Genomic DNA, 54,483 nt, shown 5'->3' on the forward strand with positions numbered 1-54,483 from the left:
ATTTGCAACTGTTATATTTGCTGTTCGAGATCACTACAGTGTTACAAACTAACTGATTGTAACTCAATACTCTATAAATGTGTTGTGTACATTAGATAGTGGTGTTCTAAAAAATATGGTTTATAGTTCTGAGAAGTCTTGATTCAAATAATTTTTAAGGATGCATATCAGAGTGAAAGTATATGCTTTAGAACATGTGCTGAAATATATGTGGTAGTAACTCTGTTTACAAAATGCAAATATTTATTTTCTACTGAACAAAGTTATTACAATTTAAAACCTTTTCCATTATATAGCTGAAGCTGAAAATTGATTTGTTTGTTCGTATTTTACAGTGCATCTTACAACAAGTAGAAAACGTGAAGAAAAGTTAGAGCATAGACATTCACAAAAGAGCATTGCATAATTAAAAATAATAAATATTGCTCTAAATCCAAATCTGCATATTTAAAATAAGAAAAAACATTGTTTTTGGCTTTGTATATAATTTAACTTTAAAAAAATTTCCCATTCAAAGAAAAAAAATTCTCACATTTCTTGCATGTAAAAAAAGGTTGCAATTCACAAACATGTTAACTAAATTTTGATGGCATTATTTGAGATTTATAATCATGCTCACACCTTCATTACATAATCCGGAAATGGATTATCAGCTGTTCATTCCTGGTGTTCTGAAATTTCTGCACTATTGTCTGCTTTTTCATCCTCCTCTTCATCATCTGCAGCACCCAACTGTAATTTAATACCTTTAGAGAGGATCAACTCAGAAGTTCTGTCCCAGAATTCTTTGATGTTCTTTTCTGTCCACTCAGAATTTCGCACATCATGAGAGCGACAGTCTTTGAACAGCCTTCCTGAATCCTTGAGAACATCTCTTGATGACAAACAGTGAAGGATGGTTTGGATTCCTTCTTCGGTGGTACGGTAGAGGGCCTTGGCACAAGTTTGGTTCAGTTTGCCAAAAGGTCCTTCTAGATGCCGATACAGGCCAGTATTCACATAACCTAATTAATTTAAAACAGATTATTATTCTTATTAGAAAAGAGTTGGTATGTAGCATTATTAAATATCAGTGAAACAAGTAATGATGATCTGTCCCGTGCATCAGTATTCTTTTGTAGATAGAATAATTTATGTAAACGAGTTCCTGTTATAATAAGGCACTTCATTTATGTAAGCTCAGAAAAAAAGAAGTTTCTTATAGAATAATCTTTTTTTAAAAATGGATACGATATAATAGAATCTAAAAAGAAAATTATTTTATCATAGAGTTTTATGAAACAGGAGAACAATTTTCTTTACAAAATTCCATCCATAATTGAATATGACGAATAATAAAAGCTTGAGGCGGTTTTGATAATAGTACACAAATAATTACTAATTACAAATATATTTAAAAACTTATTTGTTCGAATATCGCAAGGGAAAAGCAAAAGTTGTATCACGGTAAATACAGAATGCAGGCGGATTACACTATATGCCAGAAAGTGTTGGAAGAGGAAGCATTCATTATCTTCCGCCCCTGAGAATAAGATGGAGAAATTTGATAACAAGTTTGATGGCCCTTTCGTTATCGAAAGGATAAAAATGGGCAACAGTCTGTGGCTAATACTGATCAAGTAAAATCATGCTATGAAAGATCTGATTTTCTAGTGTTAAAACTTTTTTTTCCAGGAATCGGGAAGACATCCATAAAGTAGTAATGCTGAAATCAGCACAGAAAAGAGTTGCAACTTCCACCCCCATCTCAAGAAGAGAGTCAAATATGATACCAACAAAGACAAAGTTCCAGTGCCTCTGCACAAAAGGAAGCAAACACGGACAGTGAACAACACCGACAGGCAGCAAGCCCACCAGCGGCCGAGCGGTAAAGTCGCTGAACACTGGTAGTTCGGTCCGAGGTTCGAATCCCGCGAACGGGCTGGCTGCATGGGCGTTTTCGTGGTTTTCCCCATGTGTAACGTGTATACGAGCCAGTTTCCCTTAGAAAGTCCTCCACGAAGGCATCCCTCCCCTTAGGCAGATAGCCCTAATGTGCTTTGCCATAATTAAATACACACATACACACACCGACAGGCAGCAAGCGGGTTATTCTGTTTTAAAAGTAAAGTGGTCCGAGGGTTTCCCACCCCTCTTTGCCTACACCAATCTCTCGGGAGGACTTTCGGCTAGCCGCATATTTAGACTGCCCTTATGCGGAACGAACACTAAATATGTACAAACATCCGAGTCTTCTCCGGAATTCAAACCCGGACCCTTCGGCACGGCAGTCAGCAACGCTAACCATTATACCGGTTAGGCGGCTGACATACAAGTTCTATCGCTGGGTACTCAAGCAGATAAGGACAGACGTGTTCCGGGCCTGCACTAATCTGCTCGAATATTAACGCAAGGATAAAATTCTGGACCGTACAGTCACTTGTAATGAAATATGGATTTACTTTCAACAACACGCCCGAAAAGAGGGTCTGCGCCCTTCAGCATCGCAAAGCGTAATTTGACTAACAAGAAGATCATGGAGTTGCCATGCGATTATCCACAAAGAAAAAGGTAAAACCCTCGACAGTAAGGTGTAGAGCGAGATGCTAGTCCGTGTTTACGCTGTTATCAAGGAAAAATATCGAACTGAGTTCCGGTGCAAAAAGGAGTTATCCTCCATCAAGATAATGCAAGACCACATGTGTCTGCATTCATCGGCTGGACGCTGTACGGACTCTAATGGGATCTTTTGCTATACCCACCATATAGCCCCGATATCGCTCCTTCGGACTTCTACCGGTTTTCACACCTGCAGCTATATCTTGCTGCTGCTGTCTTTCATTCTGCAGAGGACGCCCGAAATGAGGTTGATCTGTTTTTGTACTCCTGGCCACCAAGTTTCTGAACCGAAGGCTTTGAAAAACTATCAAAACGTTGGCAGAAAATCATAGATTTGGGTGGTGATTACTACCCCCACTAAAGATACTGCTTTCATGTTTTTTTTTTTTTTTTTTTTTCTCTAACTGTATTAAGAAAGTATTTTGGCGGAAAACTTTAATTACAACTAGAAAATTATAGACTGAAAAGTATAGACAGATGTGATATTTTAAAATTTTACTGCTGAATCAGAAATAGCTTTAAAAACTTTAAAAAAACAAAACCTGATTCATTGGTCAGGTAGGACTACCTTGCTAAGGGCAGCAAAATTATGCTACAGTGGTATTCTGACAATTTTAATTGAAATCTACCTTAATAGAGCTAATTAAAAAAAATAAATAATGGGATGAAGTGTTACAGATGAAAAAGAAAACAGCACATCTTGAATTTATTGTTATTTGTATGTTTACATATAAATGTTTATTAATAAAAATTATTCTTTTTAGGTTATTAAGATTGTTTCTGTGTGGTTTCATTGTTAATACATTTTGATTATTTTTAAAATAGTCTTTAGTTGCTTAAATATATTAAATAAAACTCAATTATTTGAATGAAATGGATGTTGAATTTATAATTATCTTTTCTAATATAACATTTAGTATGTAAATGTGGGTATACAGGGTGAATCTGAACAAGTAGGCAAAACTTTACAAGTAGGATTTTGCCTAAGGCAGCGAGCTTCGTCATAGAATCCTTCGGGAGTTCTTTCAAGCTATTGGGAAGTACTGCCACAGTGTAGTAGAAATCCAGTATTTAACAACTTAGTATTTTAGTATCCCAATAGCATTTTCTACCGTGGATTCCAGAGAGGATTCCTGTTATACGAGCCACGAAATTTCCAGGGCGATTAATTGGTGGAGGTGGTCCCATAGCTTGGCCACCAAATTCACTGGATCTCTTGTATTTGGACTTTTTCCTGTGGGTCCATATGAAAAGATATGAAAAGCCTGATCTTCGAGTGCCCCACTGAAACCAATATGGATCTAGTCGCCAGGATCGCCGTCGCTGCCAGCGATGAAATACTTGGTGTCTTCGCAAATATGCGTCAATCCCTATCCCACAGGTGTGTAGCCTACATTACAGATTTATTACAAATCAAGCTGTTCACAGCGGATGACGCTTCTGAGGTCTGAGGTCCACCTCGTGGTTGGGGAAACGGCTAGTAGTACCGCCATCGACGCTGTTCCTTGAGGACATTTGCTGGAGGCAGAGCCAATACCACTACGTAGGTTAATTAGGTACGGTATATAACTCCCATCGGCTATATGCTTAAGCGGAGGAATGCCTTTGTGAGTGACGTTCTAAGAGAAACTGGCTCGTATTTATGTTGCAGCTATGACTATTATTTAAATTCTGAACAATTTCAAAATGATTGGGATAACGAATAGATAATTCTAGCTATAACGCACAAAGTATCTAATCCTGCTTGATTTTCTTTGTTTTTAAATATTATTTCAGATCTTTCAGACGGGAATACTTACCAAGTGAGAACACTGATACTGATGAGATAGTTGTGTATTCAATATAATACTACACTACGCTACACATAGTCGAAATAATATGTGGAAGTGTATTCTGTCAGGTCTTTGGGGCCGTTTCCCAATATCTGTTGCAAGAAGAATTAAAAAGTATTAGATGATACTGTACAGTAATTTTCATTACATTGTATATTCACGTATTGAAAACTATACTACGAAATTTCTGTGAAATACCTTTAAAGCCTCTTTTTTAAACATATATTTTAGTATACTCTGCATTATCAGAGTTGATATTTACTTCAGTCGTATTTGGCCTTTATCCAAGAAGAAAAAACAATTATGATGTTTTTCCATACTTTCATTTTCATTGAATGGCCACTCAAAAAGTGAAAACACTTTTATTTTACTAAATCAATATGTATCAAAGTTTTATCAAAAAGCAACTGTTTCAGATAACATAGCTTTTCTCGAAAATATCAAAAGTGATATCCGGAAAGAGGTACAAATTATTGAGGTATGTCTGTAAAAACCATACTTCTCATGTCAGAAATATTTACTGCCAAGAACAACAAGCAGGCTGTTAAAGGTGTAGAAGGAAAAAATAATAAAGCAAATCTCAGTCTGCAGTCTAACTACAGACTGCATTATTTATTTTTATACCTGTAGGTTTCCAGAATTTTCCGGTTATCTTTTGTACCATTTCTTTTTAATGCAACAAGGTAAATAAAAAATAAAACTCTTTCTTGTGATTTACAATAAATATTATTACGAATTTTGTACGCATGTACATATACTTTTAGTGAAATTGTAGCTTTGCCGGAAAAGTAAAAGTACAGGGGAAAGTCTTTAAATACTGAATAAATGGCTATGGCTATTTCGCTAAATAGGCAAGATTTCGCCAAGCTGGGAACGATTTTGTGGACTATTTTTTTGGCGAGAAAGCGCCAGAGTTATCGACATTTTGGTCCGGTCCATGGATAACTGAAATTGGTATTCTGAATGAATAGACCTAGATCTACAACTGTAACCATATCCGGCCTTAGATGTAACTTTAACCGTATATACCTTGGAGTAATTCCGAGAAATGGAATTTACTACAGATTTCTCGGCAACTGGATGAAAACTATGTAACACCGGAGACAGCATCTGCTCTCAGTTGTTAGTTTAGAGCTGAATTCGAAGCACTAAGGTATCCGTGAGAGCTTCGTCTTTTGCATTGCGTTGTGTTTAAGGTTCTTATTAGTTTGATTCTGTTCTGTGACAAGAACTGTAAAGTGTTTCTTTTGTCGATAAAATAGACAAATTTTATCAAGTTATCGTCGTTCTGTGTGCAATCAATACGTGACGAAGCCGTACGCACGCCACAATATGTACATATTTGGGCGTAAGGGAAAACAAATCTGATACCCGCATGGAGTACTCTCCTTGTTATATTTATTCGGTTATGAATGTATAAACTGGCAAGATGTATTAGCTCGTATTAGATGGAAACTCTTCTTTAATTATACTAACCTGGGTCAGCAGAAAAGGCAATAATTCCTTCTTCGATGTACTTATTCGCGAGTTCTTTGGTGAACAAGTGCAGACCCAGTTTGCTGCTTCGGTAAATCTTTCTCATGTCATAACTTCCTTCCGTTTTCCCTTCTAGCTCATCCATGCGGACGATATGACCGGAACGAAAACTGCCACAGACTACGTTAACGATGCGTGCCGGACAGCTAGACGTTCCGTGCTTCAACATCTTCTCGCAAAGTAGGTTTGTCAAGAGAAAGTGTCCCACGTAATTGACACCAAGCATCAAGTCCAAGTTGTCAGATGTCTTGCCTTGTGGACAAAGAGTAGCTGTGGAAATTTCAATGAAACATGACGTCATTCAGTCAAAAACAAAATTTTAAAAAAAATATGCAATATAGAAATGATCAAACAAAATTTTATATTATGAGAAAACTACAAAGAACATTACCCAGGGTCTATTCGTTATTTTTAAGCATTAATTTGGATAGCATTTTTTCTGAGTCAAAAGAAACAGTTTGATAAGAAAGAACTTCTATCTAGCCCTGTGGCCAAAGAGATATGATCCTAAATGTATAATAATTTGCACATTGATATTTAACGTATAATTTTGATACAAATACATATAATTTGTATACATCGATATTTAACTTAACATATATACAGAGGCTGTTCGTGTTTTTTAAACGATTTTCATTGTATTTACAGAAATATTTTACCTAAAAGTTATGTGTTTTAAATGTTCTATTTGATAACCCTTATTTTTCACTATCCTTTTGCACTGTAATTTCTATAAAATTAAAACCCCTTTTGGTATCCAAATGTACTATATTTTATCTCATGAACAGCTTTCCGAAGTCCAAGAAAGGTTGTAGGTTGATGTTTGGACAATCCACTTTTTATTAGTGCAAAATCACAAAACTCCGTGGGTATACAATTGGAAATTTAGGAGGGATATGAGTCAGGCGCCTTCACGCTCGTTTCTTGTTCCATTTTTTTCCAGAAAATTAACAGTGGATTTTGACGTATGGCTGCTTGCTTTGTCTTGATGCAGTTCTACCAATCGATGGCACTGTGTCTAACGAGATGGTATTTCACATTTGAAATGTGGGAGTAAAATATGTTGCTGGTATTATGCTCAGTTGATATGAAAATTTTTCTCCAGTCTCTTTATTTTTAATTTTCCATCAGGAACAATCATAAATCCCTTTGAAAAACTTTTTAAATTCTTTGATGTTTTAAGATTTTTTCTCCTCTTTGATGATAGCAAATCCCTAAAAAATTCCCTTTCCCCTAAAGATTTTGCAGCACGTTCAGTGTTCGGCGATAAGTCGTGCAGAAAGACGATACACATTGTTTCTTCGCGTTTTTCAAGATTCAGATTAGCATTAATGGCATCATTTTGTTTGCAGTTGACACTGGACAGTTTAATGATTCTGCAACTGTCCTTAACGAATTTTCTTTAAGATTAAAGATCTTACATTTACAACATTCGAAAAAATCCGTTTTTTCCTTGAATACATATTTAGAACAATTTTTCCACTTGAAGCCAAAGTTTGACGTTTGTTTCCTTTCATTTTGTTGATAATTTTACCTATCGTAGCTTTAGATATCGAAACTCCATGGCTTTTGCTGTAGTTTTTAGTAACCAGAAATTAATAATTTTCTTTCGAATGAGCACAAGCATAGCCTTCCATACACCGCTTCTTTAAAAGCTTGATGCTGCATGAAACAAAACTATCATATAGCAGATTATAATTTGTACTTTCAAAAATACAGTTGTAGTGAAACAAAGTCCAAGCAGACGACTGCCTTTCCTGGCAAAGCAGAATCGCCTAAAAAATGTGCGACCAGCTTCTGTGGAAAAATGCTGAGTCAACAGGATGCAAATTGATTAGCTACTCCCATTAAGATGTGTTAGCTGTGTTTTAATTGCAGTTGATCAATGTTTGGCGCAATTTTCTGGAAACTGGCATGTTTTTCAACCTGGCCAATTTTGTAGGGATGATTTCTTGAACCGTGTCTCGATCCGTTGTTGGTAATGGACTAGTGGTCCGAGTTTCCTGTTTGGCCGCAGTCACACTAGTCAGGCCAAAACACTTGAGACACGTCATAAAATTGCCATGGCCATGTGACAAAAGAACCATGTGATGAGGAAAGTGGAAACTTTTGGGACGAATATAAAGGTTCGTATTACCCTGGAGTCGGAGTTCCAGCTGTTTTGGGATTGCGTGAGAATGTCTTGCCCAGGTGTACTTTTTATCATTTAAGCATGAAGTGAAAATCCTCATCTTAAGACTTAAGATATGCTTATTGCATATTTATTTTAATTAATGAATGAGTTTGTGACTTGTACAACCTCCTAAATCTGCCTCTGTACACCTCAGTAAATTTGATATAATTTGAAGTACAAAGTATTGGTGATTTCTGGCATATTACTGCCCCTCTGATTGGTACAGCGGTTAGCGATGCTGATCGCCATATCGTTGGGTCCGTGTTAGAATCCCGAAGAAGGCATGAATGTCTGTAAGTAGTGTCTGTGCCGCAAAGGCACATTTAAAACTAGATACTGAGGAGCCGAGAGTCCTCCTCGAGTGATATGGTGGTAAGACAAGAAGGATGGGAGATTCTCGAATCTGTTCTATCTGGGTGCTTTTTATTAAAATTGAGCCGGTGCTATAATTCAATGCGTTGATGTGTTTGAACCAATTCGTGTACCGTTTACTGAGTCAAACGTTTTCCTAATTGATTTAAACCATTTATTGGAAAGAGAGTTTGAAAAAAACTAATTTTCAAGTGCGGAAAATCTCAAAACCATTTGCAGATTTACTTAAAATGGAATAAACCGAAATTCAACCTCAAAGTAAGACACCTAGTTTCACTGATAAAAAGAGCAAGACGCCTTTTTTTCGCAGGATAAAGTGGACGTTAAGCTGGCGCTGAGGAGAAGCATTTTCTTGGATGGGCTCGAAACACGGACGTCAGAATATTACGTCAAAATTAGCCCACTTCCATTCCCCTAATGATACGGAACAACCGCCCCAACGGGAGTCAAAACATTCCGATCCGATTAGGCACTTTTCGCTACCACGCAAGAAAGAATACATGCACATTCGTTTGTAGAGCCATCAGGTATTTTTTTGGAACCAGGAGAATTGAAAAATTAGCAAACGCCTTCGCCGGGAATCAAGCCACGGACCTCTGGAATACCGGCCCAGCGTGCAGAACCACTATACCACGAAGGCACGCTAGAAAAGCGGGAGAAATACCTTATACGTTTTACATAAATTATAAGTAGCAACGGTAAATAGGAACATTCTTTTGATTTGCATTTTTGAGGCAGCCTTGAACTCTAGATATTAGATTAGATTACTCGTTTGAGTCATTTCTATTAATTCATTTTAAAACTGGATTGGGTATTTCTTGAAGTATATTTATCACTGAGTCACTAAATATTGTTGCGAGCATACACGTACAATAATAAATAGAATGCACAGAGGTCTGATGATAAGTTGATGAAATTTATTTTATCAAAAAAAAAGACTTCAAAGTTCTCGAAATTTCCATATAAATACTCGTTCATGTGTTCACAGTATCACAGCGTACAATCAGTAGTTAGAATTAAAACTACTAAGAATGTTAAATACGACGCAATGCAAAGCGCATCTCAAGAGACAGTACCATATCTCAGTTTACCAAGCTCACGCTCACCTCACAATTTATAACAACAGCCGAGAGCAGATGCTCTCTCCAGCCTTATATAGTTTTCACCCGGCAGCCGAGAAATGCCCGAACTTACTTCCCGAAATTGCTAGAAGACATATGAGGCCAGATACGGTTACAGCCGCATATGAAATCAGTTGCAATACATATTGCGGTGAGACAGCGACCGGATCAAAATGTTACCAACCCGTTGCCAGCTTGGCCATTTTTAAATAGCTTGTCTTATTATTTTTCCAGCAGAGCATCCTTTCTCTAGATTTTCCTGTTACGCTATGCAGAAGGATACAATTTCACATAAAATTTCACCAAAATTATCCATATATGTTCAAAATTCGTAACAACATAGGATTAGATGCAGTCAGTTTAGATTTAGTTTTATTATAGAGTCTTAGCTTGCTTCTGATATGGTTGTTGCAATGGAAAATAAAAGTACAGCCCGGCCAACGGATTTCAGAACCCTGAACATTGCTCCCTTAAACAATTTTTAATCATTCTAACATTAATAACTTAATTCCTTTCACTCTTATACCACTTTTCCCTTTTTCGAAAGTTTCTTACTCTCCGATTTTTGGCAAATATTTGAAAGAGTAAAAGGAACTTCAGAGCTGTAATGTTTGAACACAAAAACTAGACCAATTTCATAACTTTTTCCTTTTTAAGAATCTTACTCTTCTTCCTTCTTCTCCCCCTATCTCTTCTTAAAGGAGAAAGACCTCATCCATAAATGAAGCAGACAGAAAAGTTGGCTTCGAAGCGTGGGATTGTTTCTGTTATGAGTAGGTTGGATTGAAACCGCAAACGCCCTTTGCAAAAGAAACACACACGTGTGAACAAATGGCCTTGAAGATTATTTGATCGCTAACCGTTCGTTTTTAACCTGTAAAGCCTTAAACAGGGCTGTTCTTGTATATCGGTATCAGTTGCGTAGATAGAGATTTTTCCGCCTGGAGTGTTCCTCGAGTTTCATTAGTTAAAAAATTGAAAAAAAGAGCAAAACGACATGTAGGGAATAAACTGAAACTATATGTTTATTTTTAAAGATAAACTAATTCCAACATTTTAAAATTCTACACTAATATTTGTGGAAAATGCAATACTAGTCCCATACGGTGGCACAGCATGGATTTGAGCATGCGAACTTCGCTGCTCTTCTAAGTGGAAATAAACGAATAATTAATCTTGATTGCCCATCAATGATTATATTTACACTACAAACTAGGGTTTCCAAAATTACCGATATGTAAATTACGTAACTATTAACGAATTTAAGGGTTTAAATTGCGTTCTTTTTATTAAATAAATGGATGTGTAATTGTGAATAAAAGTCAGATTATAATGTTTATTTCTCAGGTATACTATACACTGAATTACCATTATATCCTAATCTAATTACAATAAGTATAAAGATTTTTATAAAATTGACGGTATGGTAAAGTACATTGAATTACCATTATATCCTAATCTAATTACTATAAAGATTTTTATGAAATTGACCGTATGGTTCCAACAAGCAGGTAAACAAAAAATTGTAATTCTCACATGTTGTATGTATACCTCGATTTGAACATGCAGATTTAATATGCAGATTTAGACATATAGTTTAAGTACAATTTTTCGACAAAGTTCAATAATTTAACAATCGCAACACCTACTTGAAAAGAAAATTATGAATTGTAGCAGGTCAATTGAGTCAATGTGAACTGGAAGACTGACGTTGAAGGTTTTTATTAGAAAATCGTGAACTTTATTCTTTAAAGAATTAATTTCCGCTAATTATTCGTTGTGAACTATCCGAGCGTAAAATAAAACGCGGGGAATTATAGCAAAACAACTGGTTAATACAGACTATGTTGCCAATCGCTAAGCCAGATGACTGCACTCATTTAAAGAAAGGGGAATTCCCTAGTTCCGTCCTCATTTTAATCAATCCAAATTGTAGATGCGACAAAAATATGAAAAAGAAATGGTTCAAATTTTTAGTTCAGATTACAAAGTATTGTTATTATTTTATTGCGAAATTTTGCCGCTCCCAAATAAAAGCGCCACCTGGCTCCCACTCGTTTCATATACAAATTTTAAAGGTTTTATGGCTAATCGGTTTTGAATTGTGCAAGATACATACGTTATACATACATATACAAGACGTCACGAAAAAATCCATTTTATAACTAGTTTTGGAATAAAGATCTTATATTATGCACGTACTTGCAGAAGTCATGCAAAAAAATAGTCAAAATAGATATTTCCGTTGAAATCTAATAACCGAAATTTTTCGCGATTACAATACAACTTTTACTTCGTACAAGGAAGTAAAAAATGTTTTATCATCAATGTTCTTGTAAATGAAAATACGATTTCAGTCCTTCATAGATTCCGAATATTCTGACAGTAGCTAGAAGTAATTAAAAAAGTGGGTATTGCCATGCTTAAGGAGATTTTTACACTTTACATCTACAAATCTTAACACTAGAATCCTTTTGTTGAGTGATTCGAGCCGTATGAATGTGGAAGTATAAATTTTGACCACTAATTTTATCCTTGTTTTCTTCTTCCATCTACTGTAAATATTGTTTTAAGTATTTTTATAATTTCACTGCGAACTGATGGAATGTCTAAAAGTTTAACTTTTACGCCACAATTTGATATGAAATATAGCAAAATTGGTACAGCTTTAATTTCCTTCCTAAAAATTTTACTCATAGTGTCAAAAATTTGTTTTATTTAAGTCTTTTCAAACCTGCTGAAGTAACACTAAATGGCATTAATAATGACAGCTATATATTTTGTTCCGGCTAGTCTAAACTGCACCAGAACTTCGAATGAAATGCAAAGTTGCTCTTTTAAATGCTATTAAAAATTTTCTTTCACTTAAATTGGTACTTTTAGAATATGCCAGCATATTTAAGTAAGTTCCTACTGCTCCTAACTAGAGTTGCCTTCTGTTTCACACATTTTAAATTACATTTCACATTTCACTTGGCCAGTACAATCACAGACGTTTTTCAAAAACAGATAATCCGTTTTTAATTCATCTACAAGTGTGCAATTTCTTTCTGGTACTTTGGAGACAAAATTAATTTAATGTACAATACAACATTAATCGCAAATGCCTATTTGCAATTTGATCTCAACAAATGATTATACGCAACAATGATCTTTCAAGATCATTCAAGTTCTAGTGTTGCCAATTCTAAATGAAATAGAATATCGAAAAAATGAAATAAAAAGGTCTGTATCTCATAGACTTACATGCTATTCTAAATTCTGTGAAAAGATGTCTGGATGAGAAAACAAAAATTTACTAGGCCACATGCTATAAATTTAGAAAAGAAAACAGACAGAAAACATTGAAAGTACTTCAATATAGTACCTTAATAAAGACAATATTTAAAGTACTTGATACAAAACATTTAAATCGGCAGCAATAAGTGTAACATAGGGGATATTTTTTTTTAGTTGCCAAATAGCTATTATACCCGAGGTGTTGCACTATTTTTTACTTCTATACATTCTGTCATTTTAAAATTTTATCAAATAACGGGGACATATGACAAACTGACCGGGGCACAGGGACCACATCATCAAAATAGAACAGTCTCGGTCAAAGCGGGACAACTGTTGAGCCTCTAACTTAAACGCTTCCATATGAGACAACTCTACTCAAATGTAAGTGCTTGGTATGTTGAAAATGTTGTATGTGAATAAATCCAAACAACCAAACGTTCGATTGTGATTTCGGAATGAAGAACCCACTGTACAATCTTCTCATTTAAACACAATGTAGATGGCGTTACTCATACTTGCTTTGTGAGCATACGCTTGAATGATAATTATTTGCATATCACAATATATTTGTGTATCATTATTTGTGCATTATTTCATTACCAGTTCGTACAAATTTGATATCTGCCTGCCATGTTCATGTTGTAACAATTTTAATGGCCAGCGGTATATTTGATAGGTAGCCAATCTCTTGATTAGCTACTTAAAAACAGAAAACTTTTTTTTTTCCAAAGCCCGGCACAAGTCATGATTGACATTGGCCACTACTAAGGGCAGAAAGCGATGGTGACTTTTGCCTCCTATGAAGGGACGGACGTTTACATCCATGGCCTTCCTCGGGATTCGAATCCAGGCCCCTTTGATATCCTGGGTAATATGAATTCAGAATAAGCAGAACATGATGAATGAAGTACATGCATGCTCTTTATCTCAGTATTATCTGTGTGATCCACAGTTTTTACCGGTAAAAGCAACTAAATGCAAAAGCAAATTCTTAAAGCTCTTCCTTATCATTAGGGGAAAAAAGGTAATCTAACAAAAAGTGAGAGTTCAAAATTTTTACTTCCTCTTACCGGCATTATTGACGACTGCATCAATCCGTTCTTCAGTATCCACAAGCTCTTGGCAAAAATCATACACTGAGTCCAGACTGGTCAGGTCCATGAACATACTTCGGACATTGAAAGATCCAGTTTTACTCCTAAGGAAGAAGGCAGTGGAATCTCTGCGGGCCTTCGTCCGGCAGGCCACGATGACACGGGCTCCTCGCCTCGCAAGTTCAACTGAAAGTGCACGGCCAAGGCCACTACTGCCACCTGAAATTTTCAAAAAAAGTATTTCTGAAATAAAATTAAATAAAAAGTGAACTTTACTATCTCTCGGATCTTTTCAGAATAACGGATTCTTATCCGTAAAATTACAGATTCAAATAAAAACAGCGAAAATGTACACGGACTTATTTTATAAATTATTTTCGAAGAAAGGTTTTGCAAAAAAAAAATTAAATAAAAGACGTTAGTCGATGATTTAGAGATTCAAACAAAAACAGTAATGAAGGGAAACAATACGGATTTATACTACAAATAATTTTCGAAAAACTGTTTTTGTTAAAACGACCGGCAGAAACTATCTCTAGCAAACGAACATGAATAACGAACAAGAAAATCTATCACAGGGAACTAATTAATTTTCAGCGTAATACACACCTAAGATTTGAAAATGCAGATGTTATTATTTTTATTAGCTGCCAAAACATACATGCGGAGTTTTTCTATAAGGATAATCAATTTGTTTGGAACCTAAAAACGTGATTAATGTTTTTCGCAGTTGAAGATTGATTGTTTGATAAAAGAACCTAACGCTAAAAAAATTATCAGGATCGAAATGCCAGCATGTTTCAACTAGTGAGAAATAAAGAATTTTATAATCATTTACCTACAAATAGGTACTTTTTCTATACGTGTCAAACAGAACTGTAATAATAAAAGAAAGAAGGTTTTCATCATTTATTCTCAAGTTTGGTCCCACTTTAAAAGTCTTCTTCCAATACTTGGAAAATTTTCATGACTTATTTACTTTTAGGTTAAATTATTTATTGATTAATTCAACATATCAGAATTATTTAAAATAAATGTCATTCAGAAAATTTAACATTTAGCTGTCAACACGTTTGAATTACAGGATGTGATCCACAGTAAGTTTCTTTATGCATTTTGGTAAATATATAAGAGACTGGTACACTTGTTTAAGAAAACAGCAAATGAAATTTAACCGAAAGTACTAGTCTTATACTTTTAGCCAGGGAAAGATGGTGAAAACTATAAGTTAAAGAAATAAAAATTATAGAAAAAACAAAGGAAATACAACTGAACAATTATCGAAATAAATTTTCAATTGAACCATGTTCGAAGAAACTTAAATTTTAAAAGCAATATTTCCAAGTATATAAACTTATATGCAACGTACCACATACATGCATATAATAAAAACAGCGGTATCCATATGTTAAGAGCAAATATGGTGCCCTCTGTGTGTGTGTGTGTGTGTATGTATATATACGCCATATTTTATGGTGCCCTCTGTGTGTGTGTGTCGTATTTTACTGCTTAATCGTGATGGTTGTGTGCAAGATGCAGGAAGAAAACGCTGATTTCGGCGAATCACCAAACTTTATTTTCACACATATGAAATTATTTTGGTAGACATTTATCCAATTATAGTTAAATACGACAATTTTTACGTACACGGGTTTTAAAAGTACGACGTAAGCATTTTAGGCAGGGAAGCAAAAGCGGCGCAGAGTTGTTTGCATGGCAGATGTCAGAAAAAAAGGAATGACGGAATGACGTAGTTGCTTGCGAAAGCAGTATTTATACTAAGTAGGTGCATAAGTATAACTAAACGGCTATTGGTTAATTTTAGGTTGTTATGTAACGTGGAAAGATCTCGAATTTGGGAGAACACATGAATTTTGGGGGGAGAACAAATTTAGAATAGTCAATTTTGAGATGTTGCCAATTATTCGGGGATGCATAGCCATCGTGGGTGTCTCAGCACCATGTTTCAGAACTTCTAGGAGGGGCAGACTGTGCCCCAACGACTCGGAATCATATAGCAATGCAGAGTCTGAAATGCTTTTCTGACGCGGTAGATGGCATTGCGCAGAAGTTCCGAGAGTTGTTCCAGGAAATCGTCATTTCGCCCAAGGACGCATAATAGAATAAATAATTATACGAACGCGGAGTTAGACGATATACATTTGGCATTTGGGGCTACAGATTGTAGTGGGCGAGCCGCAAAGCGCTTGTACGCGGAACGGTATCCTATGATGCGTACACCCCGCCATAATTTCTTTGCAAGGCTTCACCGAAGGATAGCTGAAATAGGTTCCTTTCAAAGAGCTGCCAGAATCGGGCACAATCAGCATAGACTCCGGACGTCGTAACGAATATGCTACATTAACGTCGTAACGAATATGCTACATTAGGTACAGAGGACTCCAAGTTTGAGTAAGCAAAGTGTACAGGGTTTCCTGTTCCTGAGCTGGAGGTTTCTCAAAGAAAAGCAAATGCATCCGTACCGCGTGCTGCGTATCCAGGCACTTCAATTTGGCAATTATGTACCTCGTATTGCTTTTCCACAATGGTGTCTTGAAATGTGGGCTACAGATCTCTGTTTCCCTGATAATGTGTTGTTCACCGATGAGGCATCCTTCACAAGGGAAGGAATATTCAAAGCACATAACGCCCATCTCTGGTCGGTAGAGAACCCTCATGCAACACGACGTTGTGCTGCGCAGAGTCGGCTTTCGGTTAATGTTTGGGCCGGCATTATGAGGATCACTTCATCAGACCTTACCTGTTGCCGTTTCGTCTAACCAATTGTAGCTACTTGATCTTTCTGTAGCAAGTCATGCCACAACTTCTAGATAACAAGCAGATTTCTGCATCGATGAGACAGACAATGTGGTCCCAATACGCATTTCATTCATAACGTTCGTACCCACCTACACGTCAGATTGGGCCAACAGTGTATCGGACGTGGTGGTCCGTTGCAATGACCTGCTCAATCACCGGACCTATCAGTTTTGATTCTTTTTTATGGGAGCATATGAAGCCACTGGTTTATGACACTCCCGCTGACATCCACAATACATAGGTCATTAAATGACTTATTACGGTAGGAAAGGCCAAAAGACCAATCATTGATAAAAGAATTCCTGAATGTTATTTATATTCATTGCAGCCTTTCTAATGTTACTACATTTCATCAATGATTTCCTTAAACTGGTTGTCAGCTCAGTTAATACAGATCAGGGTAATAAAGAGGTTCTATTGTTATTCCGAATAACAGGCTTATAGGCCCGTCAGAGAGCGTTCTTGAAATTACGCGTGCCGGAATATCGGTGCGCTGAATCATTGGGTGGTAAATTGTTGCACTTGTGCTGCAGACGAATCTAGTAATATCTATTGCCAATAGTATTACTAGATATTAATCTGGTAATATCTATTGCCAACTAAATAAAACTTAATGTAACAGTGTAACATGAACGCGATAAATGTTATCTTTCGAATGTTGTTATCAATCTGTCGGAGCGGACACGATATTTAGGAAAACACTTGAGAATTCATTGTTTACTATAATTAACAAGTCGTTAAGTGGAATTTAAATGCTACTAACTGAAGTGTTTTTCCAACTAAAATTAAATCGCCAAACGAAATGTTTTCAATATAGTACGTGCTTACTTTAATTTTTTTAACACTTATAAATTGATTAAAGACGTGTAAAAAGGGTAATGACCTTTACTACATGAACTGGATGTATGAAGTTACACAGCTAGGGCTGGCAAGAGCTTTTACCGCTCGGGGCTGTACCTAAATTTTCCGCACCTCTCGATATTCAAGCAAATAACTTAAAAAAGTCAAAGCAATTAACTCTATGCTTACATTTTAATTCCAAAATTTTAAAATTATATTATTTTGCTTTTTATTAATTATTATTATTACCCCGTTACATCATCGAGGAAGATATTGCAGAGGTCTACTTGATTACTTGATTTGCTCCAGTTACTATTATATACAAAATATAGAAAGAATATTTGAAAAAAATATATATTTTTAAGTCTTAACTATTTCTTAAATGATTTTTACTTAAAGACACTCTTCCCACAACTAACAATTACAGCAACTGTGAGGAATGTTCATTGTAATGTTACAATATTGGGAACTTTATTCTTGAAATGTATTTCAGAAGAGACTGCCAAAGTCCAAAATGACCGCCCTACCAAGCCCCAGGTTCGTTTTTTCTAGCAATAACTGAAATAAAACTCTGAAATAATTTTCTCTTAAGGAGGAATTCTTCCTTATTAATACCACAATCATCATAAATTAGTTAATTTCGCATTTTACATTCAAAACTTTCGTATAATAAGAGTATGTAGCTACTGAAATTTTGTATTAATTTCTTTGAATATATTTCTAGGGTAAAAACTACTTTTTTTCCCAATTTAATTACACATGTCAATTCATTATCTCATTATTCTTCACCCGTCAAGACGATCCACACGATTAACCTTTGTAATATAATTTTTAATGTGGAAAATGAGCCACCCGGGGCGATCGAACCCTCCGCTCTCCTCTAGCCACGCCACTTCTACACGAAGAATTTTTTAGAAATATAATTAGAAAGGGAATAAGGAATTGAGGAATATCGTACAGATTAACAACTGCATAGCGCACAATGTAAGGTTCTTCAAGTATAGCATAGTTACATTCTTTCCGGCAAATATTATATCCATAACGTAATTTTATGATCAAGAAATTACTAGAGAGAAACATATGTCTGTAAAACAAGAACTCGAATCCTCTGGAAGAAATGAGTGCAATCCAAGTGTAAATGAGCAAGAAGGACTAATTTTCTATTGCTTAATATAATTTGGTATCGCATCTCAGAAAGTAAAACGCATTTACATGCATAGATGCTAACCCTAAAATTTGAAAAACCGGGATGCGTAATGGCAAACCGCACATTGAGTTGATCATTGTTAACGAATTTCGCTTACTGCGCATGCTGAGTGTCGTACCGTTGGCGTGGGAGAAAATACTGGCGACTAAACATAAGCAACCTTACACAAGCCTGTTCGTCATGTAGGTCTTATCAACTGTTTACAATTGCACTACTACGGAAATTTGTTTGTGCTTTAATTGTTGCTTCTTTTTCATTTCATTGTGATTTATTTTGCTCAAAACCATGATAATAATTTCTTTGACTATACTTCAGTAATTTAAACTGGATTTATTCCTTAATTTGTTAAAGTGGAACAAATGGAACGTATAGTAAATAATCAGTAGCTTTTTTTCCTCAGAAATATAATCAATATATATTCAGCTAAATACATAGTGGTGGCCAAAATTGTGGACACTTTGGAAATTTTTATGTTTTTGAACTTTGTATGCTTATAGAAAATGTTACGTTTCTCAAAATGAAATTTAAATGAATATATCATTTTAAAGAGAATTTATTACTGAATTCAATACAGAACACATTCAATTATTTGCAATACAAAAAAAAGTTATATGTACTTTAATATAAATAAAAACACAGTTATGAAGTGGTTTGTAATGTCTAGCTTTCCTCGCCAATCACTGTTCTTGTTCTGAGAACCAAGCAAATGTTAGTAACTGCCAGTAGAAGCTGACATCTTGTTTACACTTGAAACAATTCATTATTTTGCTTTGTTCTGTATAAAAAGGACCTGTTTCTTATACACTGCAATTACAAGTAGAAATTCTTGTAAAATTTTTTAATATTTAGTCAAGAAGCAATGACATCAAATAAAAGAGTAGATTGGACACCTAGACAGAGATGTAATATTATTGTGTTACGAGAAAGTGGTCTTTCCTATGGTGAAATTGCAAGACAGGTGGGTGGTTCAGTGACTACATCTGGAGTCCGAAAGTTTTGTTTACGATATCAGGAGACAAATTCAATAAAAAACAAAGAAGGAAAAGGCCGAAAAAGGTTCACCACATCTATTGATGACAAAAGAATAAAAAGACTATGTCTCCAAGATAGAAAAATGTCATCAGCGGCCATCAGAAGTGATCTGAATGATGCTGGTGTTTCTGCCAGTTCAAGAACAATCAGGAGAAGATTGACAGATGTTGGACTGAGAGGTAAAATTTCATGAAAAAAGCCTTATCTTAATTTTCAGCAACAACAACAACAACAACAAAAAAAAAAAAAAAAAAAAAAAAAAAAGACTACAGTGGGCAAAGGAACACATTAATTGGACAGATGATCAGTGATCACAAGTTATACGTAGTGATGAAACTAAGATATCGTTATTCGGTAGTGATGGACGAAAATATGTAAGACGTAGAATAGGAGAAGAGCTACATCCTGACTGCATTCAAGCAACTGTGAAGAACCCAGTTAGTGTTATGTTTTGGTCATGCATGTCAGCAGATGATATTGGTCGCCTTCATGTCATCGATGGGACACTGAATGACAGAAAATACATTAACAGTATTCTAGAACCAAAACTTTTACCTTCCATCATGCGTTCCATCATGCTCTTTCCCAGCAATGCTTCGTTTATTTTTCAGCAGGATTCTGCTCCTTGCCACACGGCCAAAATATCGAAAGAGTGGTTTCGTACATAGAGCATTAAATTGTTGTCATGGCCAGGAAACAGTCCTGACCTCAATCCTATCGAAAATTTGTGGCACCGTTTTGAAAACTCTTGTCCGAATGAAGCGCCCATCAAATAAAAGGGAACTAATTGAGGCTATAATTATTTCCTGGCATCATGTAATAACGAAAGAAGAGCTTAAAACTCTTGCCAGCTCAATGAAACGCCGATGTGAAGCTGTAATCAAAAATTAAGGGTACCCTACTAAGTACTGATACTGATAACTCACTGCAATCATCACTATCTAATGTATATCGATAACTATTATCGTTTAACTTTTTTGTATTGCAAATAATTGAATTTTGTGTTTTGTATTGAATTCAGTAATAAATTCTCTTTAAAATGATATATACAAGTTTGCATTTTGTGAAACGTAACGTTTTCTATAAGTTCAGAAACATAAAAATTTCCAAAAGTGTCCACAATTTTGGCCACCACTGTATATCTTGTAATGTTTCCTGTTTTGTAATCCTTCTTAAACGAAAATTTGTGTAGTTCACAATCGATATTTACACTCTAAGTAATGAAGCAACTTACTTACTGAGTAGCAAGTTTTAAAACCCTGAACTGTTTTACGCTCAGATAACAGAATATCAACCATACACCGCATTTATCTTCTTTTAGAATTGTGCCAAAGTCGTAATAGCGCCAAATTCTCTTCTGAGCATGCGCATTACGCAAAATTCGTTTTGACATTGATCATATGAATGTGCAGTCTGCTATTACGCAACCGGGCGGGGGATGTTCTCTCAAATAAAAACCGATTAGTAGTCTGCACACTGGGCGCGTATTCCAGAGGTCCGTGGTTCGATTCCAGGCGAAGGCAAGGCGTTGCTCACTTTTCAAATCTCTTGCTTCCAAATAGCCTAATGTCTCTACACGGTGTCTACAGGAAGATGTGATGAAAAACCGAAAGAGCTGGCGTCTATGAACATCCGCTCCTTTCACATGAAACAGAGGAAGATCAAGAAAATGCAACATCTTTCCACTAATGTAAATTGGTGAATAGTCTCAAACTTGGCGGATAGTTGATATAAATATTCCAGCGACAGAGGAATAGATTAGATCCACCAGTCGATTATTCAAACATATCCAAGCCCAATATATTAGAATTTTATGAAGAAGAAGACAAATGTATGTGGAAGACTGCTTACCTTAAACAGATGATATCAAATGAATATGGAAGATTTAGTTATTTATTTTTTTGAAAATACGTCAAAATAATAAGTAACCAAAATAACAGACGATAAATTCACGAGGAAATTGAGACTAAAGTTCATACAGCAGCTGGCCAGAAAATGTTGAACGTCTAGAAAATGCACTGAAATTCCTTGTAACTGGCATCTAATTAAACAGCAATATCAAAATAACAACACCTCTGAAGATTAACATTAAATCCGAAATTTAGATTTAAAAGATGAAAAATATAATGGGCTAATAATCTAAGAACTTATACATGGAAAACATTTGTGTCATGTTTCTGCCGCCCAAAGTAACAAAACTTTGGTCTTCGTCTGAAAAGATGTGAAAAAGATTATTTCAGGTCACTGTTTTTCGTAGAAAATGAGTCGAATGACGAAGATTTTCTTGGTGTTAAAACACTTGCGGCGCCGCTGTCAGACATCTTGGATTTAGTTACATGTTCAGAGAACAGCTAGCTCGCTCACCTAGGTTCGAACCAGTGCTGGCTTGAATAGTTGTAGTTAGTTCTGTTCCCGTCAAACTCTCTCAGGATGACGATTCTCTCAAGATAACGATTAAATATTCGCACATACACTAGGAAAGGAGAAAGATTAGAAGGAGGAGAGGGAGTATGTAGATGAAGACGGACACGCAAAGCAGAAAGTTACGAGGAAGAAAGCTAACGAAGGATTGCAGACATTCATAAGATTTGTGCAGCAGTGTTCATCTGCGTCACTACATGAATGTTATGAAGCTTCATTGTAGGTACATAATTTCTTTAACTCAGGCGACACACTCGTAAGCATGCAGACGAGATTCAAAGTTATCTGTCATCATACTAAGAAATTCGTAACTTATTATCTGATAATATCTATGATAACTTTAAAACAATATTTAATTTTTTTTAATATAAAATTACATGTGTATGTTTTAATTTCAAATAATATGTACGATTTTCGATATTATTTATTTATTGTGGATCGAAAAATATGGCCAATGGAATTTGCATGCTGCAATTCCGTAGGCTGCATCGCGAAACATGAACAAATGAGTTCTAAAAATGTCTATTCAATTATCCGGAAAAATCTCTTATTAGTAATGGGTGAGGTGGTACTGCTGCCGGTTAAGAGATATTCCACTATATTTCAAAAATAAATATTTCATAAATGAATTTTTGAGTAACGTTATTAATTAATTTTTAACTTAATTTCCTTATTAATAATCATATACAAGAATGCGTTTACATGATGGCAGTATATTTCCATCAATTTAATAAAACTGCATCTACATTTATATCGAATACTTTCTCAAAAATTAGCTTTATCATTCGGTTAATGTCACCGAAATAGCCGTGGACAAACGGGATCTACTGCACTTGAATGAAATTAAACTGAAGTCAAAAAGGATTTTCAAGTTTGTCGCTGGAAAAGTTCCTTTTACAGTATAACAATAATATTCCAATAACAATAATTCCCGCTTCAGGTATCAAAAACCTAGCTTTTTTAACCTATTTTATGACCCTTTCTGTACTAGTTAAATTTTTATATGAAAAGTCCAATGTGTTGCGTTTAACTGAAGCTGTACTTTATTCGCAGAACGAGTAATTTATGAAATTTTCGTAGATTACTCACAGTTAAAAAATGCAAAATTAATTATTATCAAAATCCTACAATGTTTCCTTCCCACTTAGAAAATCGGCTGCGCCAACAGCCAGGAAATTTTGAACGCGATTAGACTTTCATCCGAAGATCTGCACCTCGAAATCAGTATTTTGAATCCTCCCCACCTTTTTTTAATTTTGTGTTTTGTGCGAAATTAATGAAATTTTGATTTACAATCGCAGCGGTATAAAAGCAATATATTAAACGTAAGATATTTGTTTCTCGAATTTTTCAAATCTACAATATAGCGATTTAAAAGAAATGTGTTGCTATTGTCTGAAATAAAATGTTTTCGTCTTACACAACGGCAGTGTTTTGCCATAGCAAAGAATATGATATAATTGTCCCTTCAAATTTGATTTGCCTTTTACTGAAGAAACTAACCTATTTAAAAGCAATAAACCAGTTCTTCATCTCTACTATCATTATTAATGATTATCCTAGACCCGTAAAGTGGCACTAGTTGCTATCTGAATTTAAATGATATTGTAAATTAGTTCGAAAATTAAATATGTTTGCACATTTTTAAATTATTTTAACTTTAAATTTGCTTTTTTAAGTATTTACATGTTTGTTAAAAATTAATTAAATTTGTATTTAAATTCAATTTATTCTTTTGAAACAATTTTGTTTGTACTTAGCAGCTTTAGCGCTAATTACCTGGTTTGTTTCTCTTTTATTATAAATTTTAAATACAACTTTCAAATTCTAATAGTTTTGTTTTCTTTTTAATTAATTCTAATTTTAAACTCTCTAAATAATTTAGTTTAATTAATTTATATAGTTTAATACAATAGTTCAATTTTAATTAATTTTAGTGAATTAATTAGCAATAACATTTAAATTCCCAGTTTTTTAATTTGCTAAATTGGTGAATTTATTTTCATTGTTTGGTTTTGCACTTGATTTACTTATACTATCTGAATTTAAATGATATTGTAAATTAGTTCGAAAATTAAATATGTTGGCACATTTTTTTAATTATTTTAACTTTAAATTTGCTTTTTTACGTATTTACATGTTTGTTAAAATTTAAATTTCATTCCTTGCAGCAATGGCGCAAAGAATTAATTAAATTTGTATTTAAATTCAATTTATTCTTTTATTCAAGTTATTGTCTAATAATAACTATTTTAGGCTAAGCAAGCTGCTAGCATTTTAAAAAATAAATAAAGCCGCTCGGCAGCTTTTTCGAACATGCTGTATAATATATATGTAGATGCAATTCCATATAGAAAAAGAAAAGGTTCTGGAAGGTTCCTATTTTTGTTCCGCTTTCCCCGCCTTTTGACGCATGAGATTTTCGGTTATGGTTGCCGTGACATGAAACAAGATGCAATATTTCCTTCAAAAAGTAAACAAACGTAAATACATCTGTCGACTCTCGGATGCTATTCTAGGACCGAGTTCAGAAGACGAAAAAGTGGACTATGTGCAGTTGCACTTTTAAATAAAGAAGAAATGCTAAGATGTAAATAAAAAATTCAGAGAATATTTTCATCAACTAAGCAGAAGTTTCTGCAGCCGAAACTGGAGAGTTCTTTTAAAATGCTTTGTAACAAAAGTGAAAATTCCCGCCCATACTCTAATTTGTATTCCCCAGGAGCTTCCTTGACGCGATTTAAATCTATGAGGAAATAAATAAATCAATATTTTCTCACTTAAAGTAATTTAAATAAAAAATAATAATAATAATAATAATAATAATAATATCCATAAATGTCGGCATTTTTGTTTTCATTTTGATTCTAATTATTTGGTTTCATCTCATATTTGGTTTGCCGTTATTTTCTAAACAATGGGCCGTTGACATATACATCCAATTGCAAAAATGTTTTAAATACTTGAGACATTCGAATTTTGACATCGTTAAATTAAATAAATAAATAAATAAAAATTTTAAAAAATCTGAAAGTTTTCAGATTTTATATTACACCAAGGGCATTTTTTTATCGTTTTACCTTTTTATTAAATACCATGTTCTTCGCTCTAAACCATAAAATTAAATTTAATGGCAATATCACAAAATATTTAAAACGAGCATACCTTTAGAATTTCTGATACACAGTCTTGCGCGTTGGAGATATTTTTTTTTTCGTGTTGCCATTACTCGCTGTGAAATCGTTCAGTCTGTTAATAAAAAATTCGTTAGTTTTACAAAATTTGAAATAGATAATAAAATAAATTCGAAGTTGAAAATTCGGGCTTCCAAGTGCCCGGCTAGGAAACATGCAGAATGGGGTTAAAAACATATCGGTCAAATGCGCTGGTATTTGTCTAGCATGATCAGTATCTTCTAAAATTACATTAATGTCAGAAGTTTTCTTTATCCACGATAGGGATCCTTAATGGCTCATCAGATCAATGAGGCTCAGGTATAGAGAGAAAAAATTAGCTTGCTAAACATCAAAAGCGCTCACGAATCATCAAAGAGGCTCACAGAAACTGTTTTAAAATTTAGTTTGATTTCATAAAGCTGTTTTATGAGAATTTTGGTTTCTATATTCAAAAACGACCGAAGATTTGTCTTAATGCTCACAGTTTTTGTAATTTTTTATTTCTTATCTTTTTACCTCTAACCAACCTATATACATAGGTAAGGATATTAATGTTTTTGGTCCAAAAATTCGACATCGAATTTAACTGAATAATCACGATTTAGGATCCCCATAACACGTTTTGACTATTTTTACAATGATGTCTGTCGGTCCGGTTGAACCGGTTTTTTCATCCACGATAACTCTTAAATCAAACTTCCAAAATTTTCTGTTTTGCATATTTAAGCTTTCCCATTCATACAAAGAGTTGATTACATTTACGGGAAAACTGGGCAACTAGAAGTGCTACTTTACTTGGAGCATATAACTGCTAATGTGCAATCAAAAGTGAATTTCGCAACAGTTTTTAATGAAAAACGATATTAAAATAGAATCCTTAACATTCCAATTTTATTATTTAAGACTTTATAACAATGAAAACAATACATTATATTTTGGCTAAAATTGATAAACCGGAAGTATTACTTTACTTGAAGCTCTGACCAGATTTTCGTGAAAAAATATGTTACGATAGAATCCAGAACTTTTGTCAAATCAAATTTGATACTTAAAATATCAAATTTTATACTTAAAATACGTACATGATTGAGAATAATATACTAGATTTTGACTGTTTATGATGAACAGGAAGTAGTACTAGGAACTATTGACAGACTGTGGAAGAATATAGAATCACTGTGATAGAATTTGGCAGACAGGTTTGTCAAATTGTGCCGTCCGGCTTAGATAACACTTAGATAAAATATAATCCGCTAATTCGTGTTTTAGATGTTGAAACAGTAAGTTAAATTTTGATTCCTAACTATCAACTAGAAGGGATACTTCACTTAAAACTCGTTGATATTTAAAATATGGAACTGGCGGAAGGTCATGTGCTGGCTACATTAAATTTTTTACAGTTTGATTTTATGTTTTTATCTTTTAATTGATAACTGAAGCAAATTAGTAGGAAAAAAAAAGAGGCCACGCGAAATTTAATGTTTTGTAGCAAGTTCTAACCATATATTTTAATAAAACTTTAAGATTCAGTTTCTAAAATATTGATCTTACTACTAATTTTATAAAAAATTTCCCTTTCCTCTAATTTCGTGGTGCAACTGGAAGCGACCGATAGGTCGGGAATTCGAATCCCAGCGAGGTAATGGTTGATTATGTCTCACCATTCCCACTCCAGAAGATTCTATAGTGGCATCCGCCTGAAATGTGGTGGATGGTAATTCGTTACCACCTGGAGTTAAATGACTGCGTTTTTTCCTTCCCAGGTGCTCTTTAACAGAATGAGAAAACAAAAATTTTCTCTTTCCTTTCCGCGTTCCGTCATGGTATGTAATTAGAAGTTCATTCAGTCAGCAATCGGAAGGTCTGGAGGTTCGAATGCCGGCGACGACATCACGAATTTCTGACGTTCCTCGACTTCGAAATATCCTAAAACACCCTACAACTTTAAGTTTAAATAGTTACCCTTGTTATCTATGATAGTCATCTTTGCTTTACATTTTATGCCGTGTTTTCATAAATCACCATCGCATCAAAGTTTCACCAATCCTGGTTTAATGGAAGTGCCTTTTATTTCCCGTCCTGTACACAAACGTTCTCCCTACCTCTAGCTTACAATACTTACCAGGTTTTCTGGGAAAAAATCAAAGCGCACAGTAAGACTCATGGAATATCACAAAACCTTGAATTTTTCTAACATGTTTTTCAACGATGAGCGTATATTCAGAGCTCTAATTATTACTAAAAGCTTAGTCACCACACTTTTGAAGTAGCTCCAAGCCTTTTTCTAATTTCAGCGACCTCAAGCAAAAATTTTGCGACGGCAGTTTTGTAATAATACCCTGGCTGATTAAAATAAATCCTCTCAGTTTTACTTCTGATAATTTAAGCAGCAATTCTCGACCCTCCCCCCCCCGATTGTACTCCTTAGTCATGACTAGGAGACGCAGCGGTTCTCAACCTTTTGACTAATGCGTACCACCAAAACAAAAATTGGAAACCTTTAGTACCACCACTACAAAGTACTACTACCACCACCATTCTTGAACAAAACTCAGATCGCATAAATTTACGAGTATTAGAGAAAAAACTCAATCAGGATGTTGGGGTTTTAATTTTTGAATTTAATAGTTAAAAATACTCTGCTTCTTTGCGTACCACTTATTTTTCTCTTGCGTACCACCAGTGGTACGCGTACCACTGGTTAAGAACCCCTGGTCTAAGATGTAAGATAAAATTTTCAAATAAAGAGTTTTCAAAGTTTTCTATAATTATCTTGTAAATTACTGATGTATCTGTAATCCGTTGAAACAACGTAATTATCATTAAAATATTTTTAGTTTTCATTTACAACGTGCTCCGCCATTAGGCACTACATGGAAAGGGAGGGATGCCCCGTAAAGGGCTTTTTAAAGGAAACTAGCTAATATCCACACTACACATGGGAAAAACCACGAAAGCGCCTGTGCAGCCAACCCGTTCACCAGCTCTCGAGCCCCAGAGTTCGGCGGTGTGTGTTCAGCGGATTTTACCACTCGGTTGTTAGTGGGCCTTTTAAAAATACTTCGAAAGAATTATTTACGTAGTGTTACCAGACGTCCGAGACTGGTTCGGATGCGTTATGGCAAACCGCACATTCAGTCAGTTAATGTTAAGCGAATATCGATTGCTGCGCATGTCCATAACAGAACACTGGCGAAATTTTCAAATAATAAAACTCTGTTTGTTGAAAAAAATTCTCGCTACGGTTGATGCTTCATTATCAAAGTGCAAACAACTATGGTTTTAAACCCTGATTTATTTAATTCAGCTTACTAAGAGAAGAAGAATGATTTCTTTAATTCAAACTTAGCATCAAACAAGAGTTAGCCAATGAACAAGTCATGAAATGATACTGACAAAAAAAAAAAAAAAACAACTTGAATTGCTAACTAAATTATAAAATATATTAAAAAATTAAGCAAAAATAATTATGAAATATAACAGTTGTTAGCAATTATTAAAAATTACATAAGTTAACATATAATTATATTTTAATATATTTAAAAATAAAATAAAATCTACATGCATTGATCAGTAAGAAATGTCATCAATATGAGTGGTAACAACTGAAGAATATTTTAAAGTAATAATAATAATTATAAACATTAGGTCAAAAGTGATGGGCTTGATAAACAATCAAATAATCACTCAGCGTTCGTTCACAGTAAGCGGAATTTGTTTACAAAGACTGCTCAATGTGCAGGTTGCCATTCACGCAGCCTGGACTATTCTGGATTACTAAGTTTGTCCAAGGCTATATCCTAAATAGGAAAAACATTGAGGCATTTTTAAATGAACGCGTGGAAAAATTAAAGAAAAAGAAAATATGGATTAGTAGAAGAAAGCAGAGAGCTCAAAACTTTTAAAGAATTATTGCCTTTCTTTGTATGTGCTTTCATAGCGTATAGTAATAATAATAGATCCCAGTAGTGTCCAAAGATCCATTGTACGAATCTCTGCGGAGGCATAACTGATTTCTCATGCTATCTCTACAACGGCGCCCGACTAAAATCCCGACTCCGTGACGAAAATATGGATTAATTGGATTAATTATCGCGTGACGACTTGTATTTGGTCAACTGGGTCTTCTGCTCTCCCCAGTCGCCTTTTGAATAGGGAAGAATGTAAGGAATTATCATATTCTTCCATGCATGCTCTCGTATTAGCACGTTCAACTAGCGCTGGAAGGTCGTAGTTTGAGTCCAGGGGTGAACATAATTAATTTTTTCCGTTTCCCGACTACCAAAATCTAATCAACAGATCTATATTGGCGCGAAAATTAATGTGGTCCAGGGGTGAATATAATTAATTTTTCGCGTTTCCCGACTCCGAAAACCTAATTAATAAATCTACAGTGACACCCGGTGGTTGATGATGATTCGTCAAAACTGGATTTAGCAGATTGGGGCCCTCTTTTCTCAGTTCCTTGCTAAGTGGAAGTGAAGATAAAGAAATATCATCTTCCCCCGTCCATGCTTTTATGGTGTAACTGGCGGCGCCGATTAAAATGTAGTGGAAGCTACATCCCCACCTAAATTTAGATTGACTGAATCTCGTTCCTCTCTCTCTCTCTCCAGTCACTCTTTAGGTGGGGGAGAATATAAGAAATTACCGCCTTTCCCCCCCTTTTTTTTTTTTTATTTTTTTTTTTTTTATTCATAGTTCGAATTGTGGCTACATCTTAGCTAATTGTTGGTGTTTCTACATTAACTACATAAGTAAATAGTTTTCCAAAACTTCTAGTAATGTTTTAGTGAGAATGCAGATATTTAAAAATAAAATCAGGTAATTTTAAGATCTTAGTAATTTCACTGCATATCCTTTTAGTTATCAACATCTTCAGAACAGATGTACCGAAGAACGCAGTCTGCTAACTTGTTCGTAGCATTTTTCTTGAAAGTGTAATCTGCCCGTTTGGTACTTGCAAGACATCTTTGTTGGTTACACTTTGTAATTTAAATATACTAACAGCTAAATAGCTAAATATAAAATTTTCTGCCAGTCATTTCTTTCAAACATAATCATCAAATAACTTACCTCAATTTATATTAAAAATGACCAAATTATGAAAACTTTCTGTATTTTCGAAGAAAACATTTGTTACTTTTTCTTTACCAATGTTCCTAAGCAAATAATAATTATATTATATATAATGTCCGTGCATTGGAAACAAATTGCCAAAAATTATCTTCATCACGGATTGATGCTCATCGGTCATTTGGATTCTTTTCTTAGTTACAAACAAATATTGTTACGAATTTTGTACATAGATATATTATTTTAGTGCAATTATATGTGAAATTGTATTTTTTGTATAATATAGCGTGAAAAGCTGAGAGGAATGATGACCTACCGAGAAAATAAGAAAACAGGGGCAAGTCTAGTTGACATTGTGTAAATGGCTCGCTCGCTAAATTGGCGAGATATCGGCAAGCTGGCAACAGTTTTGGAGACTTTTTGTCGCCAAATTTGGCGAGAAATCGTCATACTTGGTGATCATTTGCCGACATTTTGGTTCGGTCCCTTTGTTACCGTAATACATATTGTAACTGAATAAAAGTAATTGATCACTGTATTGCATGCAAACGAAATTCGACCGTCATATGCCTCCGAGGAGTTACTCTATTTGTCTTTTCCTAACGTTTTTTTCGGAAAGCTCGGAGTTTTTAACTTATTTATACAATTTCTTTAACAACGCTGACGAGCATTATTACTCTTCATTAGACGTAGAAGATAGATTATCTTCTATAGAAATCTTTTGTTTATGTCTTTGTTCCTTCCAAGAATTTAAACTAATCCTTTATTGATATAACCTGAAATCCCTGGTCAAGGTAGGATGTTTTCCTTTCTCTTTCTTCACTTATAATATTAGCTTTTACTGCTCACCGTTTATGATCTTAATATGGTTTATTAACTTTCTGCATGCATATGGTTCCTTTTTACATACGTCCGCGCTTACGCTATCCCACTGTTTACATTCCGATCTTCCCCCTTCGTCTTTATTTGGGTAGAAGGGCTTCTTTTGTGGTATAGACGGTAGTTCGTTGACCTTAGTATTTGTTGCAAGAGAGGAAAAGGGAGAATTTGCGCTCCTTGAAATTAGGGTGGGACCCAGTCAAACCGTCCACTTTGAAAAAAAAAAAAAAAAAAAAAAAAAAATTAAAACCAAAATAAAAGTTTCCTATTATTTCACAAAATTAATAAAAGTTTATCCATATACTCAATTTAAATTTAATATAAATCTACAGGTTTCCTGTTTTTTATTAAGATGTACTGATATATATGGTCCACTGTACATGAACAACATTTTATTGACAGCTGATCCGTAGGTGGGGAGTGACACGTGATATTGGGTGTGTATTGCATGGTTCGCAGAAGTCTAGTAAAAATATTAAACATAGCATATCTTTTTATATAATACACTGCAAAAGTATTTTATATAAAATGAAATATGGTCACGCTTCCGGTGCCGAAAAAAAGAAATCATAAGAAGAAAATGCAGAAAGAAATAATAAAAAAAATGCTTTGTTTAAATATGTTGTTAATACAAAAACGGATAATATTGATGCGGAAGTTCAGTCTGAAGCAAAGAAAAAGAGGTTAGTGAATATTCTGGACAGCAGGAAGTACACGCAAATATGGCAGAAAGCAATGAAACCGAAACTGAAGTAATAAACAAGAAAAAGGCATACCAGATATTGTGGAGTAAAACCAAAATGCAAATGATGAAGAAGAAATTCAAGATATAGAATATATACCAAACAACCGTTAATGATACTTCAGTTTTGGAAAATTTGGGCATTTCTTTGTGGCCTTTAAATTTAACAACAAACATGCAACATTATTTGCTTAAAAATAAACCTACATTAAATGTTTCATTTGTACATACCGCTAAAAATGTAGTAACAAAAGGTAGAAAAACTGTAACTTGGTCATTAAAGACAAATATTTGTATTCGAAATAAAGCAAAAAGTGAAAAGTTTGAACGAGAATGGTTAGTATACAGTTCAAAAAGTAAAGCAATTTACTGCTATGTTTGCAAGATATTTTCGATTAAATGAACAACTTTTACAGAAGGATACTCAGAATTTTTGGATTATTATCGATTTATTTGCCCACAGGAGAATCAATAGAAAATGAAGTTTTAAAGAACCTTGAAATATTAGGTCTAGATATTTGCAACTGTTGAGGACAAAGCTACGACAATGAGGAAAATATGTCTGATTATTAAAAAATTAAAAAAGAAAAATTAAAAAACAGTCATTACCGTCAGCAGCCGATTAAGGTCCTTGTGCTTCACATTCGTTAAATCTGATAGTAAGTGCTATTCAATCATATTTGCAAAACAATAACATATTTTAATTTATTGGAGAACGTTTCTACATGTTTTTCGGCGTCTACTCATAGGTGGAACATTTGAAAAATGTTTTGCAGCAAATAACAAACATTTTGCAGTAAAAAAATTATGTACTACTAGGTAGTCTTGTACAGCTGATGCAGTTAAAGCAATTCGCTCTGGGTTCAACGAAATAAAAAATGATCAAGAACGAAATAAAAAATGATCTACTTGATTTATCTCTAGATGAATCTCAGAAATGTTCAGTAAAACTGGAATCTCGAGAAACAGCAAACAAAATTAATAATTTAGAATTCATTTAATTAACAGTCATTTGGGATAAAATTCTTTCCAGAATAAATGCAAGCAGTATATCCTTGCAAAACCCAACTATGCCAATTTCGTTTGCGCAAATATTTTTGACAATTTATTTAATTACGTTAATAGTTTGAGAAATTTATTTCCGGAAATAGAAGCGGAGGTATTAAACGCGTCAGATATATAAAAACTGTATTCCGATACTAATAAAAGGTCGTGAAAATAGAAATAATTTTTTGATACAGTTCATCATGATGAGGATGAAAAAAGTTCATGCAATCAGGGTCAAGAAGCCTTTAAGTGAAATTACTTTTACGTAGTATGTGAAAAATATCTTTTGAACTAAAACTACGTAACAAAAGTTAAAGACATTAATGAGATTTTTAAAATATTTCATACAAACTCAAATGACAATGTATCAACTGAATCTGAAAGTACCACATTTCTAAAAAATGGTACAATGAAAACATTCACACAAAAGAACTGGATGAGGAACTGCTACAATTTCTATTACTTTGTAGAAGCCAAAATTTAACGTTGCCGTCTGATATGCTACGATTTCTAAAAACAAACAAAAAAATCTACAAAAATTGTATCGACATTTCCAAATGCGGAAATCATAATATGTATATTTTTAAAGTTGCCTGTATCGAATTCATCTAGTGAAGGCTCATTTTCGGTATTAATACACGTAAATAACTATTTACGAAACTCATTAAGTCAAACAAATTAACTTCTTTATTTGTACTATACATAAAACAAAATGCGTTGGACAATATAAATTACGAAGAAATAATTGATAAATTTGCAGAAGTGAAAGCCAGAAAAAAAAGGATTTTTGAATTAATTTCATAATCATTTTTTCAAAACTATGGATTTGACATATAGCAGAATAAATTTAATTTCCTTAATTTATGACATACAAACAAAAAGTTCCAATTCAATTGATTGTATCGATAAATAATCAAACGCATGTTTATAATTATACTAACAATGGAAACTGTATTAAAGATTTTTGAAAAATTGACTATTTTTGTTAATTATTATTATGTACTTATCATTTATTATTTTGTTCGAAAGTTCTCGTAAAATCTACGTAACACCCCGCGTGTAGGGGCCCGACAGGAACAAATGTCTAGAGCCCTAAAATAGATTAATCAGACTGTATGCATACATTTGTCTTTTTCATTCGCAATAAAGGTTCTGGTAAAATAATAATAATAATTGCCGAGTCATATTTGAACCACTTAATATTTACCTTTCTCCCCTTCATGAAAACAACTGCGAAGTCGTACTCATAAATCTCAGCTGCCTATTAGGCATGAGGAGAAAATTCAGAGAAACATTTTTGAGCCCAATTTTAGGAGCTTCATGTTGTGTGGCCTCGACCGTTGTCAGAGCTTCATTTTACACACGTGACCATAGTAAGGATTAATAATGAAAGGCAATAACTTGCTTGAATATGCAGAGATAACTTTTAAAGGTTAGCGATTAGTTACAAATAATTAAATTAGGTAGTTAAATACTCTTAATCATTATAGATTTATATGACCACTATTAAATTTTATTTTTTTTAAATGTTTGTTGAAAAAGTACTATTAAAATCATCCCTTCTGTTTAAGCACAGTACATATCATTCTTCATGTTCTATCATCAAAACATTTATGTTTTGTAGCACATTATGTTGCTACAAAACATTTAGTTCTCACAAGTTTCTGTGTACTCTATCTCCTAATTTGCCAGTCTCTTAACAGAGTATGTAACGAGGTTTTACTTGATCTAAAAGTTAAATAGCCGAAAATCTCTTATAGACATGAAGCAGATTATCGCTATGTCTGAAAGTAACTACAAAGTCACATAAAGGTTAAAATAAGCCTTTTATTTAAAAAGAATATGCAGGCACGTTCCTATGTTGACAAAATCAACTACAGCTTGTAGTGATGCAATTAAACAGGAGCAGTCAAATTCAAACTAAAAATGTAGACTAGTAGTCAAAGACTACACAATTTAATTTTAATCTAAGCTGGTTCAGTAACTCTATCGTCGTAACAAATTCAAATATTAGCGGCGATAACGCAAATATGAATAATTGCGAATTATCAGAGCTGGCAGAAACTAATGCAGAATCCAAGTGGAGGGCAGTTTAAAAACTATCTGATTTGCATTATGGTGAGGAAACGGAAAGAGGAACTTATAGTAAAGGGTAAAATTATAAAAAACTGGTTAATTTGCATAATAATAACTGTACATATCATCGAAGAATAATTTTCTTCCTCTTTATGTATTCAGTTTCTTTATTCAATTCGTTTTTTCTTCACTTTAGAATTTTTTGAATGGATTAAAGATTTCTGTTATTCTGAAAACCCAAATGCAATTAAAATGTAGAGAAAAAGCTGATAAATATGAAATGATGTACAGCAAGGCCTACTTTCAGGGCTGATGAGGCAGAATTTTTAGAATTTAGTGAGACACCGAGCAACAAAATCTAGAAATAGCAAAACTTTTAGAATTTAGGACAGGCAGTAGGAGCAGAATGTATGATCCACGGAGATTGCATCAACTGGGAAAATGCCTTGCGTCAGCCCTGTGTATGATTCATTGAGACATATAAAGTGAATCTTTTAAACTGTCAGTTTTCAACTTCTTTATTAATAGAAATTTTTTTATAAATGCCTGTCCATGCGAAAAGATTAGAAGCATTTCTGATATTTTCCATACTTGTGTCTAGTAAAAAGTTGAGAAAATAAAGGAAAGATAAATATGTTAAGAAAAAGACTTCTAGTATCAAAAGTACAACATTCAAACATTATGTATTCATTGTCCTTCCAAAAATTTCCCAAAATATAAGAAATTCATCACAAACTTTCTGTAAAATACATCCATTATGTGTTAATACAATGAAGACATTTTCATTCAGTCAATTTTTTCTGGAGCCTTCTGGAATTGTGGGTATGTAAATCTTGCCTTCAAATCCTTCTAAACTTTCCAAGTTGCAATGTTTAAAATCCTAAAGAAAAATTAGCCCTACCAATTCTGCTAGAGAAAAAGGGCTAGAAATATTTTGGGAAAAAAAAAAAAAAAAAATCATTGGAAAAAGGTGTAAAATTCGTTTTATAGAGAAAACTGGGGCGTATTCTGAATATTCTGAGATAATTACATGGGAAAAATTCTTACCATGAAAAAATTACAAGGAAGAAATTTTGGTACTTTTCCATTTTGCCGGCGCAAACGATAAAGTCGCCAAAAATGGTACAACCGACGCCAAACAGAATTTCCTTGCTGGTAACCTTTTACGCCTTATTTTCAAAACAAATCGCAGCCATTTCGTATCAGATTGATTGTTTCTTTCAATACTGGCATACAGTTACATAGAAATTTTACCAGATAGTTCAATTTTATGCCCTAAGGCCATTCACAGTGATTAAGTCATATAGGATGCAATCACACCGCTTACCCGAAGCCGAAAATATAGAAAAGGCAAAGTTGAGGATTAAATTCATCAATTCTAATGAGAATGCACTATTCAAGTAAAGCACTGTGGTTTCACATAATTTATGAGTAAGCTATTCGTACGAATTGAAATAATTCTTGCATTAAATTTGTAATCCAGATTAAGATTTAAACTGAAATTAATGTAGATAATTACTGACAGAATTAGATTTTTGTAGCGTAGTTTACGTGAGCACTTGGGGTCATGTGATATGAAATGGCAAATCAGGATGTAGTACCATGAAAGCATAGTAAATTCTTAAATTAGTGTCTTTTTACAAAATTTTAAATGATATTAAAATGTTTATGCCTTCAAAATAAAAATTTCTTGGAACTAACATTTGTTAACATTATTTATGTGTATATTATGTGTTAAAACACAATAACACGCCGAATAAATACTAATTCAGAAGTCAAACAACAAAAATCAGCGTTATATTTACAAAATTTTCACAGGACTAGTTTCGATGGTTTTACCGAACCATCATCTTCAGCTGTAAAACCGCAAATGAACAAGATAGGAAATAATGATTAGATAAGATAAGAAAGCCTGGACAAGAATAAGCAAGTGGCGCCATCTGTTGGCGAAACCAGAACTAAAACATAATTTCTCTAAAAGCCGAAGGCAAATTTGGATTGGAATTAGGATCGTTAACTAGAACAGAAAGATTTTTATGAATGTGAAATGCCTCTAGAAAATCCAGTTCTCCAATGGAAGATGTTTTTTGAATAATTTTGGCAGCAGAAAAATTGAAAGTGTGATTTTCGGACCAACAATGTTGAGCAACAGAAGACTTCTGTGTTTCCTTTTTTCTAACATATGCCTCATGTTCTTTGACGCGAAATTTTAAGGCTCTCTTAGTTTGGCCAATGTAAATTAAACCACACTGGCAAGGAATCCTATAAATACCCCAGGAATTCATATCCGGAATGGGGTCCTTGAGTATAGAAGTTGGAATTTTATTGATGGGAGAATAAACAACCCGAAAGTTAAATTTCTGCAAAATATGTGCAACTTTATAGCTAATTGATGGAAAGAAGGGAATGACAACAGAATTTTTATAATCTCCTAAAATAAGAGTGTGGCTTTTAGTGTGTTGAGATGAAAATTTTTTAACTGCTTGATTAATAATGTTGGGTGAAAAGCCCCTGTCAATAGCTATTGCTTTTAAATAATTTAGTTCTTCATCAAGGGCTAGTTTGGAGGAGCAAACTCGAAGAGCACGGAAAACATAGGAATAAAATGAAGCTAACTTTTGTTTAGTCGGATGACATGATCGAAAAATTTCCAGATCTCCGGATTAAAAATTTTCTACAGAAATTAATCTTAAAAATCACCAAAATGTTGATAAGTCGCCAAATTTAGAGCCATTTAATAAAGAATTCACATCCTCAAAAGCAGAAAGTTGTTTAAATGCTCATCATTAGAAAAAAATGAAATAACTTTGAAATGCTTATACTCCTAACTCAGAATACTCCTAGCTATGATTCCTAGCTCAGAATAGTCCTAGCTATGACTCCTAACTCAGAAACTCCAGTATTGCACCCTTTACATTAGAAATAGGAACAAATTATAACTCATGAACCCATTCAAAAGATAATCATATTTGTCAGTGAATTGTCAAAAATATTCCTCCATAATTCACACTCAGAACAGCAGCCGTAAAAATAAGACAGAAATTTCAGATGATTAAAATTAAGGAAATTAAGGACTTTTAAGGACCAAAAATCAATTCCATAAAAAACCTAAGAATGTTTAAGGACCGCACGAACCCTGTAATCCAGCACTATTCTGTAATCCAGCACTACCTGTAATCCAGCATACCTGTAATCTAGCACTATTTGAATTGATTTATATTCTACGTTTAAGTTTCACCGCTAGGTGATTGTGTTTTTGTAAAGCACGAAGATCGTGCTTTTCTGTTTTCATTTGAATTAATAAAGGGCTATTTTCATCCTTCTTCTCTGCTGGTAATTAATTCACGCCTGCGAGAGAATTCGCCAGGTTCATTGTAGGATCTAATTGGAATAAACAGAGACAGATCTTACAACTTTACACAAAACCTTAATTAAATTACACAGAAATAATCAAATTATTTCAGTTAAATAGTTTATCAGTTCAATAATTTAGTGTATAAATAAAATGTAGAACTGAAGAATTCATTTTTTTTAAACACTGAAATCATGAAATGAAATCACAAAGAAATCATTTTTTTTTCCTTATCAGTTATTCCATTGGTATTTATGTCCTCTCCCTCTTAAAATTTAATTTTGCAAATGCTAAAAAAATCATGACATCGTCCTTATTATTCATTACAGTTTAATAATCTTTAACGTGAAAAAAATGCAGTTTTCTTTCATACTTTATTTCTCAATAATAATTAATCATTAATTAAAATAAATGCTTTAGTAAGTTAAATGCTCTAACGCAAAAGTTTAATTGAAAGGAGAAATTTAATAAAGTCATATTTTCCAGTTCTATCTGCAACAGTTTGTTTTCATTTTATAGTAGCGGGCAAGTTCACCAGATGAGCAGGCTACAGCAAAAGTAAAATTTATAAGTTCTATGTAACACTGAAAAGTAAATTTATAAAAATATTTCAAGATGAATGAAATCAGTTAATTCTCTTTCCTAGCAACAACCAATTCGTAAATAATTTTTTGTTGCCAAGCCAGGAAACAAAAACTTTTGACCCTTCAGGTTAATACGTATGACGTCATGTTTTAATTTAATGTAATATAACAATATTTTCTCAATATTAATAAAAGAATTAACGTGGCAATAACATATCGTGTCAATTATACTAACCTGAAACAAAAAAGTTGCCAACAGCAAATATTTATTTAAAATGCTGACATTAATGAAACTTTTTCGACATACAATGATGTCACATGCATTCGAGTGCGTTCTTCAACGTCTGAATATGATCTGATGTAATAATAATATGTTTAATGTTTGGCAATGCTATTTTTATTTCATACTTTGTAAAACTTACATATTTTTGATTAACAAACTCTATGATTTGAAAACGAGCGTAGCAACACTTCTCGACATAAAAGCACTTTATCGCCAACGGGTGCCATATTTTATAAGTGCACATCAGCGTAGCCACTGAGGGAGGGATTTCGAAAAATGGACCAATGATCTTCTATTGCTCTTGTGACGCTAAATCTTCAAGCCTGTGAGCGTATGTTGTTTACGTTTTAATGTGTATTTGTTTCACAGTTATAAATGTATGACGTAATAGTAGAAAATCTCGTAGTACTTTCGTTTTATGAGTTTAATTAATCGCTGACATTTCACTTTCGCAATTTTTATCAAGTATTAATATTTGGATTGATGTTCACGGCATATTATCGCTCTTTACATTGAGAAAATGACAAGCTACAATTAGCCTCGAATATTATGCATTTACTAACACAATTTTTTTTTTTTAAATTCTGTTGAGAAGGACTGTAACTGTTACAATGAATCTAATGTTTCTTATTTCAGTGCTTGCATTCTTTTGTTTAAAGTGTAAGATTCAGAGTAATATTGCGTATGATCTGATTATATCCATTGTTAACATTAAAAGTTAATACGTAAGTAAATTGAATATATTCGTTGTGAATAAGATAAATTCGTTCAGTTTGATGAGTATTTCTTGTGTAGACAGTACATGTAAGAGTGAGCAGTCATTAAATGTGAAATTTAACACACTAAATATATACGAATCCAAATTAGTAAAATTCACTTTGAATAAAATTCTGCATTGGTTATTATAACATCTTTTTCATTTAGACTGCAATAAAAATTACTGACTTCTATTTACATATATAATTGGTATAAATATTTTTCTCATATGCGTAGTTTTATGTAAAGATATCATTTGGGCTTAGATGTTATCACATATTTCTTTCTTCATATTATTTACCGCTTATTAAGTAATTAATATTTTGCATGGATATTTTTGAGGAGTATCCAACATTTGTTTGTGTTTATTTCAAATTCCTTCAACCAGGTAGTGAAATCTACACAATTGCTTATATTTGATCCAATTTCACAATCAAAAGTTTCAGAAGAAATCGACGATGCTTTAATTTTTTGTACAGAAAATTGCGTGGCAGAATATTTTCAACCATCTTGCTTAAATCTTAAAGCACGCGAAAGGTCATGTGATATGACAGAAATATTACTGGATGCCCATTCGTCCATCCTAGAAACCACTCCCTCGGTGGCTTCACAGATGTGCACTTGTGAAATATGCCAACGGGCAAGACTGTTGCCACTCCGAAAATTAAGCGCGAAAATTAGTGTTTTCACAATTTTTAATTAATATCTCAGATAATTAAACTCGTACGAAGAAAGATGAGAATGGTCGAAATGGCTCCCACGAATTTTTGGAATCTTTCAAAACTCCAACTCCCAGCTCTTCCGAAGGAGATAATGTGGCAAACAAACAAACAATCAAACAAAAAGAGGCGCACAGATTTTAATAGTGTAGATTGTCGATAATATAGCGTAGTAAGGACAGTGGGTCATATTTAAAGATTTATGTTGCCACTCTACGAAGAGTGAGATATTTGTGTTTGAAATTTAATCAAAAAACTCTGCAATATCAAGGAAGTGTGTTATCATTCGCAATACATTTGTGTTTCGAATCAACTAAACTAATTCACTGATTTAGAAGAAATGTGTTGCCACTCCCCGAGTTAAAATGAATATATTTTCCACGCGTCAGTTTTATTGTTCAGCAAAGCGCATCTAAATTTTTCTTTCAAATTTATTTTATTATTAATTAACAAACTAAGCGACTTAAAAGCAATAAAGGCAGATTCATTTCAATTATTATTAGTTACTAGCTGGACACCTGAAACTACACTAGTCTGGATTCATTAAAATCATTTATAAAGAAGAGTGTCCGTTTATTTGGTTGAGTGCGTATAATTCGTACAAATCTGCAGTTTTATTACGTTCTTGATAAAATTTTGCACATCCTGAACCTCAAACCAAGAAAAACCTATCTACCTAAGATTTCGAAAAACTACATAACGGAGTCCACATTCAAGACATTTTTACTTTTTTTGAAATCTTGTTATTCATGATAACGTCACTCCCATCACATGTCTTCATTGTACATACTGTTGTAAATACTTGTATCTTGTATCGCATATTCTTGTTTTATTTTCTTTACACCTTAGCTTAAGACAAAGAAATGCTCTTAGGCCTTTGATGTTCGTCGAAAACATTGAAGAAATTGGCACAAACGAATGGTGACTTTCCGAAAGTTTATTTCCAAAAAAAGACATAACCGATAACAAGACAATCACCAGTTCTTAGTAAAACAGTTACGTGTCACTATGATAGTTCTACACTGCTCTGCAATTTTTTCCCTTTATTGCTTAGTCAAATTTTGCATAATTCACCCTGAACCAAGGAATAAGAGAGAAATCCCTGTCTATCTGAGATTTAGGAAAACCTATTCCTATTCCCCTAACTGAAGCTTCTCACTCTGTGTAAAGCCGGGGCGACGCTGAGTACTTCAGCAAGTAATAATTATCTTTTTTTTTATTTATACTCTATTAAATCATGTGTAATTACTCTTATTTTTCATTAGTTAATCCTAAAGTAAGATTGCTCTTAAAAATTAAAAATCCACAATATACATAAAATGTTTTACATAATTAAAAAAAAAAATGATTGAAAATGTCTGCTCTAAAACAAACAGTCTTATTACAGAATGACCCTGATTCTATAGCAACAAGTTTAGTAGTTTGAAATAATAAAACTATATTAATATAACATTCATTATTTTTTAATTAGTACTAATCTGTTAGTATTGTAAAGGAAAGTAAAGATTTCCACTCAGCTAGTACAATTTTTTAATTTTTTAATTCCGACTTCTACTTTTATATTTTTAAATCACAAAACTAAAACAAAATTACATCTAATTTTACGTATTTTAAATAGCTGCCAAGCTTGAAATATGGAAAAAAAAAAAAAAAAAGGAAGGATCTCGGGTCAAAAATGGGAGATTTCAGGAGGTTTTAGCTCTGCGCGAAGGCACTATTCGAAAAGAGCTCAATTTATGTTCGCTTTATTATGCGTGATTTAACTATTTAATAATTTTAGCGGCGTAAGCCCCTTGAACAGTTCTTATGAAAAAAGAAAAATATGTGCTGTTTTAAATGAATCCAGTCAACGTAATTTCCTAAATATACTTACTATTTCTAATCAGACATCTTATGATTTAAATGCATTTTTATTTAAATCAGTCAGATAAAAAGCAGAAAAGATATTCTTAAAAACAGCGTTTATTGCTTTTTAATCACTTAGTTTATTAATCTAATAACAGACAGATAACATTTGAAAGTTAAATGTCTTACGCATTATTGAATAGCAACACGTCAGCACATGGAAGGGAAAAGAATTTTATTTCAAACAGTAGCAGCACATTGATTTTAAATACCCGAATGTGTTGAATAAATCTTAAAAATTAATATCTTGCATTTTGTCGAATATCAATAATCGGACGCGTTAGAGATAAAAATGTTTTATTTAGAGAAGTATTGCCACTGCTCTCTTTCAAATCGCAGAATTTGTTAATCAACACTTCCTTAAATTCGCAATATGAAATAAAATGCACACTTAAAATTCAAAATTCGGGCTACAAGGTGCACATTTTCGGGTAGCGGGCTACCTGTGTTCAAAACTACCAGCTTTAACCGATTTTCCACAATGCGAAAAATAAACATATATAGTGCGTCTGTAAAGTTATGGTACACTTTTGATCGGTCACAGGAAAGCAACAAAACACGATAGAAATGGGAAATCTTCACCAAACAAAAGAAAACCTCTTCAAGTTTTATACCTATTCAGTGCAGTTCGATGTGGGCTCCATCCATGCCGTACAGTCTTCTCCGCAAAGAAAAATGGTCTTATCACTTTATCATGCATCAGGCCACACCACACGTTCCCTTTAGGGCTGTTACGTTCGTACTCTAAATAGGCATGAGGATTTTCAGCAGCCCATATTCGGATGCTATGGTGATGAAAATGTCCGCTAACATGGTATGTCGCCTCATCGCTAAGCACAATCGTTTGCAGAAATTGGTTGTCATTGTCGATCTCATGATGCATATCTGTAGCAAACGCGAATCCTTTGGGTCTATCCGTTGGTTTGATAGCATGCAACAGCTGCAGTTTGTAAGGGCTTCTTAGGTAACTTTTCCATATAGCTTCTACAGACTCGTCACTGACCGATGGCTTGCCAACTGCGAAAACGGGATTTGTCCAACAAACTGCCGGTATCCTCCAACTACTTATCCCACCGATTAATGTTATTCCTATGAGGTGGCGGTTCGTTATACAAGCGATGATATTCACGTTGCACTTTTGTCACGAATTCGAATTTGGCAAGCCACAGAACACACTGAACTTTCCTCTGTACGGTCCACATCTCAAGTGACGTGGGCCTGGATGGGCTGACTTGCTGCTTCGCAGTTCGCAGTGTTGCGTCATCAGCTGTGTGTGCACATGCTTGCACATCGTACTACGAAAACTTAAAGTTTTCCTTTTGTTTGGTGAAGAGTTCACATTTCTATTTTGTTTTGTTGCTCTTCTGTGACAGATCAAAAGTGCACCATGACCTTACGAACTCACTGTATATTTCTTCCATATTACGTACACTGCGGGGAAAAAAGGGAGGGACAGTTCTGTATCTCCCGTTCTACTGGGCCGATTGACGAAATTCAAACTGCGTTTTTCATGTCTCGAAAGCGCGACTTAATATATATATTACATTTATATACAGCATTGTTCTAACATAGGTATTTTGACATAAAATCGGACTTTTTCTGAAATGGCATGCCACTTTTTTTCCATACTTCGATTTTACGACTCAAATTATGCCTAAATATTAAATTTTGTAAAATCTGGTAAATAGTCACCGTTCATACTTTCAAATAATTTTAACAATGTGCGTAAACCACATCTGGAGTTATTATCGCTTATATCAAATATGCCAAATTTCAAAACGCACTAATATGTAAATTCATGCACATCTTGGATAATTTTGAAAAAAAAAATAATTTTCTGCATTTGTGCCTATACATACATCTACTTTAAGATAATGTTAAAAATTGTATAGATTCTAATTCAAAATTTTCGAAAAATTTATAAAAATTATTTAAAATCAAATGTTTAAAATAAATCATAAAAAATTCGCGAATTTTATTTGGAATGAACCTAAATTTTGAAATGTGAAAGGAAAAATCAAAGAAGTTTAATAAAAAAAATAGATATTAACAAATATATACAAAATTCAATTAACATTGAGGAGCTAAAATTCTGAGACATACATTTTTAAAAACTACTCTTGCGATTTTTACAAAACTTGGGATAGCATTGTTCTAACATAGGTATATTTCTAATATAGGTATTGGAGTAATTTGAGCCGTAAAATCGAAATAGCAAAAAAAAACCTGGCATGTCATTTCAGGAAAAGTCCGTTTTTGTGTCAAAATACCTATATTAGAACAATGATATATATAAGTCTAATACCTATCCTAAGTCGAGCTTTCAAGATATGAAAAACGCAAGTTGAATTTCGTCAATCGGCCTACCAGAACGGAAGATATAGAACTGTCCCCCCTTTTTTTTTCGCAGTGTACATATATACATACAGATTCTTCATCTTTTAATAATAGAGATTTTTCTGGTGTTCAACAGTCATTCACTTATGCATTTTTAAAAAAATTGTTTAGTTTAATTTTAATTTGCTAAATTAGTGAATTTATTTTCATGGATTGGTTTTGCACTTGATTTGCTTATGCTTCTGAATTTAAATGATATTGTAGATTATTTCGAGAATTAAATCTTTTATATGTTTGTACATTTTTTTAAAATTTTTTTAAAAATTATTTTGGCTTTTTTTCTTTTTTTAGGCTTTAAATTTGCTTTTTTACTTTTTATACGTGTTTGTTAAAATTTAAATTTAAATTTGTTTAAATTTAAATTTCATTCCTTGCAGCAATGGCGCAAAGAATATTTAATTAAATTTGTATTTAAATTTAATTTTTTTAATTAAATTTAATTTATTCTTATGAAACAATTAATATTTAATTAGATATTCTAAATTTTACCTTCTTTTTCTAATCTCATTTTGTATGTTTCTTACACTTTTATAAAATCCCAAGTAAGGAAAGAAACCTTTCATTTATCAAAGTACATTTAAACGCAATGGAAATAAAATTAATTATTAATACACCACATACTAATGTGAGGATAAACTCAACAATTTAAAATACATTGATGTAAAACAGATTGACATTAACTAATTAATACTTAACATTAACTGATTAAACATTAGTTGATTCTTCATATAAAGGTCTACAAATGTCTATAGCAGATTAAGAAAACACATTAAATTTAATAATCACATAAAATTAAATAAGAAAAATTAGGCTGAAAATCACTAAGAAATCTGCCCAATTTAACTTTCATTAATTTAATGCTCTTCATTTATCGTTGAAAAACTTCTCCTTAGTGAAGGCTAAAAGTTGAAAACCCGAAGTTTCGTCAATCTACCGGGACAGCAGAAAATGCGATGCAAAATTGCTAGTCTAAATATTACAAGAGCTCCCTTGATAGTAAAGGCCCAGGACACATGTCTTGTTTTCTCCTGCGAAAGTTAGGACCTGCTTGTTCTCAGATAAATGAGTCTTCTCCCTTCATTAAGAAAGGGAGGGAAGAAAAATGAAAAAAATCTGATCTGACTGAGGAATACGTCACCGAGTTTATGTGGACTTTTTCCTCAAAACAGAGACCCTGTGAATACGCATCTTAACACACAAAGCAAACGACTTAAAAAGAGAATCACAACAGCACATTAAGTCATTATTGTAAAAAATATGCAAACTTTACGCTGAATCTCTCAATTTTTCTTGTAGACCACGTATAACCAACTCTTTTATACCGCGGAACACATTCTAGAACAAGCTTCGACAATCTATGGCAGTTGCGCTACATTTCACACACGGCACAATTCTCAGTGGCATTCTACAGTCTGCACCAAAATTAAAGGTATAGCGGCCTGTCTGTCCTCTCTACGGCATCCCGCCTCACGCCTTTTCTCATTCCGTGCGGTACGTCGAGCCGATGTACGAATACAGAGCAGCGGTTCTCAACCTTTTGACAAACGCGTACCATCTAAACAAAAATTGAAAAACCTTTAGTACCACCACTACAAAGTACTACTACCACCACGACTCTTGAACGAAGCTCAGATCGCATAAATTTACGAGTGCTATGGTAAAAATTCAATCAAGGTATTGAGATTTTAATTTTTGAATAGTTAAAAATACTTTTTTTCTTTGCATACCACCTATTTTTTTCTCTTGCGTACCACCGGTTGAGAACCCCTGGTGTAGAGTATAATTTCAACAGAAAGTAGAATTTAGTTTGACGCACGTTGTACACTATAGGTTACTTTTAACTTTACGACATGTTCTTAGTTTTATTATAAAAACTCGTATTTTATTTGTTTAATTATTATGTAGGTATGAATTGACAATTCATACCTACATATTCAGTCAAATAGCTTCTAATAAAAAGAAAATGTGATATTAGCAGCTTTTACGACGCTTGGACGAATGAATATGGATCCATACAACAAAAGGATCGTACTGTATTTGTGTTATGTCGCGAAAGCGTAGTATGTCACTCGTCAAGTGCACAAAGGCATTTTCAAGCTAAAAACATCAGTCAACATTTCAGAATTCCGATGAAAAATGTAAAGTTATAAAAGCAGCTGTTACTGGATATAACAAACAAGTTACATCTTTTTGTTAAACAGTTGAAAACCACACCTTAAGCGACCGAAATGTAGTTGGGTAATTGCTCATTGCGCAGCTGCCAAAGACAAATCTACATATCTATATGAACAAATCTTTTTCTCATAGGGAAAATATTTTGAGTATAGAAAAAAAGCTGTTTAAAAAATGAACATTCAGAATCATGTGGCAAATTGAAAATCACAATTGATACCACTGATATTGCGATATTAAGTACAGCGGTGCAGCAACAAGGTTCGCATTAAAATTTTAATTTTTTATTTAAATTTATTGAAGGAATACTTATATAATAATTATATTTATTTTATTTACTTGTATATTTATATTGCTTATTTATTTACTTATAAAATAATTATATTTATTTTTATATTAATGAATATTTTTAAATGATGTATAATTAGTATATAATAAAATTCTTAATCTGTTTTGTTGACCCCTTATTAACTAACTCTACATGCACTGCGGTGTGAATAGAATTGTTTCAAATATTTCGTTCTGTGCGACATCCGAAACATATTGGCAGAATGGTTTGACACACTACAAGATTGCCGACCCCTGTTCTGGAATATCGCTGGGGTGAGGGCACATTTATTCTTTCAAGGTAAATTTATAGATTGGTATAGTTAATAATCTATAAAATGAACCAAAGAAAAAATTATAATTTCAACTATTACTTATATTTTTATGTAAAATGAAAAATTATTAAACAGTACATACAAAAGTTTGTGATATTTGGAATTGTATTTTATAGGCCTCATGATGAGGACAGTACGTTGATATTCTTGCTTGTAAGCAATCATCAAGATGTTCACCTTTAAGTCGAAATCTATACTTAGGATTTGTGATATTTATTGTTGAAAGCAATGATATTTGAAATTTTCCAATTTTTAACAAATAACCGAGTCAAAAAGACAAACTGGCTAGAACGCCAACACTAGATTTTCAAACTGGGAGAATCTCGATCAAACTGATCAAGGGAGAATCTCGATCAAACTGATCAAAGTCTTTGCCCATTTAAAATTATAAACATATAAATAAATAAAGTATCGGGTTTTAACGAGTTTCCAGCCACCCCAACATCTACGCAAACAGTTCGCGTTGGCGTGTTTAATCCTATTTTGTTAAACGATTTTTGGCATTTGAGAGAAAACGACTTACTTTAGGAAACTGTGTTATGAAATTTGTCAAAAAATATCATTATCATTAATTACAAGGTATCTGAAATGGAACTATCACGCCACCAAATTAGAACCATCATTTACTTTCAGTTCTGTTGCAAAACGTCAGCTACAGAATGTCGCCAAATAATGTGTACAGCTTTAGGTACTAATGCTGTATCATATCACACTGTGAAGGTTTGGTACCGAAAGTTCAAAAACAAGGACAATGACATTCAAGAAGGAGAGTGCTCTGGTCGGTCTACGGATGTTGACAAGAAACTTGTGGAAGAAGATCAGTAAGCAACCACTCGAAAACTTGCTAAGGAGTTAGACGTTAGTGCCATGTCTATTAGTCGCGCTATGTATCGAGTAAATTTCACGTACAAGTTCAATCGCTGGATGCCGTATAAGCCGACTCATGCAGATAAGGACAGATGTGTTCGGGCTTGCACTAATATACTCAAATATCAATGCAAGGACAAAATTCTAGACCGGATCGTCACTTGTGATGAAAAGTAGATATACTTCAACAACACAGGCCGAAGAAGTGGATGATCTGCGTCTGGTAAGCCTGTCAGCAGCGTCGCAAAGCGCAATTTGAGTAACATAAAGATCATGCTTTGTATCTGGTGGGATTGCCGTAGTATGTCACAATAATTAACATATGCATGCGCGTACCACGTACATGTTTGAGTACACACAAATTTCATGTTCTATATTTATAATTCGCTAAACAGTATTTCTTTGGCTGCGAGAATGTAAATATCGGATATACCGAATTTTTTCTGTACTTACCTGTTATGTTAACAGGATAACAGGTAAGTACAGACAAAATTCGGTATATCCAATATCTACATTTTCGCAGCCAGTGAAATACTGTTTAGCGAAATGACCATTAAATATAGCACATGAAATTTGTGTGTACTCAAACATGTACGTGGTACGCGCATGCATATGTTAATTATTATCCTCAAAGATTATCTAGAAAAAAGTAAAACCCTCGACAAGGTGTACAGCGAGATGCTAGTCCTTGTTGACGCTGCTATCAAGGGAAAACGTCGAACTTTCCGGTGCAAAAAGGTAATGTTCCATCAAAATAACGCAAGATCACATGTGTCTGCATTCACCGGCTGGACTCTGTACGGACTCGAATGGGATCTTTTGCCACACCTATCATATAGCTCCACATCGCTCTTCGGACTTCTACACTTTTTTCCTACTTGCAGCTACATCTTGTTGGTGATAACTTCCATTCTGAAATGATGTTGATCTGTTTTTGGACTCGAGGCCGCCAAGTTTCTGGGACGAAGGCTTTGAAAAACTACTAAAAGGATGGCAGCAAATCATAGATTTGGATGGTGGTTACTACATGCAATGAAGGTAACTTTATTAAGAATTTTTTTGGCGGAAAACTTACGCTACAACCAGATATTAAACAAAAACATTTATTAAACTCCTCTAATTAATTATTAACTTACATAACATTTTATTGAAAACCGAAACAATGTTTTTATCATGGTTGCAAAGCAACGGCACATGCAAACAACTGGTGGGCGCAACGGTGTTCCAAGCATAGGGCTTGGAGCATATGATCCCTTCCGTAGACGATCTTAAAGTGCTTTTTTTCTCTGAGAACGCAAATAAAAATCGGTATTGATAACATAATATTCTTGCCCAAAATCAACCACTTTCGAATTAAGGCGAACGAAAGAAATTTCTGATATCGGTATCAGCCTAGCTCAATACAAATCAGGTAAAGTAGATCCAACAGAAAATCAAGGAGAATAAAATCAAGTACAGCATATTCAATGAATCGGAAAACTGTTTTTGATACTTTCCTTAAACATTCATTTTATCCTCATCTTAGCCTAATGTCTATCTTTTAAAATCGGCTGCAACAAGTGCTCCTCAAACGATTCGTAACATTAATAAAATTTTTACATTATTTTTTTTTTTTTCTTTTCATACCTCAGCTGGTAAAATACAATAAATCGATGCTCAAATGGTCTTAAGACATTTCATTTTTGTTGTAAGATTATTGATATCGGTAACGTTCACTCCAAAATTAACATCTCAATGCACCATACGTATAGGTTTTTTACTTTAAATTCTATAAATCTTAAATCGTTAACGTTAAATCCGATATCTGCCAAAAACTAAGAGCATTAAATGTAAATCGCTTAATAGTTATTAAAGATGCTGCTGACGGTTTGTCACAAAATTAAACTGTTTTTTAAAACGGCAGAATTGCAAATAAAATTCTCTGACATCTATTGATGATTATTTCACCAAACAACTTGAATGTTTTTGAAACTGCTAAACAAAATTAATAATTTAAGGTATCTATATTATTATTTGGGAAGCATAAGACTATTTTAATTTTAAAATATTGTTCACATATAGCAGTGGACTTCAAAATTTGTCGACTCACGGAACGCTTGGATCTTTAAGGTCTTTTCGCGGAACCCCATCATACCCTTAGAAAAATATATCACAAAATAATATTTAAAGCAGATCTATATGTTGTAGGTACTTTTAACTAATTACAATTAAATAGAAGTGCTGTATTTTTATTAATATGTTTTAATATAAAATTACTAGCATTAACTCTTACCCCATGTGCCATTTACCCATGCATTATATTTAGCGACACTAATGTACTTGCATTTTTAATACAAATTGTCAAAGTCTGGCTCTATTAATGTTATCTGCAGTCGTATTTCATATTCTGCTTTTAATCTGCTTCGATATTTTGTTTTTGTTGCCACATATGTTTAGAAAGATTATTAACTTAAATATATTTTTCCGAAAGACATTAAAGTTTTTACAGCTGTGTGACAAACTTCTGGGTACTTTTCATGAATCTGCAATCCAAATTTTAGAAGCTGTTTTGCTTAAATTTAGATTTTTACGTCGAATCTGTTTCGAATCGCGATAAACTGTTCCTTTTGCTTCACTGAGCAAGCCTTCTGATTTATCATAGGACTCGAATGGATTTTTTTTCATCAGTAAATTAGTCAACTAGCTTTGAGTACTTTATAAATTTTCTTTTAAAACTTTTATTTTGACTCGCGGAACTCCGAGGTGCCGCAGATCACAGTTTGAAGTCCAGTGACATATAGTATTTCAAAAAATTAAATATCAGATTAGTTTACTCCCTAAGTTTTGTTTTTATTATTTCATACTTAGCTTTGCGATTAATTTCCAGAAAAAAAAAAAAAAAAAAAAACTCTTTGCCTTTGTGGGGATTTTTTTTTCTTCCTCTTAACACCGCTGCCTTTGTCCCATTAAAATTTTGTGCACTATGATTTGTTTCTGTCCGTGTTTTAAAATGTTTCCAATGTAAGACATGGTATTATCATTCTAAATATGTATGCTACGTTTAGTTCTTACTGCCTTATCAGGGTGATAATGTTCTATGAAACTTTGTATCTCACTCTTTAGAACAAAATTCGTGAAACAGATATCTAGGAACATGTTCTCTTCTGCCTTCATCTGAAAACGTTTCTTTCAGTGCATTAATTGCATTTTGAAGCATCACTTGTTGCCGCTTGCTTGTTCGTATCTCGAGACATATTTCGTCATCCAAAACAGTTTTCATTTGCAAAATTTGTTCGTGAATCCATCAGTTCGTGATCCATGGCATTTATTAGCCAAGGCTCCATTTTAATTCACAGTTTTCTTATAACATTGATAATAAATTGATTTACAACGCTTCAATATTTTTAGTATCAGATATTAAGAGCTTTAAACAAGATAAATCCATTATACAAATCGATAATCGCAATAAATAATAATTATCTTCCGTAAGACACACATGACAAAACTCTTCTAGAATTGCATGAGGACTTTTATAAAGGATTCAAGCCTTATAAAATTTAATACTGGGCAAACAATATACCATTATTATTAAAAACTACACAAGCATTAACAATAAATATAAAATCTACGCATTAAATATTCTTTCTAAAACTAAAAATATTAAAACAATCGTCTGTTATTATTTAAAAATTACTGAACTATGATGAACTAACGATACTTGGATAATTTTTATATAAATTCAATATTCAGGCTGTAAAATATAATAAAAATTTAAAAATTCTAAAATTTAATGAATTATTTTTCCATGAAAAAATTATTCTAAGAGTAGTTTCAATTTCATTTATGTGTGAACAAACTGATAAAAGTTTTAACAATACAATTGTGAATAAACTGATAAAAGTTTTAACAATACAATGAGACTTTAAATTTTAAACGAAATTAAATTCATCAAATTAAATTCATTTTAGTTAAGAAAACCGCTAACTTTATATTATTGTAATATAATTACTCTTTTCAATATGTTGGTTTCATTATTAAACAAAGACTTAACAATTATTTAAAAATTTCATTTATTATTTATTATTTTTTATTTAAATAACAAATAAATATTAACTGTATAGCAACTAACCGTAACGTATTTAACAAAGACGTTTTTAAAAAATGAGGTTTCTTTACCTGTAACAACGATAGTTTTTCCATCGAATCTAGCGTCCGCGTCACAGTATTCGGTCGTTCGAATGAAATTCCTAATTAAGAATATCAGGCCTCCTATCACAGCTAATGGAAAAATCACAATAAAAGCATAGACGGACAAAGTACCTTCTAACATTTTGAAATTTACAAACACCTAAACTCAAAAGGAAAAAAAAAAATTTTTTTTTGAAAAGCAAAATTGAGAGAAAAAAATTCGATGGTCAGAATAAGAACTGCTCCGCAGTTCCACGACCAAACATGATCAAGGAGAAAGTTTCAAGCGCGCATAACCGACACCCCCACAGATAAGCTATGAGCATGCGCGAAGATGGAAGAGTAAAAATGCAAAACTGCGTTATTTTCTCACGATTTCGGCAAAACGAAGATCTGCAATGGGTCGAAATTTAAATCTTCGCGTGTTTTGGGCTGTTCAAGTGGAATTATTTATTTCTTCTCAGAAATAAAATGTGCTAAAAAATTCTTTTCTTCACTTAAAAGGGGGAGTTCGTATTATTTTGAAACTATCAAGTTAACTGCATTTTAAATTTTGAAGCTTTTCAAGCTTTTAATTTTCAACATAAATAGTTCTGAACTAAAAAATTATATACATTTTTTCCTCAAATTAAAGTCTTATTTGTATTACTATTAAAAACTTTCATGTCGAAATTAACAGTATGAGAAAACGTGTTCATGCAAGTGTCTAGATTTTATGATTGAGCTAATAAGTTTTTAAATTCTGCAAATCGTTAATTTGTTTTATAAGTGAGGTCGTGGTGAACTTCGAGCCCGTATGGAATTTTGGAATATCATCTGAAAGAAAACTTTAATTATACAATGGTTTTTCTATTACGTACAAGTAGTTCAGTGCAAAATAATAATAATAATTAATAAATAAAATTAATGAAAACGTTTTTATGAATTTCAAATCTTTATTTCGAAAGCAAATAAAAAACGGCAATTTTAGTCAATTTACCCGAACATTTCTTACTACGATCGTATGGAATAAGAACCAGTGATTTTATTCAAATTACAGACACAGGTAAACAATGTAACCAATTCACGTAACTTAGTTTTTTCTTGCTCACGTTGTTGCCAACAATTCCGAAATTCGATGTTATTAACTCACAGAAAATTTATACGCAGTAAACTTTAAATAAATTTTATTGAAACTTCTAAAAATTCTACTAATGTTCGGAAACCAATATTTGACAAGGCTCTTTTTATATAAACTGTCGAATAAGTTGAAGTTTCTTTTATTTGTGTTCATAAGTTTAATAAATGAAAGGCAT

At 33.3% G+C, this 54,483-nt stretch overlaps 1 protein-coding gene across 1 annotated transcript; it reads right to left on the bottom strand.

Moving 5' to 3' along the window:
• Positions 1-221: 221 nt before the first annotated feature.
• On the bottom strand, positions 222-53,472 carry LOC118190864 (retinol dehydrogenase 14-like). Its single transcript, XM_035361651.2, has 4 exons — positions 53,177-53,472; positions 13,985-14,227; positions 5,907-6,236; positions 222-1,004 (listed from the first exon to the last, which is right to left on the bottom strand). Exons 1-4 carry the CDS (start codon positions 53,328-53,330, stop codon positions 658-660), a joined length of 1,074 nt encoding a protein of 357 aa, XP_035217542.1. The 5' UTR covers positions 53,331-53,472; the 3' UTR covers positions 222-657.
• Between the last annotated feature and the right edge of the window lie 1,011 nt (positions 53,473-54,483).

Source organism: Stegodyphus dumicola, chromosome 9, assembly GCF_044657685.1.
Source record: "Stegodyphus dumicola isolate Sdum_Otavi_A_Nest chromosome 9, ASM4465768v1".
Taxonomy (NCBI): Eukaryota; Metazoa; Arthropoda; class Arachnida; order Araneae; family Eresidae; genus Stegodyphus; species Stegodyphus dumicola.

Bases quoted from the DNA above. Each gene is read 5' to 3' on its own strand.
- LOC118190864 (XM_035361651.2), bottom strand. From the start codon at position 53,330: ATGTTAGAAGGTACTTTGTCCGTCTATGCTTTTATTGTGATTTTTCCA. The intron at 14,228-53,176 runs GTAAAGAAACCT...TGAAAATTTCAG, and splicing joins AAAAACTATCGTTGTTACAG to GTGGCAGTAGTGGCCTTGGC. The intron at 1,005-5,906 runs GTTAGTATAATT...TAAATTAATTAG, and splicing joins TGCCTTTTCTGCTGACCCAG to GTTATGTGAATACTGGCCTG.